Source organism: Talpa europaea (assembly GCF_964194135.1).
Source record: "Talpa europaea genome assembly, chromosome: 7".
In the NCBI taxonomy this organism is placed as follows: Eukaryota; Metazoa; Chordata; class Mammalia; order Eulipotyphla; family Talpidae; genus Talpa; species Talpa europaea.
In genome coordinates, this window is record NC_140074.1 from 51862216 (window position 1) to 51934081 (window position 71866).

The 71866-nt window shown below is 45.8% G+C and overlaps 3 protein-coding genes across 4 annotated transcripts in view; 1 reads left to right on the forward strand and 2 right to left on the reverse strand.

Annotated features, from left to right (window-relative positions):
* Positions 1–7595: 7595 nt before the first annotated feature.
* On the forward strand, positions 7596–20268 carry POLR1E (RNA polymerase I subunit E; the record flags this gene model as incomplete). Its single annotated transcript, XM_084238492.1, has 12 exons — positions 7596–7671; positions 8230–8333; positions 9032–9108; positions 10705–10790; positions 12913–12968; positions 14446–14590; positions 15751–15858; positions 16475–16571; positions 17215–17348; positions 18364–18445; positions 19202–19333; positions 20109–20268. The coding sequence occupies 12 exons, from the start codon at positions 7596–7598 to the stop codon at positions 20266–20268; spliced, it is 1257 nt and encodes a 418-aa protein (XP_084094618.1).
* A 2437-nt stretch (positions 20269–22705) lies between these two features.
* FBXO10 (F-box protein 10) lies at positions 22706–40867 on the reverse strand (the record flags this gene model as incomplete). 2 transcript variants are annotated; one of them, XM_084237328.1, is made up of 10 exons in its annotated part: positions 22706–22880; positions 24709–24890; positions 26034–26347; positions 27252–27521; positions 28412–28564; positions 30181–30251; positions 34417–34553; positions 36557–36706; positions 38415–39248; positions 40283–40867. In XM_084237328.1, 10 exons carry the CDS (start codon positions 40865–40867, stop codon positions 22706–22708), a joined length of 2871 nt encoding a protein of 956 aa, XP_084093454.1. The 2 variants fall into 2 exon arrangements, with proteins under 2 accessions (XP_084093454.1, XP_084093453.1); XM_084237327.1 differs by having other exon boundaries at positions 28412–28660.
* Positions 40868–71197: 30330 nt separating this feature from the next.
* TOMM5 (translocase of outer mitochondrial membrane 5) overlaps positions 71198–71866 on the reverse strand; it is a gene marked incomplete at both ends in the record, with an annotated part of 3225 nt that continues 2556 nt past the window's right edge. Inside the window, one exon of the mRNA XM_084237630.1 lies at positions 71198–71232. Within this exon, the coding sequence (XP_084093756.1) occupies positions 71198–71232 (35 nt within the window). The remainder of the gene's footprint in view (positions 71233–71866) is intronic.

The window sequence follows — 71866 nt, forward strand, 5'->3', positions numbered from 1 at the left end:
GGTTACAATCAAGAAAATACTGGAACCTTAAACATACAATTAAAATGTCAGAAAATTATCAATATTAGAAAATCACAAAGAAGGGCCTCCCTGGTGGTGCAGGAGTTAAAGACAACACTATAAAAGCTATCTTCAGCCACTGCAGCAGGAGCTCAATCCCCTGCCAGGGAGCCACCCACATGTCGCAGCAGACCTCTCCTGCCTCGCCCACTGCTCCCCTCAGCAATGTGTTTCAGTAGATCTGCCTGTTCTGTCTCCCACTCTGTCTCTGGTGAATCCTCTCACCACCACCACCCCCACTCCTCTGGCTTACACCCCAGTTTTTGTATGCATAAATAAATAAATCTTCATAAAAAAAGAAAATTATCTACTAATAATCTTGGACACTTAAAAAGTAATTTATCTATGCCCTATATATTACAATATAGTCAGTACTTGAACAGAAATCCTAATCTGTTTGAACTGTCAGAAAGGTAATCAACGCTTTGAGCAAATACATGTGTAATTAATGAAATGAAAAGGCACCTCCCAAAACAGGATCTTGAGATTAAAAGTCACTATTCAGTAATAAAAATGATGAAAACAACTGTAAAGAGCAAGAGTTCACTCAGAAACAGTTGGTCTGTTAGCATATGAAAAGTTACTTCAAACTTAGACAAAAGGTACAGGGGAGTATCACATTTCATTTCACTTGCCCCGTTAAGGAAAAGTAGCTCTACTGAACAGCCTCCGCGGCTGAGTAGAGTAAGAGAAAGTCTATGCTTAAAATTGACAGGGAGAAAGTGTTTGTTTACAACAGATTTATATTAAGAAATAAAAGTTAAATGTTAACAGCCGATCGAAAGGTTTTTCTTTTTCCTTTCCAAGGAGAAACTGAAGCAGATTCAAGATTCTATGTCAGGATACAACCAACTTTGTCAGATCTCACTGTACATAAAATATGTTGCAATCTTACCCACACAGAATTCAATATAATTCATGTCAAATATTTTAAATACTACAATAAAACCTTTAAGTGCTTGTATCCAAATGAAATTTTTAAATAAACTGTACTGATCTCTCAACTTAGAAAAATGCCCCACTCTAAGATGGTTTTTTAACAAATCTTAACATTTTCAGAATTTTTCAAGATACCTCAAAACCAGAAAACAGCTTGCCATACCTCCTGCTAACTATACTGCCTGACACACTAATAGGAGAGGAAAAAGGCAAATCAGAAAACAAGTTGACTTCAGGACTCTTGAAAGTTCTGGTTCATTTATTCAGCAAAACCCAAGGGCCCAGAGTCTTACCTGGCAGGTCACCAAGTTGGCTGTGGTGGCCAGACCTGTCTTCCCTAATTTGCAGGGATTTCCAGAGGGAGATAAAGCAATAGCAGAAAGTTTTCCCTTGATTTAGAGAATTTCCCCTAGAACTCTCTCTTCTCTTCTGGCCTCTTCCCCCACCTTCTTCCACTCTTTGAGCTTACAGCCAACTACCTTCACCACAAAAATCACCAAGACTTTACCAAATGAAAAGCAAGCTCAGAAAACGACGAGGCGCCCAGCCCACCCTTTTGAAAATACCTAAGGCACAACACCCCACACAAGGACAACAAATCATCAGTGAAGACAGGCACAGCATTCTCTCCAGCCTCTAATGAAAGATCCCGCTGCATGGGGTGGCGTTTGACTTAATGCAACGGAAAAGCTTATTAACGAATTTTGGGAGAAAGTTTCCATTCTTGAAGGTGAAAGATTTCTTCTATTCACTCAAATTAGCCAGAATCCAAACATACCCGTGAGCAACCAAGACTTCACGGCGTCTTTACCTAAAAATTTTCCTCCAAAATATTCAGAATTTGTCTGCCATCCAGACATTAGCATCTACAGTAATCTACAGTACTCTTCGCAATGCCAGACTGCAGACGGGCTTAATAACAAACGACCTTTCGAGAAAGAAGACGAAGAAGAAGAAGACGAAGAAGAAGAAGAAAAGGAACCTTCAATCCCCTCAAGTTAGGTATCCACGGACAAATCTGCCCGGCCTCCCAGCAAGAGCGGAACGGCTGATCTCACCCCTGCATCGCCCACAGCTCCTAGCTCGAAGCCTGGAAGTAGCGGGCATTCAGTGCGTGTCCAGAAACACTCTGGTCCTCTGATAACAAGTTGGGGCATTCCAGAGCACCGGCTCCACCCCTCCCGGGTCAGCCGCCCGCGGCCGATTCCAGACCGCCTCGGTCTCGCTCCGGTGAAATGAAACCCCGTCGCTCAAGGAGACCCGGGCTGAGGGCAAGGCGGCCACTCGGTCCCACCCCACGGGGCGACAGATGCTCTATTCACCCCATCAGGCTGCTGGTCCGCAGGCCTCCCCACCGCATCCCCGTCACCGCCGACGCCCGCCCGCAGATGCTAGGGGGCGAGCGCCCCCGCCCCACCCGGCAGACAGCCTGGCGTCGGGACACGGGGGACGCCTGCGCAGAAGAACCCGCCTCCCACCGGTCTAGTCCCTCGGCTCCGAAGGGTAACAATACCCCCTCAGAGAGCCCGGCAGGGGCACCCGTACGCGTCTGCGCGCGCCCCGAAGCCTCGGCGCGACCCTACTGACGCCACCCGCCCTGCGCCCCCGGAGCGCAACCGTCTACACGTGAGCGCGCGCGCGCCACCACCGTTCGCGCTGACAGGGTCGCCTCACCTGAGCCGGGCTCCGCCCCCCTTCTCACTGGAGGAGGCGGTGACCCTTCTCCGAGCCGACCCGACAGTGGCGGAGGAGGTGGGAACGTCCAGGCTGGCGTCTCCGCGGTGGGATTTTCTCCCCCTTCCGCCCACCCCCCCCGCCCACCCTGCCTCTTGTCCGCCAGCTCCTTCAGCCCGTTCGCCGCCGTACTCAGAGAATACAGCGGCGGCGGCAGACAGTAAACGGAAGTGACGCATGCGAGAGCGCCTACGCCTCTCTTTGCCTCCGCCCCTCTCGCGGAATTGCAGCCAATCATCAAGGGACGGGGCGGGGCCTGGCTAGAAGAACAGCCAGCCGGAACGCGGAATTCGGAGGAATTTCCTTGGCCCCACGGAACACTGACCAATCACGGTCCCAAGAGCCTCGCTGTGTTTACTACCGACCGAATCCCTGAGCGCAATGACCAATCACTGTTGGCCTTACAACACGTAAAACTGTTATCAAACGCCTTTTAAGGCGGGATTTGTCACGGAGGCTGTTTGAGCTGGAGGAAAGCGACTGTAGGCCGCAGCCAATCAGGGCCCATTATGGCTGAGAAAAGCGGGTTTTCCGCCTAATTCCACCAATCAAAATCGCAACTGCCTTAAGTCTGCGGGAGCCGCAAGGCGGACCCTCAAGGCAGTGCGAACCGTCATCATTGGCTGAACCTGAAAGATTTTCCCATCCTCGGGGCGCCCGTCCCTTCTGTGAACCCCCACGCCCCAAACAAGTTCTCTGCGCGGGACCTTCACACGCACGGGGTCAGAGGTTCGGTTCCGACCTCGTAGACTTTAGAAAAAATAAATTCCGAGTTGTCTAGGTTCAGAGAGCCAAAATCCTGGCTGAAAATGGTCATTCAAAAATGCGGTCCGTCTACTGACAGTTGGCCCCGACGCCGCCCTCGCCTAGTGCAGGCGGCTGCCGCTCAGAGCCTTGGGGTCTGAGGGGTCCCGCGCGCCCGGCTCCCGATTCGCCTTTCCCTCCGCAGTCTGTGCGGTGGGTTAAATGGGTCTCCAGAATCAGCCTCCCGAAAAGCAAAATCGGAAACGTGGAAGGATCCTGGGCTCCCACAGGAGCTGTCAGCAAAGAGCAAGCACCAGGGCGGCTGTTGGGCTCCCGGGTGAGCGCCAGGATGCTGAGCCCCAACCCTGAGCAGACCCGCCCTCCCAGGCTGCCGCGCCCGAGGGCAAGGAAGACGCCCACCTTCCACGCGGGAAGAGGCGAGCTCGAGAGAGGCCTCCCCGGCGGGAGCTGTCCAGGAATGGCACCCGCCGGAGATGAAGGCTGGGCCACGCTCTGCCATCTGTGTTAGGGTGTGTGTGGGGAGGGGGGAGGGGGGAGTGTCTTTTGAAAATGGAATGACATGCTTTAGAATTTAACAACCAAATGCCGTTACAACGGATTCTTCTCCCTTCAGCCGTTACAGGTTGGAAATGTTGCCTCTGCGGTTTATTTCTTTAAGGCTTCAATGAAGTCTGATGTTAAAGTCTGTTAAGATTCCCTGACATTGTAGAGTCCTTACACGCAATTTACCGCCACATTGGGCGGTAAAATAAAGACAATATGGAAGGCTGACTTAGCAGAAACCAGGTTAAAAATTTTGCTTATCATTAACTCCTAATAAGTTAACATATAGGTGCTTAGAATAAATGTACATATTGGTTTTCTTAGGAGAGGCATGGCGTGAAGCACAGGATCCTCTCTCTTCTGTGCTGCATAGCCCAGAGCTTAAGCATGTGGGACCCAGACCCAGCATGTGGGACCCCACAATGAGAGAAGGATCTGGATATACTGCCCTGTGTCCAGCAGTGGCGGATAAATAGGTCAGGGTCAGGAGAGACCTAGAAATGTTGGTGTATGAAATAAATAGCTGAGGGGCTGGAAAGAGGTGCTGAGAAGAGGCTTAGGTAAATACAAGGTTAGAGTATTCAGGCTTTTGAAGGACTCAGGGCAGAGGAGGTGATTGTTTTCTGTGTGGCCTTTGCCAGCAGAACAGGAACTACAAGAAGAAACTACAGAAGGCAGCTCTGTATAAGGAGAAATCTGTTCAAGGTGAAATGTCTGCCTTATAAGGAATGACCATCGGTGTCTATAGGTATACAAGAAGAGTCTGCATCGGGAACAGGAAGAGAGAGTGAGACTCAGAAAAAGGGAGGGGGGGAAATGAGGCAGAATCAAAGAAAGAAAGAGAAAAGGAGCAGCAGAAGAAACAGTTTTGAAATTAGGCGGTGAGTTGCTGCCAACACACTGTAGGATCTGACCTGCCTTTTCAGGTCTTCATTAGCGATATCCTAAAACACCAGCAGATGGCGATATTACCCCAAGAAAGGAGGAATCTGCCTCACCACACCCACCCCCACCCCAGCCCCACTTACTCACAAAATTCCATTTCCTCCTCTGAAAGTGATGCTAAAGAGAACGCCAGAAGTATCTGAATTTCCAAACTAAATTTATAAACAAACTCTTGTATGCATACATAAATAAATCTTTATGGTAAATTCTGCCTGTGATTTTCCCCAATTCTAATCTAGAAAAAGTCCCTATATATAGCTTTTTACATTTGGTTACTGCAGGTGGCTCCCTCCACCTTCCCCCACCCCAGTTATATAAACATGTATTTATATGCATATGATGTCTATGCATTTGGAATCATTGTTAAATAGTTAATTTAAATAACATAGGAGTACCTGGCCCTAACACTTTCCCTCCCCAGATAGAATCTCTAACTTTGAGTTCTTATCAGTGGTAATTCTGGCAGTTTTTGTCTCAGTCCATGTCTGATAATCTTTACTCTTCCACCTGGCTAAAAAGCAGAATGAACCTTGTGGTACTGGATTGGAATTAGAGGTCAGCGTGAACTCAGAGTTCTATGTGTACATATATTTAGAAATTCTAAATTTTAGGAATGAATCACTTCTATTAAATCACTTTTAGTTCTGAAAGTATGTATGTGTACACATATTCCCTAGTTAAGTCCACCGAGAAGACCTGGAAGCAGTAACACTGCCAATATAGTCCACACCTAGCACATTGATCTTGATATCTGAATACCCTTCCCTACCAAAAGAAATGAGAACTCCCTGAGGAAATGGCTGATTTCAGGGCTGCAGCAGGTAAAGGGCACAATGAAATGAGACATTTTGTGCCAGAAAGTAATGGCATGTTCAAAAAATGTTGTGGACATATTTTTTTTTAAAGATTTATTTATGTATGCATACAAGAGTTGGGGTACAGGCCAGAGATGCGGGGGATGAGAGGATTCACCAGAGACTGAGTGGGGAACAGAACAGGCAGATTGACCGAAGTACACTGCTGAGGGAAGCAGCGGGTGCATCAGGAGAGGTCTGCTGTGCCAAGTGGGTTTCTCCCTGGCCTGCTGGGGATCGAACTCATGCTGCAGAGACCGTGGATTGCTTCATAGTCCAGTGCTTAACCCCTTGTGCCACCAGGGAGCCCATGTTTGGGACATATTAAAAGAACACTGAAGCCAGCTTGATGGAGTTTCCATAGGTTCAATATGGGAAATGCTGAACATGAATGATTATAGCAGATTCTAATCTGTTGAACAAAATTGGGATCCACAAGTCTCTACTTATATAAATAAGTAAGTAGGAAGTAGAATGAACAGAATTACTTAGTTTCTAAGTACCTGCTCCTTAAAAAACAATTTCAAGGGGAAAAATAATTTTTCAGTGGAAAAACTTGGTTAATACCACTTTAATTAAGTGACCAAAGTTAATATAACCGGTAATTGGGCAAGTTGAAGTTTGGTACTCCCTGATAGGATATGGAGAGAAGAGCATCATATCGGTGATTTGCCTGCCAAAGTTGTATCACCTTGAAACTAATCATTTGGAAACAGTAGACAAATGCTGATTGAGGGACATTCTACAAAACAAGTGGCCCGTAAAATTTAACATTTAAATTGAAAGTCAAAGAGTGAGGAACTGTTCCAGGTTGAAAGAGACTAAAGAGCTTACAACTAAATGCGATTCTGAACGTATGATTGGCTATAGGGTAATCGGTGAACTTAGAGTTTAAAATGGGCTTAAAGGCCCTACTTTGGCCCTCCTCCTGCTCTGATAACTCCCACGTTGAGGGAGGGTTGAATTCACGGGGACATAGAAATATATCCTTCAGATCGGGATCCCCCTTTTAGTTCACAGCAGAATTCCCTGCCCAAAACCGTGCTTGATCCTGCCGGAACTCTCCCCTGGTCCATCCTCGCGGAATTGATAGGGCCACAGGTGCATGCAACGCTTACGCCAGAGAATTGATCATGGAGGGGCCTGTTGACAGGATTGTGGACAAAGCTTAGATTTCACGATTGGCTGTCCATGGCTGTGAATAGAAAGTCCTAGAGAGCAGCTGGTCTCTCTGCCAGCCACATTTAGTTGGTACTCAAGTAGTTTATGTCAGAGAATTCTAAATTTCATCTAGGCCTTTAAGATCTTACTAAGATGTATTTGTCCACATAGGTGAGCTGGACCATACTTTGGCCAGACCGTGCTGTACAAGGAGAAAACTCACGGAAAGATTAGGTACAAGTCGCACGGCTTACAAAACCCCTGGGACCTTAGGGCCACACCCCCATAGGCGCTGGGCCAATCAGGTGCTGCGCCTGGGGGAGGGGCGGAGCAAGTGTGGGCGGAGACCACGCCTTACTGCGCGAAGGGGCGGGGCGAAGTGTGGGCGGATGTTCGCACCTCTAGTTCCGGGAGGAGCGCCTAGAAGAAGGGGGCGGAGACGGTGACGGTGGTGTGGTCACGTGACGGTGACCGGCGAGGACCCGCCTCTTCCTGTCTGCCTCCTCGGCACACTGTCTCCTTTCACGCGTGTGGACAATTTCGCTGGTAGCTGCTGCTCTCTCGACTCCTGGGCTTGGCGGCCAGACAAGCGAGATGGCGGCGGAGTTGTTGCCCAGCGCGAGGTGGCAGTATTGTGGGGAGCCCGACAAGAGCCAGAGAGCTGTACTGGGTAAAAATTGCGGAGTTGGGCTAATACCCCGCCCTGGTTCTCCCCTTCCGTGTCGGTACTTTTACAGCCCTTCCGCCTCCTATCGGGTCCCTTTCCCAGCTCCGCCTAGACCCCCTTCAAGTCATCACCGCTACTTGGGGCTCGGCCAGGGCGCTTCATCCCCCCATTTGTATAACCAGCTTCCCAGCTGGATGGGGACACCTGAGCTACCCCTCCCCAGGACTGCACTCAGACCCTGTCATACCTCACCTGCCAGGTATCAAACTTGGCCCTTCTCTCCACTAGGCAGGGGTTTTCTGTTTCTCTTGACCACTATTGTCAGCCTCATCCCCGTAGTCATTCCCTCCAGTCACAGCTCCTCCCTAAGACTCCCCTCACTTCCCCATTCTCTCTTCCCAACTGCTCCAGGACTTCCTTCAGAACCTCTTTAGGTTAGGATCAGGACTTCCTTGCCATCCCCATTCCTGCAGTCTCTCCTGCCCAACAATAATACAATTCCTCCCCTCCACACGCTGGGTCTTTCTGCTCTCATCTCATTCTTGGGTTGTAATCTTGCAGTCCAGTTCTCCAATGGGAAGCTGCAAAATCCAGGCAATATGCGCTTTACCTTGTACAAGAGCAGCGACTCCACAAACCCTAGGAAGCGGAGTCAGCGGATCCTGGTAAGTGCTGCAGTGCCCAGTTGCCTCCATTTTGCAGGTCTCACTTTGCAGGGACCCCTTGGGTTTGGTGGATGTAGTTCATACAAGTAGACAAAGCTCAGGGCCCCAGGGAGGGTGAGTTCAGGGCAGAGTGAGTTCAATGGGAGAAGTCTCTGCTTACCTGAATGCCTTTCTGGGGAGGGTGCATTGGAGCTGAGCCCTGTAGGATGGGAGAACTCTTGACAGCTGAGGCTTAGTATTCCAAGTGAAGAAGCTAACAGGGACAAACTCAGGGAAGTGAGAAAGCTTGTCTGTGATTGAGGAATGAATGAGAAGGTGGGCACAGAGGATGAAGAAGGCCTTGGACTTTGGGCCAAGGAGGTTGCCTGTAGAATCATTTTGTTGCATGCCTGTAAGTGCTGGGAGCTCAGGGCCTCTCTCCCTAGTTTTGTGATACAACTCCCCAAAGGACTTTTATTGCAAGATAGAAAATAGCATTATCTGGGGCTTCCCTTTCAAACATCTTACACCTTTTCCCCAGGGGACACCCCAGTTTGACTTAACTATAGTGGGGTTCGGTTATCTTTCAGAGAATCTCTTATTCGAATCTACCGTGGTTCTGGATGCTAAAGCTTTAGCATATGTGGAAAAGAGAGATGAGAGGCTGAATGCCTTTCAATATTGGTTGTAAATGCAGCTTTTCCCACTTTATGTTTTAGGCGGCTGAAACAGACAGACTTTCCTATGTGGGAAACAATTTTGGGACCGGAGCCCTCAAATGCAACACTCTGTGCAGGTACCAAATGCAACACTGTGCAAGAGAGAGCGGGGACTGGGAGGGTAGTGATGTTGGGCCTGGCACTGATGTTCTCAGTCTTTATTTTGGGGATGGTGGGAGATTCTAGGAGGTTTATCAAGCCCCTGTGTTTCCAGACCCAGAGGCCCTCACTCCAGCCTGTGGACATTCCAAGAAAGGAAAGATGACTTATTTGTTCAGTTTTCTAAAATCTTCATTAATATGTAATATTCTTTATAACTGTCTAGAAGGCAGTTGTCTCCAGTAACTTTGTTTTTTTAATGATATACCCTTATGTCATTGATATAGGATTTCTTGCCTCAGGTATGGTCACCATAGTTTTCCAACCACTAAAACACCCATAGTCCTCCACCATTTTGCATTGTGCTCCCCCACCCCTACCCCCACCAATTGTTTTCTCTCCTCTTCTACTCCCTCTCTTCCTGGATACCTCAGATCTCTGGTCAGTTGTCAAGGGTTGGTTTTAAAGTTTGTCTTTAGTTTCTCTATATGCCTCCAGTAATTTGGAATATGGAATTATCAGGCCACAGTTTGTCTGCATTGTGCCTTGGAACTAACTACAGGAAAAGATTCAGCGATGTCAAAGACTCCGGGCTAGAAGAGTACAGCCTGTGGTTCCCATCCAGCTCTGCCACTGGTTCACTGAGTGACCTTACCTTCACTGCCCTTCCTTATCTCCAGTCTCTCTTTTTTTTAAAAAAGATTTATTTATTTATTTATTTATTTATACAAGCACTGGGTACAGTCAGAAGCACAGGAGGGTGAGAGAATTCACCAAAGCCAGAGCGGGGAGCAGAGCAGGCAGAAGGACCGAGGTACACTGCTGAGGGGAGCAGCGGGCGGCAGGAGAGGTCTGCGCGCCATGTGGGACCCTCCTGGCCGGGGAGCAGCCGGGGATTGAACCGGCACTGCAGAGGCTGCAGGCAGCTTCGCAACCCAGCACTCAACCGCTGTGCCACCAGGGAGGCCCTCTCCAGTCTCTCTTGGTACAATGAAGACTGTCCAGACTGAACAGTCTTAACTGTAGGGTCTGGCTTAATGCAGACAGTGTCCCTGTGATGATACCTAACAGTGAACCACAAACAAGACTTTTTGGGAGTCTCCCAAAACCACCCTAACACTGCATCATCCTTAGCAGAAACTCTCAAGATCAGACTGGTCTTACCAAGGTTTTACTTGTCTTTACTGCTATAAAATTTACGTGTGAAGTAAATTCTAGTGTAATTCTAGATTCTTACATCCCAAAAGGGTTTCTCATTACAGCAGTGAGCCCAAATGTGATCAGCTACCAACATCACCTGGTTGGTTTTTCCCCACAGAACTATCTCACATGCCTTTTTTTCCCCTTTGTATTTCCTACCCCTACCCAAATGCTGCTGTGTGTATATTGGGGGTGGGGGGTGGTAATTGTTACTCATGAACATGTGATACATTCATTCCTCAGATACATTCATTCCTCAGGAATGAGTGGGGCTGAAGGGAGAGTAAGAACTTTTAAAGAGGAAAAAAGGAAACTGTATAAACAGTATCTTTTGAATAATCCATTGTCATTGGCATTATTCCTTCTGTATTAAGGCACTTTGTTGGAATTTTGAATAAGACTTCTGGTCAAATGGAAGTATACGATGCTGAATTGTTCAACATGCAGCCTCTTTTTTCAGGTAGGTCCCAAACTGAAGGCTCAGAGAAACACTGTTAGGTTTCTTGGTTGAGCTGGTTTGAGTTTTTGTTTTGTAAAACACATTTTGTAGTTATTTCTAAAAAGATGCTTTCCAGCCAAGTTTGTTGTTACTGCCATTTTCATTTGAAAACTTTTAAGGGGTTTTCTACTTGGTAAATATCTATTTATGTCCTGCTGTATACCAGGCACAAATTAGGAGCTTTGGTTGTAGTAGTAGTAAGCACAGCAGCACAGATCTATCTCCACAGCGTTTGCAGACTTGAGATCAGAAGGGAATTGTGTTTAAAGCAAGTTGAGCATTACTGGAGCAGAATGTTGAAGGCACATCTGACATTCTTTCCCATCAAAGGCCTTTCTTAGTTATTAGCTGTTATAGTTGAAGTAACGTTTTTAGAATCTCTGGTAGGCAGTGGAAGTTAATTATAGGTTTTGGACAGTAACTTTCAGGGTGATGAGAGCTCTAAGTCTAATTTGGGAGGGCATCTATTTTTTCCCCTAGTATAGTGGGAGAAGTTGCACTGCTTCTCTGCTTTGGCACCTTAGACTATGTACAGGGCTAGAGTGGGCTCTTGCGAAATGATAGGTGCGAGGGTCATATTGAAGGGACTCCTTCCTGTTCCCTGAATCTTAAATACTGAGAACCATGGCTGGGAAGGTGTTGGATAAGGAAGGTGACCAAATCTGCTGATACCTTAAGAAGCTTTAGTTATTAGTTCTAATTTCAAAGCAGTGGTCCCATCCCTTTCAAGAATCTGAGAAGCACTGGGACCTTCTTTCCAGAAACATACCTAGTATATAAAAATAGGAGTCTTTGCCTCTAGTTTTAAAGGACTCTTAAGTTCCAGAGCCCATCTGACTTTCTTATAGGTCCTTAGTTTTTAGGGCAAGAATGCCCTGCTTTGTAAACAAATAATTACATTTAAATTATCCATCAAATGCGCTTCTAACTTCAAAAGACCAGAGAAAAGTATTCACTGATTTGTTGGTTAAACACAGTTTGTTTTTTCATGTAAAAAAATTTGTAAATACTGGTTTATTCTAGTCAGCATGTACATACATACAAACATATGTATCGGTTCTCATTTCATGTGAAGCACTGGTTTCAATACTTTTTTTTTTTTAATCTGCATATGTTTATTAAGCCCGGGACAATATTTTTCTTGAAATCACTTTTCAGAAATAGTGAAACTTTTTTTTTTTTTAAGATTTATTTATTTATGCATACAAGAGCTGGGGTACAGGCCATAGGTGTGGGGGGTGAGAGGATTCACCAGAGACAGAGTGGGGAACAGAACAGGCAGATTGACTGAAGTACACTGCTGAGGGGAGCAGCGGGCAAGGCAGGGAGAGGTCTGCTGCACCATGTGGGTAGCTCCCTGGCCGGCCGGGGATTAAACATGTGTTGCAGAGGCTGCAGACAGCTTCATAGGTTGCGTCTTAACCCCTTGCGCCACCAGGGAGGCCCTGGTCTCAATATTTTCAATGCACCACATCACTTCCCAGAGCAACCCTCTGTGGCAGTGTTCCTTTTTTATTGAGGTTTTATTTGGCACAGAGGTGAATGCTTTGGCAGGGACATACTATTGATTTACATGAGCCTGGGATTTAAATTTTGGCGAAGTCAGTCTGAGCTAGAGCTCCTGTTCACTAGATGATACTGCCCCTTTATGAACACCTTGTGGGAGGTTGGAGAAGTTTGTGTAAATGATATGTACTTCATGTTTAGGCTTGGTTTTAGGTCTTTTACAAAGAGGGCAAAGCTTTACTAGATGCTGTTGAAGACTTAGATGGGTCTGTGCCATTGCCTGGTGAACTGCCTGGGACAAGTCATTTCATCTGGAGGCTCTTTTTTTTGTGTGTGTGTGATTTGCAAAATGAGGAGGTAGCACCAGATGGCCCCTTCATTTGACTTCTTAATTTATCTCTGCATACTAAAGTTACATACTGAATGTTCACAGAATACACTCGTTAAGCTCTGGGAGGCTCTGTAAGAAAGAAGCCTTTTCTTCTTATTATCTGAAAAACAAATATTAAACACTGTTAATATTTGCAGGTCTTATGGTTTGCTTTCTTTTCTGTGTGTTTGTTTTGTGTTCTCATAGATGAATCAATAGAGAGTGAATCTACAGAGAATCAGACCAAAACTTTCAGAGAAAAGGTAAGTGTGACAGAATAAGACATGGGCCTTAAGCAAAGTCCTTTCAAAAGCTGAGGTTTGTCCATAAGTAAAATGAACTGATTGAACACGGGGTCTCCCTGGCCGCTCCCAGTGCATTTCATCTGTGGTTCTCTGCACAGTTTCTTCCTGCAGTGGCCGTGCTGATGTTGGCACCGGTTCTCTGAACTGATTCGGGTGTAGGCTAACACTTGTGTTTAAGATTTAGGCCAGTATTGCAAAATATTGGCTGTCTCCTAGAGACTATCATATAAAAATAAATTTTAGGATTTTCAATATAGAAGATTCCTACCAATGTCATTTCATCCCAGGATGGCAGATTGATTGACTCTTCAATTGACTGATGAACCTCTGTCTTTTTTTTTTTTTTTTAAAGATTTATTTATTTATTTATATAAGCACTGGGTACAGTCAGAAGCGCAGGAGGGTGAGAGAATTCACCAGAACCAGAGGGGGGAACAGAATGGGCAGAAGGACCGAAATACACTGCTGAGGGGAGCAGCGGGCGGCAGGAGAGGTCTGGGCGGCAGGAGAGGTCTGCGCGTCATGTGGGACGCTCCTCCGGTGGCCGGGGAGCAGCCGGGGATCGAACCGGCGCCGCAGAGGCCGCGGGCAGCTTCGCAAGCCAGCGCTCAACCGCTGCGCCACCGGGGAGGCCCAATGAACCTCTGTCTTGAGAAGAGGTGTGAAGCTACCTTTAGACACAGAGGGACTATTTCTAGTGTCTGCTGTGGATGTAGGACGGTGGAATAGTAGTATGCCATAGTCTACCAACCTTAGTTGTAGTCGAGTCTTTTCATTTTATGGGAGACACTGTTGCCTTATGTAGGGGCAGGACAGGACACAGTGCAGGTTTTCTGATCCAGCAGACTGGGTAAAGAAGGAGTCCTGGAGCTCTCAATGGCTTTTGCAGGTTTTTATTGGGATTTACCAGGTACATGGCAGGCAGGGGCGCTGGGGGGCCGGGAGGCCTCCCAACCCCCAGCAAGTTTTCACTCCGGGCTCTCCGGCCTTCTCTCATGTTCTCTCTGTTCTTCTCATGGATCTGCTTCTCTCTTGGCTTCTTCTGGCGTCCCCAGATGCCACCCTTAAAAGCCCAGTTTCAGCCCAGGTGAATCCCATCTACTCATGCCCACACCCTATTCCAGGTGCCTCTCATCAGGCATACATTTGGGACCACAGGGTTCTGTCATCTGTCCCAATGGCGGGAGGGCAGAAAAGCCTGATACTTTTTACCTTACTCTGCACCTTACAAATAGATCTTTACAATTTATAAGGTTTGTAATGAATCTGTTTATATCATTTGGTTCTTACAACAAGTCTATGAAGTAGATAGGTAGGACTCAGCCTGACTTAGAGGTGAGAGAATGCTTCAGAGGCCTAGAGTCTCTCCGTAGTCACACAGCTGGGAGGAACAGTGCCTGTCTGTTCCCAGTAACCAAGTTTGTTTTTTGCACAGATGGACTCTTGCATTGAAGCCTTTGGTACCGTCAAACAGAAGCGGGCCCTGAACTCCAGGAGGATGAACAGTGTTGGCAGTGACTCTTTGAACCGTGCAGTTGCTAAAGCTGCAGAGAGTATCATTGATACAAAGGGTGTGACTGGTAAGCAAGTGGAACTTGGGGTAAGAATTGGTTCCTGAAGACAGCTTTTCCTCTGGAACCTGTTCCCACCCCACAGGTGGAAATGATGGGAATTAGATTCCTTCCTACTCCTTCCTGAGGCCTTCTCAGAAACAGAGATAGTAAGGAACACCTGCCCTCAGTGAGCTCATGGTCAGCAAGAGGAGACAGACTTGGGAACGTTTATGTGCACGTGTCCTTGGTCCCTGAATTCAAGGTTGCAGGGCAGAGAGGAGGGAGAAGGCCCAAGATACTGATGTGACAATGATGAACTGAGCCTCTGGAGGCACTGTTGTGCGTTGTTGTATTTTTTTTTTTTTGGCTTCTAAATTTCATTCCCTCCACCCGTATTTGTCTACTTCAAAATATATTAAGTGATTTTTTTTTTTTAAAAAGATTTATTTATTTATACAAGAGCTGGGGTACAGGCCAGATGAGTGGGAGGGTGAGAGAATTCACCAGAGACAGAGCAGGGAGCAGAACAAGCAGATGGACTGAAGGCACTGCTGAGGGGAGCAATGGGCGAGACATGAGAGATCAGCTGCACCATATGGGTATCTCCCTGGCCGGCCGGGAATTGAACCCGCGCTGCACAGGCTGTGGACAGCTTCACAGCGCTGCGCTCAACCCACTGCGCCACCGGGGAGGCCCTTAAGTGATTATTATTTTTTTAAAAAAGAGAAAGGATTTGTAGGAGCAGTTTCTGTTAAAATGGAATTTTAGTAATTTTTAGGAAATCCATACCCCATGATTATATGGATATTTTTCTATTTCTACCTAGTATGTGGAAAAGTTTTCTCAAGTTAAGCCATTGCAGACTCTTTTGAATATCCCTTATTTTTAACTTCTCTCTTATTGTCTTGTAAATATTTATGAGCACATGTGACTCTCCAAACTGTAATGCAAGGTTCCTGTGGGGGAATGTGCAGTGGGTGCCTTCTCTAGCACCTGAGAAAGCGTGTGTCAGGAGTTGACACTCTGGAGTTGGTAGTTGCTGGGGCAGTTGGGCCACACAGCCAGACACATTCATGTTAGAGGTTTCTGGATCGATTGTAATCTCAGTGCATTGGTTGCAAAGAGTATTGGAGAACCCGAAGCCACACAGGGTCACACCGACACTGACTTTTTCCTGTATTGAAAAGCTCTGGTCAATGATGCCATCCAGGATGACTCGCAAGATGACTCTGCCTACCTCCCTCCCTGTCATGCTGATGCAACCAAGCCCGAAGATGTGTATAAGTTTGAAGACCGTATCCTTCTTGCATTAGAAAAACTGCTTTCATAAGTTGGGGTGCTTGCTTACATATTAGTGGCACAGACAGACTTTGAAGGTGTCAGTGGTCCTGTGACATTCACAGCAGCTGTGTCTAGAACCCTGCTCTTTCTGGGCTGTGAGCTAGGCTTCCTCACTGGCTGGGGACCTGCTCTGGCACCAGCACCTGTGATTCAAATCCTTTTGCAGCAAAATACCAAATGTCCACTTCTCGACCCCGGGAGGGTCACCCCACCATGAATATAAAAAAATGTCAAAATATGACACTTAAGTCTATCCCTGTCCAAGGGCTAGGGCAGACTGATTTTGTAAAAGGAAAGGTTAGCATAAAATATCCCTACTTGCGGGTCTAGTGAGATGTAAAGTGCCTGGCAGTGGCTTTGTGGTAAGAAAGAGAAGGCAGAAAAGCCTAGGCAAAGAAGGAGGTCTAGACTGGGAGTCTGGACAGCTGAGTCCTTGAGCCCTGCTCATATACTGAGTGCTCTTCCCCTCAGCCTTTGTTTTCTCCTGTGTAAAATGAGGCTGCTACAGGTTGATCGAGCTAGTTGGAAATTTCCATTTGTGGTCAGATCGTATCCTTGACCTATAACTAGTTCTTTCCCCTTCGGAATATGAAGCTCTTCAGAGCCCATCTGAAGCCTTTAAGAATGTCACATCGGAAGAAATACTAAAGATGATCGAGGAGAACAGGTACCCCCCCTTGGATCAATGGAGTGTCTGCGGGAGCCATATGGGCCACAACAGTAGTCAGAAGCGGACCTTTGGGTGTCAGTCAGAGAGGACATACGTCTGTTCAGCACCACAACACAAATGAGCCAGTGTTTCCTTGAACGTTTGGGCTTCCGGGCCTGTAGTCCCAAGGCCATGAGTGGCATTCAAGGGAGAAAGTTGGCCTCTGAGCATGGACTCTGACAGAGGGTGATGAGGTCTTATGATCTGGGGCCAGAAGCTGGAGCTGGCCCGTGTCCCACAGTGTCCTGCTGATGCTGGTTGTCACTGGCGGGGCACGAGTGCTGGTCTGGGAGTAGGTGCCAGCTGAAGTGGTCGTTTGTCCGTGATCACGTACTGATCACGTACTGAGTGAGCTTCTTTTGAAATTAAACTTAGTATTTTACGTATTGTATGTTTTAAATAATTATGAGATTATTGTCCTTTCTCCTCCCCCTCGCCCCTCAGCACCCTTGCACTAACCCACATTCCTCCTGCTCTAAGGGGCATTGGCGGCCGACCCTTCCTCAGGGGCCGAGTATGTGTCAGCTGTGAGGGGGCGCTGGTTCCGGACAGAGTGTGTTCTTTACCAGATACATTCACCCCTTTCCCTCCCTTGTTTTAGCCACTGCTGCTTTGTCATAGAAGCGCTGAAAAATTTACCATCCGACAAGGAGAGCCGAGACCGCCAGGCCCGGTGCATATGGTTTCTGGACACCCTCATCAAATTTCGAGCCCAGAAAGTAATTAAGCGGAAAAGTAAGTCCACGATGGACCTTGTTTTCTAGTTCATTATTTGTAGTTCTTAGACCAACTCTGATGAGAGAAGGAAATGGGTATGTCTGCCCAGGTCTTTATTTTTAACTGTAATGATGAAGCTCCTGTTGGTACTGCTGATGTGCTGAGAGGACTCAGCTAGCTCTTCCCCAGCTGAGAATAGGAACAGGTTGGAATACATGATTGTTCAGACCTAACATTCACTACCTCTGTTCTGCAGTAGGCAAGGTCTGCTATCCAGCCAGACCAGGTAAAAATGGGGAAAGTATTAGACAAACATCAGTCATACAGCAAGAAACATTGGCCTTGCTCACGAAAGCTTGTGACAGGTTATTTCTGTGTTGGGGCAGTTCATGTCTGTCTGCCTGGGAGAGGAGTCCCACCCCATTCTCAACTGTAGCTGGGGCTGAAGGGAGCTGTCATGCTCATGTGTACCTGGAGGTGAATGCCCAACAGTTTTAGGGGTGGGCGTGTGTAGTCATTACTATGATCAGGAACCCAAGAGTCTATTCATGTTTTTCAGTATTTGCTTAATTCTTTTTTTTTTTAATATTAAATTTTATTTTTATATTCCCCCATACAATTGCAAACGCCCCATTCTGACCCCAATCCTTCCCCTCCCGCCCCCCTATTTTCTTAATTCTTATTTTCACAATCTAGTCTCCTTTCTCTCTCTCCTTGGATTTTCTGTAGTCATTTTGCATTCTAACATTTAATGACTTCTTGTGTCTTTAGACCTCACTGGAGTCAATTCTTACTCTTTTTATCACCACCCTATTGCCGATCTCTGCTGTTCATATATGGTCTGTAGGCTGAAGCACACCTGAGTGGATTTTCAGTGCAAAAGTGGCTGTTCTGTTTGCTGGGGCCCTGCTTCTCTGACCACTTGGTTCTGATCATTCTAGTGACTCAGCTGTTGCCTTCTCCCCGCACATGGATGAGGTGTGTGGTCCGAGGGTTTTGCAAGAAAATGTTTAAATTCATCTTTGTATTATAGGTGCCCTGGGGCCTGGAATCCCACACATCATCAACACCAAATTGCTGAAGCACTTTACCTGCTTGACTTACAGCAATGGCAGGTCAGTAGGGTTGATTTCTGGGGTTTTGTCTATACAGGTAATAGCAGCTGGGGAGGGTGAGCACGGCGAGGAGGGTTTTGTATTTAATTCCATATCCACAGAGATGCTGTGCTGAAGAGAGCAATGCATTTGGAGGGGTTCTGGGGTCAAGTAAGTTAAGGAAGCACTGTATGTTATGTACCCTGTTCCCTTTGGAGAAGTTCACCTAAAGGCCCTAGCACGTCCTGCAGCAGACTTCCCTTCACACTCTTGCCATCCTCCCTGAGGTCCCGAGGAACTAGTGTTCTATGGGAGCACATTGTTGTAGTCAAAGGCAGCTGTGTGATGATTTGGGGGAGAGAAGACTAAACAGCGCTCCCAGGCTTTCTTCCTGCTGTTCACTTGGGAAGTGTCTCGTGCTGAGTGTGCTTGGCAGATTTATCAGCAGCTGGGTTTGGGATGACTTTCGCAGCAGCCATGCTGAGGAAGGGAACAGATTCAGAAGGTCCTCACTTGCAAGGCACTAACTGTGCCAGGGGAAAGTGTGGCTGCGCCTTTGTCTCCCCTTTGAGGGAACACTGGGATTAGCTCACTGCTGCTGTGCAAAGGCTCGTTCTCCTTGAAGGACAGGGGTGTCGCTTGAATTCCTTTTCTTCTCTCCAGGATGGGAAGACATGGAGTGGGCAGGGGGACAGGCATGGCTGTTTTTATTTTACCTTTGGAGAAATCATCCTGGAGTTTAACATTGTCTCTCCTTTGCTGTTACTGATCCTGCAGTTTACGGAACTTCATTTCGGATTCTATGAAGGCAAAGATCACTGCATACGTGATCATACTCGCCTTGCACATAAATGACTTCCAGATTGACCTGACAATATTACAGAGGGACTTGAAACTCAGTGAGAGGAGGTGAGCCCAACAGACTCAAACACCCCTGTGGCTACCTTAATGTGTCCCCAGTAACACTGTGAAGCTTGAGGCACCTTTGTGGGACCTGGGGATGTTGAATATGGGAAAGACTGGGAAACAGGTGCCAGTTTTCAGTGAGTGAATGATTGGATGAGCACCCAGATATTCCAGTGCCTTCTCTGTGCTAGGTATGGTGTTTGTCCCGTTACACTAATATTTCGGTGATTTCTCTAAAAGACATTTGAAGAATTTTAGTTTCAGAGAAGTCAGTGACCTTTGCAACACCAGTCAGGGAGGGGGATAGCTGGGCTTCACCCCTGAGCCTTCCCATAGTATCTGTTCTTGTTAACCAAGCAGCCTTGAGAAGTTCTGGAAACTTCCTTGTTGGGACTCCTCACAGTCCTTGAGGGGATTATTCAGAAGGCTAGTCTCACAGGCAGTGAGGTTAAAAAGAAAAGATAAACAGATACTTGGAGCCTGTAGAATTTGAACAAATGCTCAATCCACATTATAGGAAGTGCACGACATTATTAATGGGATCTAGATATCTCAGTTTCCTTTACCTATGTAGACATTTTCTAATGGCAGCCCACTGAAGTGAAATTATCTGATGCTCTGGTGCAGAGTGGGAAGCCGGGGGACCTGTCTGTTGGGGGTTTTGCTTTTGGTGGATTGACTTCCTGGGCTGGAGCATGAGTGGGCCGCCCCCTCTTGCCAAGCCTCCCTGATTGGGCACATTGTGGAGACTCTTCATTCTTGTGTACTTTCTCCTTAGGATGATTGAGATTGCAAAAGCCATGAGGCTCAGGATCTCCAAAAGAAGGGTGTCCCTGGCAGCTGGCATGGAGGAGGATCACAAACTGGGCACGCTGCACATCCCACTGCCTCCGGCCCAGAACGCTGAGCGCCAGTCAAAACGGAGGAAAATCACCTAGAGGTGTGCTTTCCAGACTCAGCATTTTGGCCACATTGTAGCACTCTTTTTTATTCATTTCCAGTTTTAGTTTTCAAACAAGACAAAGGAAGAAGCCCTGTTTTGGCATGGGCGTAAAGTCAGAAGTCAGCATCTGTCACGCTGGTCTCAAGCCGACACAGAATGTGACCACCACCGTGAACTTCCTCCACCACGGTGTGGCTGGGACTACAAATGGAAGTTATTCCTGGTGTTGGTTCACACATGGGGATGTGGGGAGGGTGAGGTCCAGGGAAATTGGGGTCAAAAGATCTCACTAGGCTGAACCCTGGACCATATGTAATGGATGAAGATTAATAAAGAGAAACATGAAGTGACGTGCTTAGGTCTGGAAAGACCAGTAGAATAGATAGTGAGGAGGCCTCCGCTCAGGGGCTGGATCTTCACAGAGCCCTGGGGCAGCGGGCCTGAATGCAGTACAGGTTCTGACTGGCTCGAGGACACATCCCTCTGAGCCAGAACTGTGGAGCTACGAGCTGGATGGCCGGGCTGTGTAACCCTGGACTGTCCTGCCTCCTCCAGTGGCAGCGGTGGGGCTTGGGGAAGGTAGAGCAGTCCTGGCCTGTACCCAGCCACCTCTGAACTCCAGCCTGTGCCCAGACCAAGGAAAGTCCTCCTCCCTAAAGCACCTTTTAAAATACACCACTTTATTTTGGTTGCTGAGATTTTCATAAGCACTTGGTTCACAGAAAAGTCATTTCTTACAAAATTATAAAGGCAGCATTTTGTACAGCGACTCACATTGAGGCCACCAGAGAAGTGCAAAGGACAGCGCTGGGGATGGGGGGGGGTGGGGACTGTACTCTTGTGCCAGAGTCCTCAGGGAGAAGCCAGTGCTCCTGGGTCCTTCTAGCTCCCTCCCACCCCACCAGGCAGAGCAGCACCAGGGGCCTTGGCAGAACCAGCCTGGAAAGGCACAGTGACCCCAACAGGCTGGTGAGAGCCCCACATGAAAGGCCGAGTGGGAAGGGGAGTGTTCAGGCTGAGCAATCCTGCATTCAGCCCCCTTCAAGCAGTTGAGGCCTGAGCCTGCCTGGCTCTGGAAGCTTGACACATTCACAGTAGGAATCAGTAAAGCCCTTTGGGAACTGGCCTTCGTCTCTTCACTCAGCTACTAGCCCCACTGCAGTCCCAGCAGTGGGAACACAGGCAGTGAGACGTGGTCCCACCCTCAGCGCCCCCGGGCAGGTGAGTGGACAGAGATGGGCCTGGAGAATCCAAAGCAAGGCAGAAAGTGCTCAGTACCTGAGAGGAAGGGGCAGAGGAGGCTCAGAGGGGGAAGAGCATTGTCACCTGGAGGGATGGGCGTGCTCTGTGGAGAAGGCAGTGTCTGAGCTGAACCTTGAAGAGGGGGTGTGATCGGGATGTATAGGTGAGGAGAAGGCATGCCGGGAAGAGGGACAAGCACGAGCCAAGGCACAGAATGGGGAAGTCACGGTGGGGTCAGTGAAGGCAGGTAGTGGTCCACGAGAACATGGATACAGATGGGGGCCCGAGGCACTTCCATCTCCACCAGTCTGGTGCCCAGGAGGGACAGCTGATGGGGGTGGGCGCAGGGGAACTGAATCCCCGTTGTGTGGCAGGCGCAGAGCTAACATCCTCCTGAGTTCAGGAATTTGGGGAGGTCAGCGTGGAGCAGCATGCATCCCTGCACTGCCCAGGAGCACCTACCTGCACAGCCAAGCTGCTCAAAGGATGCCTTCTCCACAGGCCCCTCCTCTTTTCAGCAAGCCCCTTATCATCCCTGTGGCAGCCTTTCAAAAGGGGCTCCCTTTCGAGTTCCTTTCTTCCAGATACATTCATGTCCAAGTCTAAGAACTGTGTCCTCAAGGAAACCAAGCTCGACTCCCCTCCACAGGCTGGTCTAGGAAAGGGAAAATTCTGGGGCAGTCATCTCTTCCCACCTCACTGGAATTACTGCCCTCCTTCAGGAGTAAATCTGCTCTTTCCTGAGAAGAGTCTGGGTTTGGTGTGTGTAAAAGGCAGTTCCCTGTAACCCAAACAGAAAACCCTGACCAACGCTTCAGTATCTGTTTCCTGAACTCAATCTCTACAAGAGTCTGAGTGACTGGAAACCTGCCAACTCTTTCCTTTTTCTCCTTACAAATCACTTCCAAGTCCCTTTCTGCTGAGGCAGTTGTAGAGTGGAAGGGCTTGAGAGGTACCTTGTACTTAGTTCCCAGGAGGTGTGAGAGCCTGTTTTCTCAGTGGGGTGGTGAATAAGGATGGAGAGGGGCCCAGCACCCCTGCAATACTACTGCTTCCATCCCGAAAATCTCACCTCTTGGCATGGCTGAGCCCCTATCAGCGCCAAGCCTGATTGCAGGGTGTGTGGTCACTGCTCCTGGAGTCTTTGGACAGTGTGCCCCCCATTAGCCCATTGTGAGGTGCCCCCATCCTTATAGGATGGTGCAGAAGATGCTACGGTTGCTGTGGTAACCCCCTTCCACAAGGGCAGTGATCCTGGTGGCCATGGCTGTCACCTTCTGTCCACTGTGGGCTGCAGAGGGGCCTCGGAGAGAGTTTTCAAGGTGAGGCCGTGCTGGTGGATTCACCAGGCGCCATGTATCAGACCTGGAGATAGAAAAAGAGTTGATGAACACCTAGGGTCCACAGCACTTGCTGAATGCCCTGCACTATGTTACCTTTGACTCAAGACCACAGGATCCAGGTGTTTATTAATCTTAGTGTCACCTCTGTCTCTTAAGTTAGTGAAAGCCCAAGGAGGTGGGATGTGGGAAACCAAGAGGCAATAGTTGCATTTTCTAGTTCCAGCGCTGCCTTCAATTCTACATGTATCTTGGACAAGTTCCCTCTGTGGGCCTCAATTTCCTCATCTTTAAATTAAGATGTGGATAAGGTAAGTGGTTTTATTTTTTCCTTTTATTTTCCAGGCAGCATGACCAGGAATGTTTATAGAAGCTTTATTTATAATCACCCAAAACTAGAAACGACCTAGGGGCTTCCCTGGTGGCACAGGCAGTTGAGTGCAGCACTGTGAAGCTGTCCGCAGCCTCTGCAGTGCCGGTTCGATCCCCACCGGCCGCGGAGCAACCCACATGGCACAGCAGACCTCTCCTGTCTTGCCCGCTCAGCAGTGTGTTTCGTCAGTCTGCCTGTTCTGCTCCCCACTCTGTCTCTGGTGAATCCTCTCACCCTCCTGCGCATCTGGCCTATATCCCGGTTCTTGTATAAATAAAAAATAAATCTTTAAAAAAACCCCAAAAAACTAGAAACTACCTAAATGCCCTTCAGCTCATGCATTGATTGATAAATTGTGGTACCTTCATATATGAATGACAGATGAATGCCATGGGTGAAACTCGGGTGCATCAGGCTAAGGCATAGAAGCCAAACTCAAGACTACATTGTGTAAGAGTTCTATAGGACAGGCTAGAATGTGCAAACCTACAGGGGACTGAATTGGTGGGTTTCTAGTTCCTCTAGCTCTTAATGGAGATGATAAAGGATCAGGGTCAGAGAAGCTTTGGTCATGGCTTTCTGTTTGAATTGAAAGGAATCCTCTCCCACACATACATGATCCTAAATTGCTTAGGTCAGCAACAATGTTTCATATGTATGTGGGGGAGATGGAGAAGGGGGTGTGGTGGTAGCCTAAAGTCAGATTAGGTAAGAGGCTGTGGCTACAGGACAGGAGAAACACCAACACTGATAATTATTTTTATAACCAAGTTTAGCAAAGCACCAGCCAATCAGAACAGAGTTAATCCATAAAAGACTGGAACAGCTGTTCTGGTAATTCAGTAGGAGTTGGGGGAGAGGGGGTGATCTGATACTGGGACCTGAACTAGGGTGGCGGCAGCTGGGGAGAGGAGGTACCAGATACGAGGACGTTTTAGAAGCAGAATCCAGAGGACCTGGTAAAGGGCTAGGAAGGGGGAGGAAGGGGGAGGAGCCAAAGGTTTTGCTGCCAGAACAGAATGGATAGAGATGTTATTAAAATGGGGAACAGGGAAAAGGATTTGGGGAAGATGTGTGCAAGGCAGTTATTGTAGTCTGAGGCAGATGTAAGGTTCTAAACGTGATTGACAACAGTGGTGGCAGCAATGAACATTTTGTGATACCTCGGATATCCTGCTACGTGCATGATCTTATTTTATCTTAAATTGGTGCTCCAATTTAAGAGTGACTGGATTTTACTAAGGCTCAGAGATGTTGAGTCACTTGCCCAAGGTCACATAGTAACTGGCAGAGCTGATCTTTGAAGCCTCGTATTCCTGATTCAAAGCCCCTTCCCTCCCATGCAGTCAGGCGCAGGTCCTCAGCCCAGGCCTTTATCTGATCAGAGTCCAGGACTGCAGGGAACAAATATAGCTGCAATCACTGGGTCTGTGACTCACTGTGGTTCTAGAAGGTAGGTTTAAGCACTAAAAACACTTACTTTTTCTTGAAGACCAAGAACTTGTTGTTTTGCATGATGCATTCTCGGTTGTTTGAGATCTGCTGAAAGATGGTCTTATTGGTCTTCCCCTGGAAGATGATGTTCTCCTGCACCAGGGCCTTGGCACGGCCCCGCACTGCAATGCCATAGGCCCGGAATGAATGGATCCGGTTCTTTATTACCTAGGAGAGGTGGTCAGAGATGGTCACACCACAGAGATTCCCAGCCTTGGGGAGGGGGGCAAGTGAACCACTATTTATAAAACTGGAGGGTAAGAGATGTTAGGTCAGCAGTGAGCCATGGGAGCCCAGAGAAAGGATACTGAGGTCAGCTGGGGGTGGGGGGGGGTGCTTGGGAGGGCTAGCAGGGGTGATGGGTAAACAGCAGTTTATCAGGTGCAGAGGGAGAGAGTTGTTCCAGGAAGAAGGAACTGTGTGCAAAGCCCTGGCAATGAGGGGAGCTGGTGTCAGAAGCCAGGGCCACTGGCAATGCAACAGAGGTGACAGCATGCTCCCACCTCCCCTCTCTGCTCCCACAGTGCTCAGATGCAAGACAAGGAATTCTTTACTCCTTGCCTAAGTTACCAACTTATGAAGCCACAGAGCCAAACTGAGGCTCAGGGATCACAGTATGACAAGGGTAGGGGCGGGTCTATTGAGTTCAACACTGAACCCTACCGAGCACCCAGCACAGTGCTTTGCATAAAAATGGAGCTCAGAGCTCAGTGCCCTAATGGGGAGACAAGCAAAGGAACAAGTAGTGGGACGTGCTGTGTGAGACAGGGGTGGACATGGCCTCAAACTGTCTGGGGTGGCAGGTGGTCAGAAGGGGTTTCCAGAAATGACAGTCAAACTATTGGACTGAAGTACTGGGGTTGGAAAAATCGTGTCATATTTTTACATAATGTCATGACTTTTCCAACAACCCAATAGAAAACAGGGAAGAAGGGGTTTTCTGGTTATACAGGAAGTAGACTGTGCAAAGGCCCCAAAGCGAGACTTCACTCCTTAAGCACTTACTGCATACCAGTTCCTGTGTGGGATTATTCTGTTAGGGGAAAAGAGATGAAACAGCCCTGACCTTGACCTGGAGACCCCAGAGATTCCTCAGGTGGCAACTCCTGTATCTTTCAGGACCGAGTGTACACGTCCCCTCCCTTGTGAAGCCCCACCTGCATCTCCCAGGTTGTGTTTTGGCAGAAGGAATGATATCCCTTGCAGCGCTGAGTGCTTAAAGCCCTGCTTCTCAGCACAGAGAGAATGAGGGCTCTCCTGGGGCCGTGCCTGTGCTGGAACCACCCATCACACGTGCGCACATATACACACCTTAGTGTCAGACCTGGGCAGCAGCTGCAGCCCACTGCCCCGGTTGCCAATGATGTCGTTTTCAATGACAACTGTGCTGTCACCTTTGGTGATGACACCGTGGCCTCTGTTGTCATAGATACCGTTGCCCCGGAGCTCCACCTTGCACTGGGCCTCCACTTTGACCCCACTCTGGCGGTTGCAGGAGATGCTGTTGTTGGCCACACGGGTGAGCTGGCTGCTCTGGGCCACAGTGATGCCTCTGTCTCCATTAGCATGGATCACATTGGTGATGACGTGCAGCGCCTCATTGCTCTGGACATAGAGTCCTGAGGCTACAGGTGGGAGCAGAGAGAGCACAAAGTGGTCAAGTGGTCAGGAAAGCCTTCCTGGAACTGTGCACCCCAGGAAAGAAGTGTGGAGGAAACCTGAGCTGGGAGGGGATAGACCCCACTTTTCAGACAAGCAGGCTGGGGCTGCCGGTCACCACCTTCTCTGCCCTCTGCCACTCCCAGAGAAATGAGCTTATTACCAGGGCCCAGAAGCTTATTTACCAGTCCTTCCTCCATCAGCCCCCCTTACTGATTCTGGCAACCAGACAAGTTTGGGAGCTCTGGAGTTAGATGAACTCCACAATAATTTTTTTCAATTTAAGAAACATCAAAGGCCTTTTACTTTTACCAAGATAACGTGAATTTAAAACATAATCTAATAAAAAATCATTGCCAATTAAACTATTGTGCCATTAATTACAAGACGCTTCTCATTAGAAATGTTAAAATGTGAAAAATATGTCTCACAAATTGCTTAGCAATATGTATGCCACATGTAGGATTTGGTACAGGGGGCACTGACAGGAGTGGGATTCAGTCCCTTTCCTCAAGTTTACAGCCAATCAGAGTTGATAAAATGCCCAAAAACCAGTATATTCTCAGACCCTGTAACCAACGAGGATAAGGGGAGGGTACAGTCAAGAGGAGGAGGATGGAGTGTGCAAAGGGACCCTGCGAAGGTCAATTGGTTTGGGATGTGTAGAGGGGAGAGCAGGAATTTCAGGCAGGAGAACTTGAGCTAAGTAGGGAGGTACAAGCAAGCAAGCAAGGATTCACGTTCAGGGAACTTAAAGGCCAGGGTGCTGGGGTATTAGGTCGGTGGCTGTGAAGGGCCCACAAGGCAGTGAGAGAGAGCACAGAGGCCCCTGCGCAGGGTCTGGGGGGAGGGTAGGGGTGGGGCCCTCACCTCCATTGTGGTTAATACTGTTAGACTCCACCAGGGCGATGGTGACTGGCCGGCGCAGCGGGTCATCATCCTTCTCCAGCTCTGTCTCCCAAAGGATAGCATCCCCGTCCTCGCTGAAGTTCTCCTGGGCCCCATGGCCTCCAGGGAACTCACTGGAGCCGTCCTTCTGGCTAAACACTGCCACTCCATACAGGCCATTGTAACTGACGTGATTGCTGGTGACATGGGGCAGGCTGGATGACATCATCCACACACCACAGCCCTTATTAGCTGGACAATGAAAGGATCTGGTCACTGACACTGAGGCAGCACCCAGTGTCTCCCCAAGTGGGGAAATGAAAAAGATACTGGTCTAGAAGATTGTCCCTGATTTGCTATTGGCTTTGGACAACTTACTCGATGGCTCTGGCTGTAGGCTTCTCCTCACACAAGAGGATAGTAACAGTTAGCTCAGTCATGCCTGGCATCATTCCACAGCGTGAAAGTGCTCTGGGATTGTCAAGGCCACACTTTCAGACCATAAGCGTGAGGGACCCCTCATGACAGTCCAGAGGGACCAGATCTCTCCTGGCACAGAGGTCGAGGTGGCCTCAGTCTGAAGCCCAGACCTGCCATGTTCTAACTGTGTGATGTTGAGCAGGGGGGGAACCTGTCTGTGCTGTGCTTTCCTAGTCTTTAAAATAGGGTTAATAACTGTATCAACCTCAGAAAGCAGTCATGCAATAATGCATATATAGGACCTAGCAGACATCAGGCCTGAATACATATGTCATCCTTATTATCTCATGATTAGAGGTACAGTTCAGAAAGATTACTGTTTGGCCCATAGTCCCAAAGTGACTGAGTTTTCTTTCTTTGATTATCCTATTTTCCCCATTATATTTTCAGTTCTCTGGATCAAAAGAAAGGATGAGAGGAGTTAGATGTTCATGTCAGAGCTTAATTCCAACTTCTGCCTTTTGTTATTTCAGGTGGGGATAAAGCTCTCTGTGTTGCTGAGCTCATGGGGTTGGATCCATTCTGTTCTTCAGATGCGGTCTTTGAGGCCCAGGGAAAGGCAGTGACTTTCTCAGCACCCACAAGCAGGAGATAGAACCTGGGCTCCCTGCCTCCCCTGCTGCTCTTGATCCCAAGCCCCTTTCCCCAGGATGTGTCCTCACCATAGATGGTGTTTCCTTCTATCAGCCCTTTGCCTTCATCCCCCACGACCACACCATCTGAATAGCCAAAGCAGATGAGGTTGCTCCTGAGGACGGGGATGCCTCCGCGGCGGATGTCCACGCCTCCCCACTGATTCTCACGGATGACGTTCTCTGTGGAGGCAGAAAAGAGGGTAGATATCCAAGGGCCACCTCTGTGCTGGCAACAAAGATTTGGACAGGTGAGAAAGGACACTTTGGACGGGATGCCTAGGCCCGACCCTGTCAGCAGTCAGTTACCCCAAATCTAGTGTGGCCGTTGACATTTTGAGGACTTGTCTTCTGTCCTTTCCCCCAGGACAAGGCTTGTGTCTGTCTCATGCACTCCTATAAACCATTACCCATTGTACCCCATGGCCTTGAGCACTGATGACCAAGAATAAACTGGCCTTAGAGTGCCTGGACCATGGCCAGGCAGGGGATGTCCACCCTTGGGGCTGATTCTGGGACGGTTCAGAGGTGGACTCCTGCCAGCCCCACACAAGCCTGCAAGGCTCCAGCCTGTCCGCTCAGCCTCAGCTCTGGGCCCTGACTGCACATTCCCTCTCCATTCCCGCACCTCTCCAGGAGTGGGCTGAAGGGCCACAAGTCAGAGGGGTGGTCTTGGGACATTGCTGCCTGGCGCCAGGGAGGGAAGAAAGCAAAGGCTTGAGATACCCTGTGAGTCACCAGTCCTGTCCTGTCTGAGACCCCATCTCATATCCCTCGTCCTCACTCACCACACTCCAGTCACACAAGCAATGGAGGTCCCTGCTCCCCAAGCATGCAGGGTCTCTTCCCACAGGCAGTCTGGTGTGGAATTTGGTCTCTTCCAGGCTCCTTCCCATCATCAGGTCCTCACATGTCACCTTCTCAGGAAAGCCCGCCCTGACCACACAATCACTTGCAGTGAATATCGCCATCTGACACTCTGGTGAATGAAACTCTATGACCCTCAGGTGTAACTTCTCTTCTTTAGTTCTTTGCTTTTCCTCCTAAAATGTCAGTTCCCAGGAGAAGGGCTGGTATCTCTTTTGTTCACTGCTGTGTCCCTGGTTCCTGTATACAGCCTGTGCTCAATAAATGTCTGATGAATAAAGAAGGCTGCACTCAGTCAGGGGGAGCCTGATAGTCACTAAATCGCTTTTATGTCTTAGATATGGCTGTACTCTGTGCTGAGGCTAAATCGATGTACCAGACACACTTGATCCTTGCCTCATAGAATTTACCACTCGACAGCAAAGGAGACTGACATTAAACAGATCACTAAGAAATGAAGTAAAATGTCCCACAGAGCAGGCCTTCTAGACAAAGTGAGTGTTTATGTGTGTAATGGTGGTGGTGGGGGGATTCAGGGCATGCTTCCCTGAGGAAGTGACACTTAAGTGAGATCCTAAGGATGAGAAGTTGGCAGGGCAGAGGGGAAGGAGGGTGGCTTTCCAGAACAGGCAGACACATGTAAAAAGTCAGGATGGAGGATTCAGTCACTTTGTGTGGCATGTTTTTGACAGTGTTATATGAGCCACCCAGTGTGACCCTGTAAGCACCAGTCTGGCAACGAGCAGACAGTCACACCCTCCCAGGCCTGTGTGTGATAAGTATGGCCAGTATATGAAGCAGCTTCCCGAGCCCTAGCCCACTATTCAGAGAAGGAGGCCAGTCTGTGCAGGGAAAGGGCTGGGCAGGGGTGAAGCCAAGATGCTGACTTGGCTGCTGGACTGGTCACAGCTCCAGGCAGTTCCCACCCCTACCTGTAATGAGGCCTTTGCCATTCTCATTCACTGCTATGCCGGCCGCGCGGCCCTTGAAAATGTGGTTCCCGCTAAAATGGAAGGAGAACAAGACAAAGAGGTGAGACCAGATCAGTCATGCTTCAGACAATGCCCATCCAAGGTGAATGCCTTCTGTGGGCTTCCCCAGCTGGTTCAAGTCCACAAGGGCATAAAGCACGTCCTGAAGTCCTGAAGTGCTGGCAGTAAGAAATCTTTAATTTTTATTCAGACACTTTGACCAAAAACTCAACCCACAACTATGTCAGGTAAGCCTAACAATTTCCAAGTCTCTGTGGACTCTCTTGACCGTCATCCACATATAAACACCCTTATTAAAGGGTGCTATCACGTGCACAGGTTGCAGGTAAAGTCTTGGCGGTGTCAAGAAGTCCAAAGAGAATGCTACATTTGCATGGGAGCGATCTATGTCCAAACCTGGATGAGACTTTCTGTAGTGAGCCTACCATCTTCTGTTTGTATTTTACAGCTACTCTACCTTATTTTCTGTTAATCATCTGTGTATTTGAATGATGTGAAATAATGACATGCCTTAGAAAGCCAGATTTCAAAAAGGGAGTTTCAAAAACATCAGACAACACGAATGTGAAAGCTCATGGCATGGGGGAGCCACGATGGAAGAGAAAGGGCACTATAAAGACACATGGCCCTCACTGCCACGCAAAGTCCTGGTGAATGAAACTCAAAACCAGATGCGCGAGTGGTGGTTAACTGTAAAAACAAAGCCAGTTCTGGACCTTAGCAGAAATGGATTATCCTGGAGAATATACATCTGTGGTTTGTTATTTTGATTAACAGGAATGCTGCACTTCCCTTGCCTACTGGAAGGACCCTTCTCCTTTCTCAGGAGGTGGTGGTCTTACTTCCCATCATGTCACTGAGAGATATGGGCTGAAGTGTCATCTGGCCCTTCAGAGTCTCCCATAGGGCCTGACACCCCATAGAATGTCACTGAACAGGAGTTGGTTGACTATGTTTCCCTGTTTTCTGATGCAGGGCCCAAAAGGTTTACTTCCTTGGGGGAAAACAGTATCTACGTTGATTCTGGGGAAGCCAAATATCAATTCATTTACACTATGCATTTTGGAGTTGAAAAAGTGGAATTATTTGCTTAAAAATCCCCATATTTCACCTCAGATCTAAATTGGCTTTGATCTGGTAAAGTTCTGTCAACTGACGATGGTTACTACAGGTTTCTAAAATTCACAGATGTGGTCCCTGGGCTGGGGGCTGATAGCTATGACATAGCAACAAAGGCAGACTGGTGTATTTTAATACAAATCTAACTTACAAAGGGTCTGTGGCCACTTGGATAAAGATATGTGTGTATACACAGGGTGAGTAGAATAAAGATAAGAGGTATCAGAGGCCTTCCCTGTGGTGCAGAGGGTTGAGCACAGCTCATGAAGCTGACCCAGCCTCTGGAGCGCGGGTTCGATTCCTGGTCAACCAGGGAGAAACCTACATGGCGCAGCAGACCTTTCCTGTCTTGCCTGCTGCTCCCCTCAGTAGTGCTTTCGGTCATCTGCCTGTTCTGTTCCCCACTCTGGTGAATTTTCTCACCCTCCCGCACCTCTCACCTGTACCCCAGTTCTTGTATAAATAAATCTTTTTTTTTAAAAAAAAGTTATCAGAAAGCATTTAAAAAAAAGGGGACCAATCTTTGTAGCAGAATCAAGGAGGGGATATTTACTGCAGATGAGCACAGCTGGAGGCCTGTGTTTCTCTGCAGCCAAGGCAAAAAAGAGATGGAATAGGTTATATAACTCTCACTGGCAAGAAAAAAAAAATGCTGTGGTTTGCCTTATTCAGGTCACTTCAGAGATTTTGAAATTCACTCTGTATCCTCCCCCAGATCCCTACATCCTACCACAAAGAAACATAAAGGGTAAAAGCACAACCTGCTCTCTCAAAGTGATTGTTTTAAGAACCAAAGACACTGATTTGATTTTAAAGTCTCAACTTCTAGCTTGGTCTATAGCTGCTATAACAAATTACCAGAAATTTTGTAGCTCAAAATAACACAAATTTATTATTTTCCAGTTTAGGAGGTCAGGAGTCCCAAATGGGTCTTATCAGGCTAACTAAAAGTCTAACTGACCTGGATCTGGAGCTCTAAAGGGGAGTCTGTTTATCTTTTCCAGATTTTAGTGGCTGCCCATTTTTCTTGGCCTGTGGCGTCACCATGCTGACCCCGGCTTCTGTTGTCATGGTTCCTTTTCTCTGCCTCTGTCTCCCGCCTCCCGCTTACAATGACCCTTGTGATTACATTGAGAAACCTGGACAATCCAGAACCATATCCCCAATGCAAGGTCCTTAATCACAATTGCAAAGTCCCTTTTGTCACATAAAATAACAGGTTCTAAGGATTAGGACATGGACACCTGCGGAGGGCTATTTTACCTGCCACACATGCATCTAGCCCCCCCCCACTTTCTCCAGCTCCACCTTCCTGTGGAGGCTGAACTTTGGCTCAATTCGCCTGAGCGTCTCGTGCACAGACACACCATGTTGATTAGCATTTTCCCAGACATATCTTAGATTTCACTGTCTCAAGGCCCAGAATGCCTCTTACCAGGCCATGAAATCCTATTTACCCTTCAAGCAGAACTCAGTTGTTCTTCCCTAACACACTCAGCTGAAAGCTTGGCTGGGATCCTCTGGCATTCTGTATGAAGACCTTATAAAGTGCTCGTTTTGGTGAGTCTTCCCTGTGGTTATTGGATTCTACTTCAAGGAGTAGAAACTGCTTTTATATACTTTTCTTAAAATCACTGTCCCATATTTACATACACTTAAATGTGTGTTAAGTGAGTAACATGCAGACATACAAACACTCTTATCTTAAAGGCAATAATGCAAAGGATGGAAAAGAGCTTTAACAGTGAAAAGTTGATTCCGAACAGTATAGTAATGGGTTCAAAAAATTAGGGACTATCAAAACACATGCTCTGAAATGTTCCAAAGTCATAAATACAAAGGTCATACAACAAGATGGGAAAGGACTTGTGGAATAATGCTGGGGAAAGCCTCAGAATATATTTGCTGCAGGTAAATGCCAGTTATTTTCCTGAAGCACAGACATCATTGTGTGAATCTGGATTTCCGTGGTACAGGATATAAATGCCAGCCTCCTTATTTGAAAAGATTTGATTGTTCTGGATGATGCCTTTCCCATTGCCAAGGACAAATTTTCAATAATTTCCCCTATCATCTAAAGAGAATCCACCTTCCTCAGCTTGGTCTACAGAAGGCCTTCGTCAGCCAGGCCAAGACTTGCTTTCCATCACCCAACACACTGCATGGCAGAGATGGACTGCCAGGGGGGTGTAAAGTGTCACCCTGCAGTGACCACAGGACCCAAGATTTTCAGGGACCATCCCAATTTAAAATATTCTATACCCCTACTGCACCTTTGTCATACTCTTTCTCAAGACACAAGGACTGTTTGCTGACTAAGCCCTGAATCTGCTGTGCTTGGCTTCCTTTCTTTATGTTTCCTATACTGGGAAGGCCCAATCCCCATCTCAATGAGAGTCCAAGTTCCACCCAGATCCCAACACCAGTGCCACCCCTTAAATGAGGATGTTCCTGCGTCCCCTAGCCAGAAACTTCCCTCCCTCTCTTGCTCCACGTCCATGGCATCCCTCACAGTCTGCCCCACCTGAGCAGGAATGGCAAGTACACACTTCCATCCTGCCACTGTCTCTCCCACCCGTGGCCCACAGACTGGTTATGTCCTGCTTGCAGGCTGAGGCCACCTGCAGCCTCCCAACTGTAACACGGTATCCCAGGCAGCCACTATCAATGGGCTGGAGTTGTCAGGTGAGTTGAAACTTCTATGTCTTCTCTCTGTTAGGTTACTTTGGGGGCACATATGCCCTCCAGGCTAGAGTAAGTGCCCAGGAAGCAGAGACCCTTTGTTACCTTCATACTCACTATTAGAAGGGCTTGGGCCTGTTTGCTGAATAGAATGGCTACCTGCAGTTAACCAGAAAGGCACGCAGAAGCACAAAGCAGTGTCACTGTTATGGGATAATGCCTGCATCTCTATAGTTGTTTCCAAACAACAAGAAACAAGAAATATTTTGAAACAGGAAAAAAACAAACAAACAAACAAACAAAAACAGGGAGTAGGGAAACAGAAAGGTGAGAGGGACCGGAACAAGCAGGATGGCTGGACACAGCAACACATACCTCACAACTGGATTTCCGTGGTACAGGATATAAATGCCAGCCTCCTTATTTGAAAAGATTTGATTGTTCCGGATGATGCCTTTCCCATTGCCAAGGACAACAATGCCAGAGCGAAGGCCATGGTGGATCTGGTTACACTGCAGGTGAACAAGAGACACCACAGAACAGGTCAGATATTCCTGCAAGAAGTCAGGGTGAGAAGTGGAGAAAACAATGTCCCTGGAAGGCCCCTAGTACATGACAGAGTGGACTGTGGGGCTATCCTGGCCTTCCTGCACAGGGGTATACCCCAAAACCCACCAGGGAGGATCTAAAGATAGGTGTCTTCCCTGCCCCACCACTGGGATGTGGTTGACACTTCATCTATAAACCTTGCTACTGAAGGTTTTTGAGCACAGCACCGCCCACCCCCATCCCCACCCAAAGCCTCCAAACACACAATTATCTGGCCAGGCCACTGTCCAGGGCTCAGTGAGCCCTCCTCCCAGCACCCTGTTGGCTAAGCATAGTCCTAAGAGAAGGGCTTTGTCCTAAGAGATTTGGCTTCTTGTCCTCTCTCTCCTCATAAGAGATTTGGCTTCTTGCCCTCTCTCCTCATTCAGGGGAGGATATGTGGAGAAATTGTGTCACGTGAGCATGAGGCCATAGAGATGGACTGTAAGGACCATACAAATAAGATTGCCTGATACCTTGTTATACAAATGGAGAAACAGATCCAAGGTCACATAGCATGTGTGCGACAGAGCCAGATTTCAAACCTAGTTTTTCTGTTGCCCACTCAGTTGTTTATGCATAGTGACAAAAATTTTAAATTATAATAAAACCGTTTCACTCTAATTGTTCATTATCCCATACATATACCCATACATATACCAGGAAGCTCACTGTCTCTCATCCAAAATGATTTCACAGAAACAAAGTTCTAGTTTGCTTGAAAGCATTTGATGCTGCAAGTACTCCTATTCTTATTCATTTTTGCATATTTTCTCAGCTTTGGCAGATTCACCAGGGCAACCACATCCTCAAATAAGTCCCTCACAGGGTTGGAAAGTGCAGAGAAAGAGAGATGTGGGCATGGCATGCCCATCCCCACACCTGGATAAAGCCAGGCCTGAAATGAAACACCCCAGCACCACTTCCACCTGCTAAACCGGCCTGTCCCCTCTGTCCCATAAGGGAAGCCAAACTCCACTTATCTCTTTGGCAACAACGGCAATCATTTTTTAAGCCAAGGCCAAGCATCAAACACCAGCTGCCTGGCAGAAACACAGAAAGGGGTTGGCAGAGGGCATTGGCTAGACATGTCTCTTTAAACAGAGGGAGGAATTTTCCTTTCTCTGCATTTGTAAGGGCAGTGTCGATATAAGGGGTTCAGAATGTTAACCGTGATTCCAATCCCAGTTCTGTCATTAGTGTGCCTTTGTACCTGCTTTGTGACTCAATGTCTTCACCTATAAAATGGGGATATTAATTCTACCTTAGAGGCTGTGTAAGGACTAAGTCATAATTAAACAAACATATACAAGTATTTAGAATATCCCTTGCATACAGTAGGCACTATGCATAACAGTGGGTATTTTTTCCAAGCTCACAAAGTCTCACATTTCCCAATTTCTGGGAAATCTGTTAATCAGGGAAGGTCAGAGCAGGTAAAGAGGCTGGTCTTGTTTGTCACTTGTCATTGGAGTTGCGTGGCTTTCATGCTGGTGTGAAATCAAACTGTGTCCTTACAGTATCCAAGAATTCTCAGAACTTAGTGTCGTAAATATCCTTTTCATAGAAAAGAGCTAATTTTGTGTTTTGTTTTGTCTCATTTTGGATCCACCTGTCTTTCAGGGCAGATATAGTATCTTTATTCAAAGTCAACCACAGTATATCTGGACTGAGTGAGGGCCCTGAGAAATCTCTCTGGTCCACTTTCTGACCCACAAGGAGACAGCAGTGCAGTGACTTATCCAAACCCACCCCTACCTAACACATGGGGAAAAGGGACCCGGAGCCACAGGGACAGAAAAGCGTCAGGAACGAAGCACTGCAAACAGGAAGCATTATCAATTCCAGACAGCACCATTTATTTAAATATCCTCAAAAAAGAATCAAGAGTCAGCCTGAAAAGGGCATGAAGACAGAGAGAAAGTACCAGGATGAGCGGGTTGGACTTTTTCCGGATGTCAACGCCAGCCTCCGCGTTGTGGTAAATGTTGTTGCCGGCGATCAGGCCTCCGCCCTCCAAGCGCAGAAAGATGCCTGAAGCTCTACAGCGGTGAATGTCGTTTCTGAGCATGACGATCTACACGGAGAGAGAAAGCGTTTGTTTTGTTCACATGGTTTTTAAAAACCACTTGGAGGACGCCGACTCTTTTCCTTACCATCTGGTCCATGCTGTTCAACCCACAGGCAAGAGGCGCTTCAGTGCCAGCACAGTCACTTCCCACCGTGCTCACCAGCTCAGCAGTCTCCCTGCCCTTCCCGCCTTTGCCCTCAGGCTCCTCACCAAGCTCACATCCGTTCGCTAATAAAACCTGGATGGAAGCTGGGTTCCCTGTGCTCCTAACGCACAGTTGGCGAACAAAGCAACTGGACAGGGGGATGGAAAGCAGCTCAGAGAAGATGGGATTTGCTGGTCTTCAAACTCTACACACACTGGGGTTACAAGATTTTCCCAGGGGTGCAAGGGCACAGCTACTTTCAATGGAATCAAGTTCCAGATCCACCACTTCCACAGGCACGGAATTCACCAGCCTGAGAAAGCACCAGAGGATTGGGGGTGGAGGGGCTCCCACTCTCCCTTTCACTTCGTAAGACAAAGGCCCATTCTTGCCTGTTTGGAATCTTTCTGGTGCACTATCCTGGGGTAGAAGCAGCAGTGGAGCTCCAAACTAAGAGACAATCAGAAGTACTGGTATAAGGAAGTCCCCTGTAAACAACGCACCAAAATCCAGCACACAGCTTATTAAGGGGATACATTGCCCTTTATATTTTCTTTTCATATTTCATAATTATATTAAAAATCTAGAATATCTTTCTAGAGATGGTTTTAATTGTAAGTCTTAATTACATCAGGATATATTGTATACTACTAGTAATACAGGATGAAATATGGCACTGGAAGTTCACAAACCCTGGATGAGAGTGGCAAGGGGAGAATGCTTGTTTGCATTTACAGAAGAAGAAGGTAAAGCTCACAGTGAATTAGTGGAGAGGTGAGACTCAAGCCTAGGAGCATGCCAAGCTACTTTCCTGTTAGCTGTCTGTGGGATTCGCAGACTGTCCTGCCAAGCAAGGCACTGACACATCCACGGAGGGACACAGCACTTTAGCAGCCAGGCCCAAGGTCTCAGTGGGGTTCTCCAGGCTCTGGGTGAGGGGGCTTCTGCTCACCAACCCAGCCTCATTTCTCAAACTCTTCCTCCACTTCACCCCACTGCTGAATTCAGCCACATAACCACATTCTAGCACAGGATGTTCCTGCTCTCTGGCTTACTCTGCACACCCCCTTCTTAGTACATGCATCCCATCTTCCTTGGCTACCTGCTACTCCTGTTTAGCATAGACAACTCCTTTCTGAGAAGCCTTCTCAATTACCCCACACAGATTTGGAATCAAAGGCAATAATCATGTCTCCCTGAACTCTCTCTCATTCCTTCCACTAGGACTTGGGTGACATGTCAAGAAGCAGTCGATGTAGTGAAAGGAGGGGGAAGATCTGGGTTCCAGTCCTCAGTCTGCCTCTAAATGGCGTGTGACCCTGAGTAACTGACCTTCCCTTTCTGGGCCTGTTTTCTCCTGGGAATAACAGTTTTTCCCCTATTCAAATCAGATGATGAACATGAGGCTAGTGTTACAAGCTTAAGAAAAAGATGATTCTTTAGGAAAATGCAAAACAGCCCCAGCAAGACCTTCATGCTTATAGCCATAGGAGCTCTCCTGCCAATCAAAATCTAGGTCCTGGTGACCCAGTGCAGCTCAGGGATCTGTAGAGTAAGGCTAGGCAGCACCTTGCTATTATGTATACACCGCACAGCGTAAGTCAGGTTCCGGAAGATGTTTCCTTCCATCTTGGCACGACCATAGGAACAGACGAAGACGCCTCCCTTCCCATCCCGGAAGAGGCACTTGCGGATGAGGCAGCCCTGCACGGAGCTGGCCAGTGCCATGGCCTCCTTGTCCTTCTGTAGCTCCTGCTGCAGTGAGTTCAGCACTAGACAGCTGGGCAGCTGAATGGATGCTCCTGGCAGTGGTGGACCCAGAAAGGAGCCCCCCAGTACAGGGCGTGGGCCCTGTACTTGGTAGGACAGTCTGTATGTGAGCTGGTCCTCATCTTCATCCTCCCCACTGGGACTCAGGCCTCCATCGCTGCTGTCTGGGGTCTGGGCTACCCTTTCCCCATCGCTGCCCACCTCTGCCTCCTGTGAGCCAGCCCTAGAGCGTGGCTTTGGGGAGCTGGAGGCTGGGCTGGTAGGGCTCTGACTGCCCTCAATGACAATGTCACAGGTCCTTGGACTCCAGGCCTGGTCTCTGCTCTCTAAGTCCAGGGACATTAAAGAGTCAGAGTCCTCTGTGGGGAGCAAACTGGGTGAGGACCTGATCAGCCCCAGTAGATATTTGTAAGCCCAGTTCTTGTCTGCAGATGGGTGGCCCTCAACAGTCACAGAGTTGTTTTCACTGCCCACAAATTCACAGTTTTCCAGGACACACAGGGGCACATTGTGCAGGAAGACATGGGTGTTTTTGAAGGTGCAGAACTTCACTTGGCAGGTGCCTGGGCCATGGACCTGAATGTGCCCATTCTCAAAGTTGCAGTTGTCAAACTGGACATGACCTGATGTTGTCTGGGAAGTGAAAATGAGAAAATCGATAAAACAGGGGTGAGATATGTTTTGCTGGTCAAAACTCTAACTGCTCTCAATGGAGGTTCGAGCATGGAGGGGCTCTTTGTCCTACTGTTCCCTTCCCCACCAGGCTGGTGTCAGCTGGCCCCACGAGAAGATGGGGAGCTGCTCCACTGGAAGGAGGTAGCTGGGAATTGCCTGCCCTTCCCTCCTACCAACCCCAAAGAAGAGAGACAAGAGTGGACATGGATAATGGCAGAAAAGTTTATACTGTGTGGCAGGATCCTTCCTAAAAACTTCAAATCTTATGAAATACTTAGTGAGAAAAAAGTTGGTTGGGGATGAAAATGGGGATGAGGGAAGAAGCTAAATGCTCAGAGGATGCTGGAAGAAATGGAATCAACACATGCTAATACAGGAGGTGAACGAGGAGAGGGTCACACTGGGATAGTCAGATGACTGGGAGAGCTGTGAGTTTTTACAAACATGGACTGTCATGTAAACCCAATTTGACCAAGACTTCTGGAGTCCCAGCTCAGGGTCTTAGTACATAAATAATGTACCAGCTCATGAGTAACTAATTCTGATAGATTCCTGACCCTCTCTGACAGTCACAGGATGGGGTTGAAGTGTTGGGTTTACAGGCTGCAGAGCTTCCCCTCTCTGGCTCTCTTAGGGCTTGCCACCATGAGCTCCTGAGATGTTCTCTGCTGCCTGTCACCCATGGTGTGCTCCTGAACCTGGCTTTCCCACCTAATTGCTCAACCTGTGGCTCCAGTTGGTCCAATTTGGAAGTACAAAATATACAGCAATTTTGGCCTCAAATCCAAGGCTCATTGTTCAATATACCTTTGCCAGGAAGGCCTCTATGGATCCCTGTGCCTATTTCTCAGCTGTACAGAACTTATGAGTATGTGCATCAGGACAACAGTAAATTCTCATTTCCAACAAAAAAGGAGTAATCAACCCACTGAGAAGAGATCAAAGTCCAGGATCAGGACTCAACAGTCCAAACATGTGATGCAGACCCTCACCTTAAACATGAAGGGTGAGAACCAGGCTGGCATGAAGACGAGGTTGCACAGGCGCGTGGTTGAGCAGTGCTGGTCAATGCTCGCTAACAGGGCCACTTCACCTAACTTCCCGTGGCCTACAATCTCCACGGGCACCTTCAGGATGATTTCACCTTGCTCTTCATATACACCTGGGAACAGCACAATTCGGTCATACAGGCTGGCCATGGCCAAGGCGCTGCCCAAGCTATCAAACTCATGTCCTGGTCCCACGCTCAGGGTGCGTCGTTCCCTCCTCCGGCGAAATAGAGAAAAGCAGACAGAGGACTCCAAGTCCAGAGCATTCTTGGTCCACGTCTTGGAGGCAAGGTAATGCTGCTTGAAGGCTTCCCTCCAAGACTCAGGCTCCACATCAGGTTGGTTGGGCCAGTTGGGGTGGCGGCACTCAGTGCAGCCCAGACACAGCTGCCGCCAACGGGTGCTGTCGAGACTGAGGATCAGCTCGTACCAGGCCCTGCACACCAGACTGCAGCGGCCCAGGTCGGGAAGGTGCAGGTAGGCCAAGATCATGCGCCAAAGCTCCAGGGGGAGCCCTCCAGCCTCCATAGTCACCTGGAAGACAGACACAAAACATGAGGTTTTTGTCTATCCTGCTTTATCACCTTGTTAAAATATTCCAAGTGAACAAAGTCCAGTTAATCAGAGGACTTGATCCCCCTCTATTGGAATCCATCTGTACAATTTTCCTACTGGGACCAGAAGGGAAGACTCCTTTCTCTTTGGTCAGATACTGTAAGGATAATACCCCAGAACTTCAGGCAGGCAGATCCCCCAAGTGGTGGAGAAATCTTGGTACCAGAAGCCAAGGAGGAAGAATAGACATGAAAGATGAAAACTGAAAAATAAATAAAGTGAGGACTTATGTGTGTGTCCTGGTGGTACTGAGTCCAATTCCCAAAGAGTCCCTGGAATTTACACCTTTTCTTTTAAGTCTGTGAGGTACCTCAATGCACCTCCAATTAATTCTTTTGTTTGAGCTGGTTTGATTTGGGTTTCTGTGACTTGTAACCCAAAGAGCATGGACTAATGCAGAGGGAACCCACCTTTGTCTGTGACGTTTCTAGAGCTCTGGACACACACACTCCCAGGGAAGGGACCTCCATATCTTTACACCGATAGGAACAAGAACAGAGACGATGAGTGTCTGTCTGCCCATCTCTCCTCATTCCAGATTAAGTAATTACCATGGTCGCCCATGTGGTACAGCCTCAGGAAAGCCTGCTATGGTTTTGGGTCCTGGCTCTGCCACTAGTTACCAACATAACCCTAAGTGTCCTAAACATCTACTGGGCTGGGTGCCCAGCCACCTGCACCCTTGTTTTCTCTGGAAATTATCTGTCCTCCCACCAACAATTTATGCCATCTGATTATACCCCACAGCATGTGTGCAAAACAACTCTAGCCCAGCCCCTGACTCCAACTGTTGGATGCCAGGTGGCTCCAACTTGGCCACTGAACCCCAGGGGAATATAATTTGCAGTGGCAGAATCTGGCTTCTTATCTGAATGGAGCAGAATGAATGCCCGATTTCCTAAATTGTAAACCATAAACCAGTTATAGTTGCTGGTAGCCATTCTCAGCAGGGTAGTGGTGGTGTTACAGAGGATGCTAGTCTATGTCAGAGAAGAATGAGTCAGAGACAGAGAAAAATGTTGCAGGGTGGGCCCGGGACATCCCAGCTTCTTGATGGTACGCAAGATCTAGTCTACTCTCAAAGCTCAGCTTTGCACTTGCCATCAGCTACCTCCAAACTCTTACAACACAACCTCGCCTTTGCTTAAGCTGGCTTCTTTGGATTTCTGTTATTCATATTCAATTAAAGCCCTTTTATTTATGAGTGTCAGTCCCCACCTAAAACAACAACAGGCTTGACTTAGATGACCCGGAGCAATGTCCAAGCCTGAAGGTCTAGACAACGGCAGCAATAAACAGGGCAGTAGCAGCACTATTTACAATAGCTAAGCTTTGGAAACAGCCCAAATGCCCAATAGATGACTGGATCAAGAAGATGTGGTACATATTCACCATGGAATATTACTCAGCATTCAAAAAAGATAAACACATGCCATTTGCAGCAACATGGATGGCGCTGGAAGGGATCATGCTCAGCGAAATAAGCCAGAAAGAAAAAGAAAAATACCGGATGGTCTCACTCATAGCAGGAATCTAGAAAACTTAAATAAGGGACCAGGAAAATGAATAACTATAAGAAAGTGAAAATCAAAATCAACAAAAAACTATGAACCAGAGACACTTTTTGGGGGGTGGGGGCCGGGAGGGGAGGGATTGGGGTCAGAATGGGGCATGTGCAGTTGTATGGGGGAATATAAAAATAAAATTTATTATTTAAAAAAAAATAAGCAGGGCAGACTTCACAGCTGACTTTTATCGAATTGGAAACCTCTGCAGGGTCTTGGTTTTCCTCCCAATTTTATAAAACTAAAGATCATAGTTGTCAGCTACCTAAGCTCCAAGAAAGGTAGAAGCACAAATGTGTGCTTTTGTCTGAGGAAAATTTGAGCTTCCCCAAGACAGATGTGGTCTGAACTCTACGGTATGACGGTTTGTCATAACGATGGCACAGTAAGACTTTTTACCAAGTCCTCAGCAGGACTAGAAAAAGCTGGTTCCTGACAGCTGCACCCCCAGCTGAAACGTTATTCACGGTGGTTTCTGTACCTTCTGAATCTCCTGTTTCCCACCTACTTCTTTAGCCACACCTCAGGGTTTCTGAGAGAAAAACGTTCTTCTACTCCTTCTCTCACCACTCTTAATCTAGTTATCATTCTGTAGCTAAATGATCATACAAATTCCCTTGGCTTCAATTACCACTTCAATTACCATAAATTCATGACTACAAAATCTGAATCTTTAGCTCCGGTATCTCTTTCAAGTACCATTCACGAACATCCAATTGCCTGTTGGCATTTCTGCCTGGCTGTTCCACAGACACTAAAACCCCAGCATCCTATCCAAAATGGAACTTCAACTTCCATTTCAAGCCAGAATAGAATAACTGCAACTGGATTCTCCCTTCTACCACAAACAACCCCCATAAAGCTGGACAAAGTATATGAGACAAATGAATATATGCTTTTGGGCACTGAAGAGCAAGCTGTGCACAACTGTGATCTTTGAGGGAAGCAAAGCATGAAGGGGAGTCATGACCACCCCAACTTTCATGCTGGGCACTTTCTCACTGTGGTGTAGGGAGATAGAGCCCAAGCTCAGTGCTAGTCTCACTGAGCAGGTACATCTGCATTCTGTGCTGCTGAAGTGGCTGGAATCTGGGGAGGTGCCAGGATGGAGTGAGAGGCACAGAGTAGGAGTGGGGTGGGTGGCCTGTTTCTTGGTGGAAAGCTAGACATGCACAGAGCAAGAAGAGACTACCTATGGGGCCTCCCTGGTAGCGCAAGGGGTTAAGCACAGCACTATGAAGTTATCTGGAGCCTCTGCAGCACGAGTTCGATCCCCGGGCTGGCCAGAGAGCTACCCACATAGCGCAGCAGACCTCTCCTGTCTCGCCCACTGCTCCCTTCAGCAGTATATTTGAGTACATCTGTCTATTCTGTTCCCCACTCTGTCTCTGGTGAATCTTCTCAGCCCCTGCACCTCTGGCCTGTACCCCAGTTCTTGTATGCATAAACAAATCTTTAAAAAAAAGAGACTATCTGCTAAGGCATCACAGTGACACTGAGTCATGCACATCTGGGAGACAAGGAAATTCCAGCCCAGAATATGAAATGTACACCCTGAGACTCTGAAACCATATACCATAGGAATAAATTTAAATTGGAAGGAGAAAAACAAACCTGATAGAAGCAAAGCGTTCTGCCAGTATTTTTTAAACTTTATTTTAATTTTGGAGGTTACAGCTTTGCTCTTCTTTATATGCACATGTTCCACTCATTGTCCACTAAATCACCCATGCCCATATCTGCCAGTAACTTAAACACCTGCTAGAATAAAACTCAACACTCTTTTTTAAAAAAAAATGGCAGCATAAATTAGAGACACCCTCAACCTATCAGCAACAGACAATGTGGTACTGGCACAAGAAAAATAGGGTCCAAAAACCGATCCCTACATACACGGGTCAATTATTTTTTGACAAAAAATCAATGAAATTCAAGAGCAAAGAAGTCTTTGCATCATATAGAGCTGGAAAACTTGATATTCATACGCCAAAAATGAACTTTTGACCCATATGCAAAACTAACTTAAGATTGCAGACCTAAACATAAAAACCGTACCTATTATAAAACTTCTAGAAGAAAACAGCAAATATATTCACAGCCTTAAGGTAGGCAAAGGTAATTGAAACAAAAAGCACTAATCACCAAAGAAAAAATTTATAAATTGGTCTGTCAAAGAAAATGAAAAGAGGGCCTCCCTGGTGGCACAAAGTTGTTAAGCATTAGCACTATGAAGCAATCCGCAGCCACTGCAGCACAGGTTCGAACCCCGGCCAGGGCGCTAACCCACATGGTGCAGCAGATGTCTTCTGTCTCGCCTGCTGCTCCCCTCAGCAGTGTATTTCAGTAGATATACCTGTTCTGCTCCCCACTCTGTCTATGGTGAAGTGTCTCTCCACCACCCCTCTGCATCTCTGGCCTACACCCAGCTCTTGTAGGCATCAATAAAATAAATCTTTAAAAAAAAACCCAGTTAATATGGATGGATCACAAAAACAATACACTGAGCCAAAGAAACCAGTCACAATGATAAGGTATCATAGGTTTCTACGTAGGTGAAGTAAAAAACAGGCAACATAATCTATGGTGATTAACATTAGAACAGTGTTTGCCAATGGTTTAGGGATTGAGGTCACAAGGAAAACTTTAGAGGATAAAGGAAATATTTCATATCTTGACTGGCATGTCAGTTACATGGGTACATACATTTAAAAAACCACTGGATTGTATGCCTCCCTTCTGTGCATTTTATTGTATGTCAACTTTATCTCACTTTAAGAAACTGTACATATAATCTATCTCCACTCTTGCCCTACCAAAAATATTCCATGTTCCAATCAGTGACACTGTCATCTTCCACCCAGCTGCCCCACTAAGTAACCCAACGGAACCTCCTTTCTTCTCTCTCTCCAGGTTAGTCTCTAATGTCCTGTGTTCCTGCCTCCTGAAGTACTCTCAAATTATCCTTTCCTCCCTGCCCTCTCAGTCACTGTGTTATTTCTGGCCTTACCATCTTTAGATTGGATTACTATAATAGATTCTTAACTGGCCACCCTGGAACCAGTCAGTCCTGCCTCCATCTAATCCATCTGATATACAGCTGTCGTGGGGAGTTTTCTAAAATATAAATCTGGTCATACCACTTGTCAGCTTAAAATTCCGCAGCGGTTCCCCCATGGTTTCTGGATAAAGTTTAGTATGGAGTTTATCTGTTTCTTGAGCTTCATCTCTGACATCTGTCCTACCTGAGCCTGACTCTTCCAATACACCTCTTTTAGATGGGCCTTTCTTCATGCTTTCTCCTCAGACTTACAGTGTCTCCTCTACCCACTCCGTAAAAAGCTCTATCACAGAAAGACATGTGACAGATACCAAAGAAATACAGGGTGCCAAAAAAGACAAGAGGAGAATGTAAGTGGAAGGTACCTATTCCTTTCAATAGTACATCCACTTGCCCCAGGGGCTAGGAAATTGGGATTCTGTTTTTCTCCCAGGTTCTTGGTTCTTTCAGGCAACAATGCCAATCATTAATCCAGTGGCACTGGGAGAACAGGGCAGCAGTACCTCTGGTGAAATTAAGCTAACCCTTTTATATTTTAACACTCACATGACTCATTTGTTCCGGCATAATTTCATATCTTTTCACTCCACACTCCTCCCAAACTTCTTCCCAGGCTTTTCCCAAGGTCGTGGGTGACTCTGCCTGTAATTATTCTTTTCCTAATTTGAATGTTGCTTTTCTCATTACAACATTATTCACGTGGGGAAGGAACTTTGATGCCTGGGCCACTCTTCATGGGTTAGATGCACTTCAGTTTCAGGCCCTCTCCTCCAGCTATGTTCTTGGTTCTTTTTTGTCACCTTGCTTATGGGATAACAATAGTTACTCTGCTGCCCCTGCATAAGGACTTGGTAATGTGTATACTGTTCGCTGAATTCAATGACTCTGTATATCACATTTCTTCTGACAAACCCTGACCCTTGACATAATACATTTCTGCAAAATGGTTCCGCTACAGTCTCCTTCCATATAACAGATGCCCCTCTGCCCATACTGTATACCATAGTTTATAGTTATCTTTCTATTTTTTAATATCCCCATAGAGAAGAGTTCATTTGTAAAGCCTCACTAGCTATCCTTGCTTCACTTCTTTTATTTTCTTTTTTTTTTTAAGATTTATTTATGCATACAAGAACTGGGGTACAGGTCAGAGATGAGGAGGGTGAGAGGATTCACCAGAGACAGAGCAGGGAACAGAACTGGCAGATCGACGGAAATACACTGCTGAGGGGAGCAGCGGCTGAGGCAGGAGAGGTCTGCTGCACCTTGTGGGTAGCTCCCTGGCTGGGGATCGAACTCATGCTGCAGTGGCTGCGGACAGCCTCATAGGTTGTGTCTTAACCTCGGTGCCACCAGGGTTGCTCTTCACTTCTTTTGTCCTTTTTATTTTGCTTCTTCAATTTAAAACTGCCAGAACAGGTCTCCTACCTGCATAGCCTCTCTGTTTCTTTCTCCTTTCCTAATAAGCCTGTCCTTTAAAAAAAAAAATTAAAATTAAAAATACAAATAAACCACCAGAAGAATACCATTATTTCCATTTTAACAAGTTCCTATGTGAAAACATATAAACCATCAATCACCCAAAATTTCTTCCCAGAGACTAGCTCATCTTAACCAGGACCAATTGTTGCATGTGGAGGGAGTAGCTTTTGATCATTACTAACAGCTCTGACCTACTTCCTAGACTCTTTGTTCTCCTCATCCCCACCTCCCACTTTGCAATTAATTAGCTTCTCTGATTATGACAGCATGCTGTTCTTCCACGGAGCACCACATACGGTGTACTTGCTGAGGTACCTCATCCATGATGCTCTTACCCTCTCTAAAGGACAGGTGTTCAAAAATGAACCACTAACCGCTGAGGAACCTAATCTGCAGGTACACCCAGGAGAGTACTCTCTGGGGCCTATTGCTAAGGGTCACTATTCCAATTCTCAGGAGGGATATGAGAGATTCAATCACAACTACCCAAATTACAAACACCTACCCTGGTAACTGCATGTCTCATTGACAACTTGAACCCGGTACATTATTTAACAGTACTCAACCCAGCCAACTTGTTGTGTGACCAGTGTGACATCCCAGAGCACTCAGCACTGCCAACTTCTGGCCCAGATGACTTTCCCACAGTTCCCATAGCAGCCCATCAATAAGGAATATCCTGGGCCACCACAACTGAGTTACAGAGAATACAGTAAGAACCCAATACATCATCTAATTTGCTCTTAAGTAATTGAATAAGCACAAGTGAACTATCAACAGCACTACCCACCCCAATTTTTAGATAGTTATTTCCACATTATGTAAATTTGTTATATAAACACAGCTCCAAGGACTCTCCCACCCCTCACATATGAAATTACTGCATCTATACAAATTCCTACATCAAAATTTTTAAATAAAATGAAAAATTATTTGAGCTTACAGAGTTCAAGAGGCAGGAAGTTCTTTAAACCAGAGTTGGTGAGAATTTGAATAACATGGCTCTTGGCCATCCACCTCAGAATCACCCACAGTCTATTCTTAGCTCTACTTCAGATCTCCAGAGGCTGAATCTCTGGAATGGAGCCAATTTTCTGCATTTTTAGAGAGCTCTCTGGTGACTGCAATGAAAAGGCCCCACTCCACACTTCAGTGCAGCATACTCAATAAATGGTTCTCAGCTTCACCCCTATCAATGATGTTGCTCTCCCTGTATCATGAAAAGATTAATAATGTCAAAGTCAGAAGACCTGGGATCAAGTTGTATGTGACCTTAAGCAAATAACTTAAATTCCCACCCATTTTGATTTCCTCCTATATAAATCGGAGATCTTGATGCTCCAAAGTATTGTTACGACAATTAAAAGATCTAATGCATATTGTGTTGGTAATCAGTGCTGTTTTTCCAACTATTTTCAGTTTCCCCTTTTTCTGGACATGTGATTAGATTACACTGATCCGTCCTGTGGTTGGGTGAGGCCACATGACTAGTGCTAGACAATGAATTTTGAGTTAAAGACTCAGGTGCTACTTCTCCACTGGAGCATTTACCTACCTAAGCAAGATCAGTAGGAGCTCTTTTCTCTCTGGTACAGCAATTGGCAACATTTGAGACAATGGATACTCTGGCATCCTGGGTCCTTTTGTTGTAGAGTAACCCCGATACAAACGGGGTGCCTGACTGTGGGTCCTCACCTGCGCGCTTAAAAGGACTTATCAAAGGCCGGAAGGAAACTGAAAGAACTCAGGCTAGGGATGAAACTGTATAGGCTCATGGTTGAGGCCATATTTGAGTCAAAAACGCCCCCACAAGGGCTGTACACACAGGGAAAAACAGACTTTTCAGGACTTGAGACAAATATTATACTGCGAGTCCTGCAGAACTAGTGCGCTTATGGTGACCAACGCAAGGAATGTTACTTTGGGCTGGTCAACCGCGGGTGTAACTTGGAAACCACGCTGGGCACCAAACTGTTGTAGAGCAACCCCGATACAAAACGGGGTGCCTGACTGTGGGTCCTCACCTGCGCGCTTAAAAGGATTTATCAATACTCTACTGCAGGCACACGCGAAAGGTTAATAAAGATTTATTTACAAGGGAAGGGGAAATGAGTAAATGTACAGCTCAGGGGAAAAAGTGGGAAACAAAGTTTTAAATGAGTCCTACCCGATCCGCCGATCAGGAACCCCAAAATGGCGCTCTGAGAGCTGCCTGTAGGCCAGGAGCTGTGTAGCCAGGAGGCACGCAACAGCGAGCCCCTCCAAGGCCCACGTGTTTGGTTTTTACACCCAACCTGGCTGCTTAACTCCACCCTCAGGTCCCAGCCACCCTCCCTTTGGTGGTGATGGGATTTGTCTTTCCCAATGTCGTGATGGCTTTAGTCTGGAGTGGGGGTGGAGTCCACAAAGCCTGCATGGAATTAGCTCAGGACATCCTTTCCCCCTAACAATTTAGTATAAGCAGAACACCCCCTGCCAACCCAAGATGGACACATACCATGCATGAAACATAATCCTTTGTGTTGGGTTAAGCCACAAGAATTTGGACACTGCTTGTTACTACAGCATAACCTAGCCATTCCTGACATGAAACTAAAGGGCACTGTTATGAAGCCCCTGACCACCCTGCCCATTCCATAGCTAGATCAAGCAGAATCTAGCTCTGAGTTTCTTTCCCAGGTGGTCCCCATTCTGTCCCCCGAGAGCCACTGCAGCTCTGCTCTCTTATATGTGTCGTATATTTGGTACAGGCCTTGAATGCCAAATTAGTCGCTTGAACTCTGTCTACTGTAGGTTTCTCTGGAGGGGAGTAGCCGGATCAAAACAATATTTTAAGGAGCTCCATCCAGGAAAGGTATATTAAACGATAGGGGAGGAAACACAACTCTGTAAATACTGAATGACAATTTCTTTCCTTCAGGATGATGTTGGGGAGTCTCTAGGGTTTTGGGGTAAATGTGTCTGACACAGAAACTACTGGGGTTTCAGTTTTCTTGGGACTCCAAGGATCCTACCCCAGTGGCAAAGGTCTTAGTGTCTAGGAGGAGGGTTGCTCTGCATTTGCCTTCCTCCAAACTTGCCCAGTCCCCTACACTAGGCAACACACTGGGGTCTGAATTTCAAAGGGGACTGACCATTCTCCCCTCAGGATGGTCTGAGCTCAGGTGAGGGTTTCCTTTTATTCAAATGTCACATCCCCTGTTGTTGCACTTGACTTTATTTACTGTATCTTTATACTAATCCATGGGGATCCACAGAGCAACAGGGATTTCTATAACCAGGTAACACTTTAAAAAAAAATGGATTCAAGTTTTACCCTTCCTTTTTGCCACTGGGGCCTCTGAGCTATGGAATTAAAAGTAACAAATGTCCCCTAGGACCTGTGCTCCCTGAGCTCCATGCCTGTGAAAAACTGGAGAAACAACAGTGGAGCTTGTTTGGGACAGGAGGGAACAGATCCTGAGGTAAGCTCCAAGCTGTTTCTTGCTTAATGTGTTCCCTCCCAGCCACTCACTGGAGGTATCCACCTGCCTCAGGGCCAGCTGGTGTCCCCAGCCCCAGTGGGCAAGGCAGAGGCCACCCTCTTGGGAGGTGAATCTCACAAGACTTGGCTCTCAATAGGCAGGCTTTAGTGCTTCCAAGTCCCATGACTTGAGGCAAATCTTTGAGCCAATTTCCTCATCTGTAAACAGGTTGATTTTGATGATGGCTGTCTTACTATACCTCATGAGGATTTTGAGAATTTTCCTTTTTTTTAGATTTATTTATTTACGCATACAAGAACTGGGGTGTAGGCTAGAGGTGTGGGGGTGAGAGGATTCACCAGAGACAGAGTGGGGAGAACAGGCAGAACTACTGAAATACACCTCTGAGGGGAGCAGTGGGGAGGCAGGAGAGGTCTGCTGTGCCTTGTGGGTAGCTCCCTGGCCAGGCATCAAACTCATGCTGTAGTAGCTGCTGATAGCTCCATAGTACTGAGACTTAAACCCCTGCGCCACCAGGAAGGCCCCTTGAGAATTTTCAAAGAAAAAGTAATTTATTCAACAAATGTTTGCTGACTGTCCACTACGTACTAGGCAAGTCCTGGCAAGCAGTAAACAATTCAGAGTCCTTACCTTCAGGGACAGACAACAAACTTAAATAACATAAGTGCTATGAAGAGAAATAAGCAGGCAAGGTATGAGTGTGTATGTGTCACGTGTGTGCACGCATGCTATTTTAGATAGGGTTGTCATTTAAACAGAGATTGGAATGATGTTTTTCTTTTTATTCTGCTCATCTATGGTCTAGATGAGCAAGATGGGAGAAAGGCAGTGCAACCACAGGGCTCCAAAGAACCAGAGGCACAAGGCAGTCCATTCCACCTTATTCAAGGTAAGGGTGGCTAAGACCCATGTAAGGGGATAGAAGGTAGCCATAAGGCCTCATTTTGCTTCCAGACATTTTCCAGGGTCTTTCTATCCATCTGTCACTGATAGTGATAAGCAAAGATGCAGGCCACACCCACAACAGCCCCTTCAAATGCCCAGAATAAGTGTTATTCCATCAGAGCTAAGCAGCAGCTTTTGTACTCATTCCTTTTAGAGTAGCTGCATATGATTTTCCCCACACACCCTGTTGAACCCCACCTTTCCATCAGTCAGCATGGCCACTCTGAGCTGCTCACTGACAGCTTCTCCTCTCACACAGGAGCCTCTGCTTGGCAGAATTTTAAAAATGACAGCCTTAGGGGAGACCATGCCACCCCGAGCCCCAACTGTGGAGTACTCAGTGTCTCACCAATTGGGATAGACAGCGCTATTTGGTCTCCTGCCCCCAAAGGAGTGCAGAGGCAGTGCTTACTTTGCAAATCAAGTCTGCAAAATGCTGGGACTGCCTACCCCAGGCAAAGGATCTATGGGGTCAGCCCATAACCACAAGGAGACAAGCCAGTGGGTGTTTGTTGTTTGTTGGATGGGGCTGTGAGTTCCCTTCTTCAGACCTGCAGGGCTTTCCCTGAACGACATTTAAAGCCATGAGATGGGATGAGATCACCATCGCATGGTGAAGAGAGAAGTCTGATGACCAAGTTCTCCCCAGTCTAACATCCAAAGGGTATGAAATGGAAAAGGTATCTGTAAAGGAGAAAGCACCCTTAAAAAGCTGTATAGAACTCTAGTCAATGGAAGGCACTGGAAGTAACGCTCCTGTTTTGTTTTGTTTTGCTGTCTTGAGTCCCCCTGCTTCTGAGAGCGTGGGTTCCATGAGTCATTTAGCTTGCTAAGTAGCATGATGGGTCAGCAAATGGGGTCAGGAATAAAAACTCTAGAGATATGTACATGGCTCACTGATATTTCAGCATGTGTGAATTTGTGGGGTGGGTGGGGAAACTGAGGAGGTACCGAGTTACACCTTGGGGCTGACCATGTGAAAAAAAGAGAGCACACGCAGACGTGGAACATCCCAGTGACAGCCTTAAACACCTATTTATGAGGACATTCCCTGTGACAAACTGGACACATTCTATGCTCTCAAGGAGCCTATTTTATATATAATATGCTTTGTTTATATTTATTATCTGCCTCCACTGAGTAAAATGGAAGCTCCATAAAAGCAGAAACTTTGTACGAATGCCTTGTATTATGTCTACAATTACTGTCTGGCTCAACACATTTATTGAATGAATGATCACCGTCATCATTATCTAGTATATTAGCTCACACTAGCCAAACCATTAGCTGTAGAATCCCAAACGTGATACAGATCCTGGTGGAATAAAACAAGAAGTAAATAAAACCAACCCAAGTAGGTATTCCACTTGGGATGTATGACTGTGTGGTAAATACCACGAGAGAGTCAGGAATCAGATAAAGATTCCTCCCTCAAGTCTGGGAGGAGACAAAGATCTCTATATGACCAAAAAAAGCAACAACAACCACCTCCACAAAACAAACAAACAAACAAACAAAAAAAAACAAAGCCATAGAACAAGGAAAAAAGTGCTTAGTGCCATAATAGAGGGGAAGCCCTTGTTTCAAGAATTAAAAAAAGGCAGCCAATAACAATAGAAGGCAACAAAAACAGCAGCAGCTACCATTTATTCACTAAGTGCCACAATTTAAAGGCACAATTTTAAACACTTTTTTTTTTTTTTAAAGATTTATTTATTTATACGAGCACTGGGTATAGTCAGAAGCATGGGAGGGTGAGAGAATTCACCAGATCCAGAGTGGGGAACAGAACAGGCAGGGTGATGAAATACACTGCTGAGGGGAGCAGCGGACGCAGCAGGAGAGGTCTGTCATGCCATGTGGGACCCTCGCTGGCGGCCGGGGAACGAACCGGCGCTGCAGAGGCTGCGGGCAGCTTTGTAGCCTGGTGCTCAACCTCTGTGCCACCAGGGGAGGCCCAATTTTAAACACTCTTCATGTATCCTTTTACTTTACTCTCTCAACATCTCTCTAGCCTTACAACTTGGAATGCTGTTCCCAGGACCCAGAAGCTGTGTAGAAATGTCAGCTCTTGGCACCATCCTGTGCCTGCTGGATCAGAATGGGCGCCATACATTTGAGAAGCACTGATTTACAGTAATGTCTTCATTTTACAAATGAAGAAACTAATCCTGAGAGAACTTACATGACAAACAACTTAGCTCAATCACTCTACTACAGCAAAGGCCCCCTTTTGAAGCCAGGGGGTTTTGATCATACCAAAGACTGGGTTTTTAACTACTAAGCCAAGCTTCATGTAACAAGCTGGACTCTTGTTACATGTAGGTTCAGGGCACCAAGAAAATGGGAAAAAGGGGGTTGTAGGCAGAGGAAAGAGTGTCAGCAAAAGTGCCCAGGCAGCAGACCTCTGGGCAGGCTTAGGGCATGGTAACAGTCGTCTGGCTGTCCTCTGGGAGTTTAAAGGCTTGGAGGAGAAAGACAGGTGGGATCAGCTCACACAGCATTTTCTAGTTAATTTGGGGGGCAGTGGGATGCTGCCTTGAGGCCCCGGACACCAAGAGGAAATAACTGAAATGCTCTCCTCTCCTGAAACAACACAGATAAAAGGGAGCCAACAGTTCTTAAGTTAGGGCCTGGCCTCTCTCCCTCGCTGGATAATCCTGAAGGCAGGGGACTTAACAACTCTGCTCTCATGTCCCATGTTTGTATAATGAAAAAATGTACTTACATTCTATCAAGGGGAGACCAGACCAGTACCAAAGTGCAAATTTTACTTTTAATAAAATGGGGGGGGGGGTGGCGGGTGGCTAAAAGGATAGGGATAGCTCAGAACTCTATTTAGTATCAGCAAAGGGAAAAAACCACTTCCCTCCCATATTATGAGGCAAACAAAACACCAGAGCATTACTACAGACTGTATTAACTGAGCTATAATGGGTCAATGACTTCAGATCAAAGTAAATTTCCCTAGAGGTTTGTGGATTTTAGTTTGAAATCACACAGCAAACGACTGTGAACCATGAAAGAGCACTGTAGATAGATCTACACTCCCCAGCCCCACCCCCCCCGGAAATGAAACAAAACTTAAAACTGAAGGTAACAAAACTCTCAGCTAGGTTTTTCAACATTTTTTCTAGAAACCCCAGCTTTCTTCAGCCTGAGAAATAACCAGCTGTTTCTTATTTTCAGCTCTGAAACGTGAGGAGATGAACCAGAGTGCTGAGTTCTGATGAGTGTGTGGCGTCTGAGGCTTTTGGTGCTATAGGGGCCTCTCTCCCTCCTTTGGGGACCTGCCTGTTCACTGTGATCCACCCAGATGAGTGCACTGGGGTGCACTTGATTCTTATCTGTACACTCATTCCCTCATGACCTTGAAGGGGCGGGGCAAGGTACGCTGAGATCTCACTAAGTGCCAGGCGCTTTTCACATGGCATCTTAATGACCACGTACAGCAATCCAGAGGCAGGAGTTTCCCCTATGCGCAATCCCAGAAAGAGACAGTTACTCTGTCCCTCACTGAGGAGCTGCTCAGGACTGAGTTCAAAGCCCCTGTTCTTCCCGCCACAGCAAACTGCCTCCTAGTTCCTTCCTGAGATGCTGCGGTTCCTCATGTGAAATTAAGCGTAGAGGACCTTCCAAGCCTGCCATTACAGACACGTAAACACACAGATCACAAGAAGAAATGAACTCAAGGCTGCAATCACTAGGCATTAGAGTATCGCACAGGATGTGACATCGCAGTATTGTTAGGAGTCCTGACCCAAAAATTTAGGACCTCAAGCCAGAATATGTGACAATCAAGGGCAACTCTACGTTAGCCAACGGAGCAGAGTAGCAGCAAGGTATAAATACGGACCTTCAAGGGACCCCAACCAATTCACACGTTTTGGTGGCATCCTTCTCCCAGGCAGCCTGTGTGAGGAAAGGAGAGATCTAAGCAGTGTCTCTTTTCCACTACCTTCTGCCTCCCACTCAGCCACACACTGTTTCCCAGGCCATTCTCTTTAATCACTCTCAGCTTGAGGCAATTCCACACAAGTGAGTGTTACTTTACACCCCAAATTATACAATCAGCGGAGTCAGACCATCCTGTGTCTCAGCTTCCTCATCTATAAAAGTGGGGATAATAATACCTTAGGGAGTTGTTGTGAGGATGAAATGAGAGAATGGGTGGAAATCACTTAACATTGTCCCTGATGCATAGTAAACTCACAATAAATGGGGATGAACGCCCTTCTCTCCTAGGACTCTTCCTTTTCCCTAAATTCCTTTCCCTTTCTTCTGTATTGCATTTAAACCAACCCTGTAACATCCCAGGGGGAAAATAAATTATGGGCAGTGAGTTAAGTTAGGGTTTTCTGTAGTGAGGGAACAAGGGTACCATAGATGGAGTAGAGCTCACTGCTCCCCTCTTGGCCTATAACGCAGCCGCTCACACCAGGCCAAGCAGAGGGTATAGAGGATTCTTTATTGTAAGGGAGGCAACCAGATTTGCAGCTGCTGATCATCTGATGGCAGAGAGTCAGTTTTCTTTTCAGAAGTGTAAGATTGGAACAGCCTTGGCAGCAACTGCAATGGATCCATGTATGCACTGCCCCCAAGTTCCGAATATCTATTCTAATGAGTCTTTTGACTGAAAATGCAAATAAAGCAGGGCTTATCACAAATGTATATGTGGACTGCAAAGGAAATGAATTTTATGAAAATCCAGGAATAGGATCATTGTAGGGCTGGGTCTCCCAGTGCCAGAACGAAAGGTCTGGATCCACAGCAGCCCCAAGGTCCTCAGCAGCTGTAGTCTGTCTTCATTTATCACATAACTCAGCCACCCTCCAAGGGTCTGCTCCATTCTCCCCTGACTTGGAGTCTACACAAACTTTTCCCTACCTCATTGCTTCTGCTTCCTCACAGTAGCAGTCAGCTGGGATTCCTCAAAGGTCTGACTCTATCTCATGGTTCCTCTCTCTACCGGTTCAGCTTTAATTTCTGCACTTGAGTGTCCTTCTTTAGCCCCAAACTCAAATTTTTAAGAGATGCATTTTTTTTCCATGAGGTCCCACTCAGTCCCTGGTGAGCTTATAAACTGACTGTTTTTTGGGTCTGATGTCCATCTCTGGTCCGAATCAGTTTTGCTAGGGGGCAGAGATAGAGCAAGATTTTATGTAGAAAACATGGCTGCTGGGAAGTCTCCCTGCATGATAGGGAGATGCTAATGTAGATGTTTCTCTTAGAATGGGCTGTGAGAATACCAGGCACATAGCTGACATGGTGAATACAGGCATATCTTGTTTTACTGTGCTTCGAAGATACTAAGGTTTGATTGTTTTTTTACAAATTGAAGGTTTGTGACAATTTGCATTGAGCAAGTCTATTGGTGCCATTTCTCCTACAGCATGTGTTCACTTCGTGTCTCTGTCCCACTTTTTAACAAGAAAGTATTTTTTAATTAAGGTATATATATTGATATTTTTCATATAATGCTATCACACACTTAATAAACTACAACATAATGTAAAATCAGAAACCTTTTATGACTCATTTTATTGCAACATTTGCTTTATTGCAGTGGTCTAGAACTGAACCTGTAGCATTTCTAAGGTGTGCCTGTACAGCCCCCACAGGAGACAGCCCCATACTCTCTCACTCTACCACTGTGGATGGCCAAGGTGTCCTCAGTCAACAATGCCAAGGTGCGCAGTGGCAGATGGGTAAAGGAACGGTGTGACCCTCTCTTTTTCTATTAGCGGACTCATGAACAGGTGACATCCTCCCCTTTTTTCTTGTACACACTGACTGACATCATTTCAACCGCAACCTCTCTAACCCCTCTTCTTTCTTTGCATCACCCTTCTGGCCATTTCTCAGAGCAGTGGGCTGTGGTGACTCTAACTTCTGTCTGCCCAGCACACCTTCTCTCTTCTCTTCTGCTTCCTTAGAGGAACTGTGCTCCCACTCCAACCGGTCCTGGTGGTACTGTCCCTATCATACATTATTTTCATTTGTAAGTGATATTTATAGCTATATCCTCTCTGCTGGCTGACACACCCACACCCCATATAGAAATGTCAGCCTAACTCATAGATGTCCCTTTCGCCAGAGAACCTCACCTCTTCATCTCCTGCATTTGCTTTTGTCATTCTCTTTGTTTTGAGCACTTCTGCCAATTTATCACTTTAACAAAAATCTCCAATACTGGCCCTGCTTCTACAGAACAGGATCTAAAACACCACCATTTATGAAAAGGGTGACAAGAAGTCACAGAGTAGAAGATACTATTAAAATACTTAACTGACATACTAACCAAATGTATAAAGAATTCTGATAACTCAGTAAGAAAAATGGAAAAATAGGCAAGATTTGACTAGGTAGTTCACAAAAGAGGCTATTGAACCAATCAAGCAGTGCTCAATATTAGCAGTAACCAAGGAAAGAAAAGTGAAAACATAAGAGATATTATAAACCCACAAGAATAGTTTAAAATTTTGAAATTCAAAATGCTAAGAATTTGCAAGAATATTAAACAAGTGGAACTCTTATACACGGCTGGTAAGAAAGTAAATTGGTACAATCACTTAGAAAACTGGCATTATCTAGCAAAGCAATTTTGCTTTATAATACATAAGCTAAAAAAAAGTTGTTCACATACACAACAGAGATGTCTAAGGATATTCTTGTTTGTGCTGCTCTTTCAAATCAGAAACTGTAAGCAATTCAAGTATCCATCAACTACAGCAGGAATAAATATGCTGTGATATATCCCTATCGTGAAGCAGTTAGCAAAATCAACAAATGAGATCACTAACTGGATGAAGCTTACAAACAAATTAAGCAAAAGCAGCAAGATACAAATTGCACACAGTATGATTCTAACCATGAGAATTTAAATTCTCTAATTCACTAATTTCACAATTAGTGAAAATATTGTTTAAGGATACAAATATAGGTGTCAAAACTACCCAAAAAAGAAAATGATTACTACGAAAGTGGGTTTTTTGGGGGGAGGAAGTTGTGATTTGGAGGAAGTTGTGATTTGGGGCTGCTACTAGCCAGGTTTCATTTCTTGACATAGGTGCTGGTTATATTTCCCTTAGAATGGCTGAGCTATCTAAATCTGTGTGGGCTTTTCTCTGGCATGCCTCCTTGATATGTCTCAGATTTTAAAAAGTTCAGGACAAAGACAGTGAAAGAATCATACTGGTTATTTGATCCTTAGAGAAGCTGAGGAAGCTGAAAATCCTTCACTTTAAAATTAAGACTTTGCCCCTCAAATCCCTAACAAGGTACACAGCAAGTGAATTTTCAATACATAATGCCTAGCCCTCTTAGGACTATAGAGGAGAGACAGTCTCCTGGGAACATACCTATGCTTTGCCAAGAGTCACCAGAGGATCCCTCTTACATAGGAAAAGTAAGGTGAACAGGCACCTACAGTCCTAGCAGAACTATCTTGTTGAAGGATGCTATTCCTGAGAATCCTTGGTAGGCAGACTCCTGGAGAAGTAGAAACAATTTGCCAAAAGTTAGGAAGAGGAAAAAGGATTGAGCCACCAAACCTTAATAAAAGATTTGAAGATGGGGACATCTTTTGGGTGGTGTAGGCTGACCCTGAAAAAGGCCAATAGCAGGAAAGGGTCCTACAATTCCCCAAAAGAGAACTCACTGAGAAGATGGGGAACACAGCCAGGTGATAGATGCAACACATGGCCAGAGCATGGTGTCTGGGGAGAAAGGCTAAGTAGAGAAGCGTAAACTTAAAAAGCTCTGACCTTGAAATCTAAGCATGAGGTTGAGCTGCAAAACCTGGTCCAATTAGAGTCTGGGCTAGCAGTGACCACACATCTTTAGCCCGTGCAGGACAGCTCTTCAATAATGCTAGCATATTGTTGTGTCAGAAATAATAACCACAGTTCTCTCTCCTCTGGAGAGTGGAAGATTGACTCATTTGGGTTGTTTAAGCCCCCAGGATGCTTGGAAGTAAGAGACATGTGACTTCTCACTAACAAGGGCATTATAGGACTTGGGGGTGAATCTTTGGAAAAGAAAATAAATAGGTGACTGCATTAGAACCCAACTGGTGAAACGAGACACACAGGATAAACATCTAAGATGAAACAAACAAAATCTCATTCAAATGTCTATTTATCTACCTTTATGTTTACAATATCATGTGTATGGGTAGAATACTAACTACTTCATTAAGCTAGTAGAAAGAACGAGAAAAATTAGCAGGCATTTCAAACAAAGGTGTTGAAAGTCATGACAGGTGACTCAAGAAAAACGTTTGTTCATTAAGGCAAACCGCAAGAATGAAATGCTTTTTTGTGCCATCAAAGGTTTCTGTGTGACTGAGACATGTAAAAGGAACTTGTTCTTTTACATCTTCCTTGAAAAGCATCTTAGTATATGATTACTCTTGGTTGCCCAGCACACCATTCCTCCCACCTCTGAGAGTTCTCTCTGGCTTCCTATCTATACCTTTATCAGAGCCCCATTGATTTGCTCCTTGCATGTAATGATCCCTTCAGTTTATCCCCCCCAGAGATTCCGAGGTACCTATGCTGGAGTCTATATATGCTTTTATTTGTACTTATGCCCAGTTTTCTTTACCCTTCTACCAATACACGTTTGTTGAAAAGAAGAAAGAAGAGGAGAGTGATTGGGAGGAGGAGAGGAAGGGAATGGGGAAATGATGGAGGAAGAGAGGGAAGAAACTGGAGAGGGAGGGAGGGAGGGAGGGAAGGAGAAAAGGACAGAATGCACTGCAACTGGAAAAAAACTGGACCACCACAAAATCAGAAACCCAGAATGAACTGGGGATGTCTGGCCACCTATTACTTAACAGCTACTAGTGCTATCATAAAAATACAATTCATCTGATAACCATGGAAACCAAAAATGAAGGCACTGTGGTGAGGGTAGCTCTTTTCAGAAATGTGAAAACAAGAAGAGAGGCCTGAAGCCACAAAGACAAAGAAATCCAAGTGTTCCAGGCCAGAAGGAAATCCTTTCCTAAAAGCCCTGACAAAGCAGCATTTTCTCCAGTCTCTAACCTCTCACGAGGCTTCAACAGGGCTCTGGAACTACTGTGACTGATCATGCAACAATTCAGGCCTCTCTGTGTGCTTCTGTCCCTTGGGGTCAGATGTTATGAGACAAGCTCAGTGGGAGATGAAACTTATTGTTGTTATACAATATACTGAGAATCAGCAGAGGGAGAGTGTGAGAGTGTGTGTGTGTGTACATGCATATAAAATTTCTAAAATCTCCAGTTCCTGTTAGGTGTACTAACAGTGGGCACTCCATAAATACTTGCTGAATAAATGAAGAATTAGGTTAGAACTCAGGAAAAGCACAGTAATTGGTAAATAGCGTACATTCTTTCCACCCACTGTCAAGATTCTATGGGGTCCTGAGCAAAATCAAAATCCTGCCCTCCTTCTGGGTCCAGTTTCTCCATGTGCAAAAGGAGACAGCTGAATTAGTCCAAGGCCTCTTCCAGCTGATAGTCAATCACTGCACTGTGCTTTTTTTTTTGGTGGCAGCACACACTTGGCACTTTTCTTTCCCTTCAGAGGGAATCTGATACCCATCTGCTTCAGTAAATTAATGTTCCCATCCTGCCTGGCTCATTTGGAAGGAACAACAGGTTCACATGCCAATTGTAAAGAAGGCAAGGAGGCCCAGAAAGAGAAAAGGGGGAAAGGGTCCCACTTGGCTCCTTTCTTAGGAAACCAAAGCAGCACTGTTTAAAAGACTAAATGTGTAGAAAACGAATTGGAATGATACTAAAAACCCTTCACGAAGCACTCTCTAGCTTACCAAGTTAGTAAGAATTAATGTTAATCTATTGAGCATTTCTGTGAGGGACACTGAGCTGAGGCCTTAACACTTAAACCTCACAGCAACCTCATGAGCTAAGTACTAATATTAGCTTCCTTCAACAGAAATGAGTTCTATCTGGCTCAAGGTCACACAGCTAGTAAGTGGCAGAACTAGGACTTGAACCCGGGTTTGACCGACTCTGGAGTTCTGGCTCTTCAAATGGCTTTCCCATCTGTTCCTTACAGATTGGAACAGGACTAGGGCTAGGGTTAGGCAGGACAAGGGCTGTCACCTTTACTTCAAAGATGGAGAAACCCCATCTCCACGAGGCTTGCAATTTTCACAAAATGCAGACACCTTAGTAGGTGCCCGGCCCCAGACACTGGCTCCCGCGTTCCTAGGTGAAGGTTTACCCATCCCAAGAGCGTGCTTCTTCCTCTTGACTTCACTTACACCGCGCAAAAGCTCCGGGCTGATGGCAACGGTGCAGATGCACCTTCCCGGCCGCGTCGTTGGTTTCACAGTAGGGGAAACCAAGGCACGGCTCCGTGGCGGCGCGGCTGAGCCCCCAGGCGCCAGCAGAGTGGGGGCGCGCGGGGCCGCGAGCGGCCTGAGGTACCCCCTCCCGATCCCGCCGGGGCCGGCGGCTCAGCCGCAGCCGGGGCCGAGCGGCGCCTGCTCCTCCGCGGGTCTCCAGGCGCCCCAGGTCCCTGGAAACAGCCCAGACGCCCGAGCCCCCTCCCCGGGCCGCCCCCTGCTCCCGGCCCCGGAGTCCCGGGGATGCGGGCGGAGTAACTTCGCCCGCAGCCTCCGCGGCCGGCCGCCTCTTACCTCGCCGGGAGCCCCCCGGGGCGCTCGCCCACAGCAGTGCGGGCCGCGGGCGCCGGAGCCGCAGCGGAGCGGCGAGGACTGCGGCGCGCGGCCAGGGGCGGGCGGACGCGCCGAGAGCCCCGCCCGGGGGCGGACAGTCGCCCGGCTGGTGCGGGGCGGGCGCCGTCACGTGACGCGCCGGGCGGGGGATGCCGGGAGCGCCGGGCCGGGGCTCCCCGACCCCGGCGCCGGGAAGGAGCCCGGGAAGGAACCCCGGGAGTCTCCGCGGGACCGAGGGACGCGGGGGGCGGGGCGGCGCTCCGAGGCTGCCAAGTCGGGCTTGTGGAAGGACGGCGAAGGCTCGTACCGCGTGGCCCCAGGAGAGGCAGAAATAGAATCCGTGGGCGGAAACTGCAGGGAGGAATGCGGGGGTCACTATGGAAGGAAGATTCTTTCAACCACCAGGGTTGTCTCTCCGAGTCGTGGGGTGTCGGGAGGTGGCGGGCAACTTGTAGGTGTGCATCCTGGGGCTGGGCTCATTCAACAAACTGACCGCTGGTCTGCGCCAGGCAATATACTGGGGTTATTTACTAAATTATAGGTAGAGCGTTTAGCACAATGCCTGCCAGTTAGTGTTGTCCAAGTTATTATGAGCACATTGGTGAACAAAACAGATGGTTCCTGTCCTCTTGAAGTCAGTTCTCGGGGAAAGTAGATATTAATCAGCTATCGTATCTAAATAAATATGTAGTTAAAATTACAGTGAGCGCACTGTTAAGAACTCTATTTTGAAATTAGGGGACACGAGGAAGATCTTGGGGGGAAGTAAATGGAAGAGGTAGGGCAAGGCCCTGAAAAGGCTCGACTGGGGCGGGCCAGGGCAGAGAAGATTGTTCTTCAGGCAAATGCAAACTGTCCAGTTTGCCTGAAGCCTATTGTCAAGAGTACAACAGTGTTTAAGTGAAGTTAGAGAGACAGGGGTGAGATTATTCAGCACTTAGTAGGTCCCAGTAAAGATTTTTAAATTTTATGCAAAAGAAAGCTATTGAGGGGATGAAGGATGGGGTTGAATTGATACCTTTTTAAAAAAAAGTATGCGAGTCATTATGTGGGGCATAGACCAACATCTGTGAGGTAGCCGGAACACTGGTTGACTTGTACTGAAGTAATGATAGAAGACAGAAATAGATTTGAAATACATTTTTGAGGTTGAGTCACTTTGGCTTAATGTGGGAAATTAAGGAGAATCCCAGTTTCTGGCTTAAGCTACTGACTGGATCCACAGAGATGCTGTTTACTGAAATGGTAGCTACTGAAAGGAGAGCACTGAAAGGTGGAAGATAAAAGAAGTCCATTTTAGACTAAATTTAAGATGTCTGTGTGTCATCCAAATGAAGCCATCAAAAGGACAGTTGGACCTGGCCTCTGGATTTAGAAGAGAATGTCAGCTACAGAAATCTTAACTTGAGAATGCTTTGAAAAAGAAATTATTGCAAGAGAAATGGACATTTGGTAGTGGGCCTGGTGAGATACATAGTTGCTGAGGTGAGAAAATGTACTTCTGAAACTTAGTGTTGTACACCAATGTTAGCTCAATTTTAAAAAATGAAATAATCACATGGATTAATATGAAGTTATTCACTCCTGGATTCCAATATTTTGCTATGTCATGCAATGATCATTTATATTCAGCAAATTACAGATGATTTCTTTATTGCAGCATCAAATTTGACAAAATTTTTCACTGACCCCTAATGAGTTACCCTTATTGGTAGTCATTACTGAATAAGTATTTCAAAACTAACTCATGTATCTGTAAGAAGGCCTACTGAGGTCTTCTAAGAAACGTATGTCAGTACCATTTTGAAAATTTCTATAAATTGGAAGAACAAGAAGAAAAAGAAATTACTGCAGTAGATTGAAGTTTGTAATAGCTATTATAGTGAGCTGGTCAGGATGTGGTCCCATCCTGATTTGTTAGTGTTGGGTTCTATATAAAGTATTCTATAAAAGTGTATTCCATGCTTTATTACTGTATGGTGGATTTGATATAATGATTCTGGGTGAGGCCCAAGTTACCATGCAGCTGCTCTCTTTTATAAATAGAAAACCAAACCTAAAAAAAAAAACCCTAAGTTTAAAGCAAGCCAATCATTTATTTTAAGCAAAGACACGAAGCTATACACACAGATCTAGCAGAAAGACCACTGACTTAGGTCAGGTTCAGATCAGAACAGGGGCTATACATACTACAAGGAGCTTGACAAATTTTCTTATTGATGATTGGCAAAGCTATGGTATGTGTCATCCTTTGAAAAGTATCCCACTGTATAAAACTGGCAATCTAGATAAAGTCTGTCAGTAAGACTTATTGACAATAAAAGCCTTAGTTTCTGGATTTGTGCCAGCCAACGTTGTTTGTTTTGACATTTCCTAAAAATAGACAAGTCTTTTAAGAGTACAGCAACAGCTTTCTATAAGAGCATTCTACCTTCTTCATTTAGTGGTGTAAGCACCACATCATAGGAACTTTGGTTTTATATACAAGTACCTAAACAGAAGAACAGAACTTGCAAACTCTCTTTTGTCTCATCACTCCTGTGCATGCCTGTATCCACCCACTTGCTGTCTGTTGATTTTTCTTCTCCATTAGAGAGGGCACTTATCTTTGTACCCTGACAAAGACTGTTATTTGTTAAATGAGTAAGTAAACATACTGAACTTTAATTATCTTTATAGAAAAGTGAGGCTCAGAGTGATTTATCCAGGGTCACACAATAGAATCTGTCGTACTTTCTGGTCATCAGGATCTGAACACTCTTCTTGTATTTGGGGATTCCCAGTATAATGAGCATGTGGAAATCAGAGCAACATAGAAGTTGAAATCCCAGACTTTTTCTCTATTTTTCCACATGACCTCAACCCTACAAATTAAATTATTCCCAAATTTTGTACTGGGGTCCAGAGATACGGTAATTCTTTTTAGTGTTCTGCCATGTCAAGTGCACATGTCAAGTGCAGCAAATGAAGCTCTTAGGGCAGCACTGGCTGTCCTGACAGCGGCACGGTTCAGAGCTATATCTGTGGCTTTGGTCAGGTAAATAGCATAGCTGAGCCTGAGCAGAGATGATGTCCTCACCACACCACTTGTTTAGAGTAACCAGGTGACAAAAGGTATTCGAACTGCCTGATCTCCAAACCTGATTATATAGGGCTCTAGATGATACTGAACAACTACAGTCCTTTTAATAATTTATTTTCTCCCTAAATCCATCAAAATTGAATACTGGTATTTGCAACTAAAATATGACTCATCTAATCATAGAACAGAGCTGAAGCTGTAAGCCATTAGTGCTTAGCTGTAAGCACTAATTCTAGTGCGCCTTCCAAACAGATCATATTTCTACTCTCCAGCAACCCACATTTTCCACATTACATACTGATAAATCACCTGTTGTTCACCAAATTTATATTTTATCAGCTGGTTAATTAACATTTCAAGCAACTTTTGGTGAGGCAGATGCCAGCAGAACTTTTAATTTTAAATGCAGCAGTATCATCCTCTGTACAGTTGCTAATGTAATATTAATTTTTATCCTTTATAGATATAAGCTTAAAATAAAAATACTATTGCCAATGGGACTGAGAAAGATAAAAATTATCAAACATGCTTAAAGCAGATTTTCAGCATGAGTAAAACACTTGTTGGACTAAAGGCAGCTGTGTTTTATTTAGGGAGGAAAGTAAATTTAAGAACATTTCCTAACACTGAAAACATTTCATCAGGTGTTGTTTAAAATAAAATGCACAGGGCCTCCCCTGGTGGCGCAATGGTTGAGTGCTGGGTTGCGAGGCTGCCCGCAGCCTCTGCAGCGCCTATTCGGTCCCCGGCCACCAGCGAAGGTCCCACAAAAAAAAAAAAAATAATAAAATGCACAAATGAATTTGTAAAGTTGTTACATTAACTCAAGTCTAGTCAATTTTTATATGTGTAATTTCCATAAATTTTGGTGAACTTGAACGAAAGTAGGAAAATGAAGTAGGAAAACTGTAATATTGGGTGCATGTGACTGTAAGTAACAACTATTCAGTCTAGTCTATGATGGCCATGTGTAGAGGAAGGAAAAGACCTAGGGCTTTTGTAACTTATTATTGTAAAGCAGATTTACAATAGGCTAGGTAAAATAGGTTTCTTGAGGTTGTTCTTGTGTAGTGACATTTGGAATTGCAATACATATGCTAGCCAGCAGAGGTCAGAATAGGATCTTTTAAAACAATGAAAATACTGAAATAAGGAACAAGTTTCAAAAGAAAAATGATGGGTTCAGTTTTGGATCTGCTAAGTTGAAAGTTTCTGTGAGATGGAATTTTTGCATGGACATCTTGGAATTTCAGCTTGAAATAAACACTGGGAGTTTCCTCTAGATAAATGGTAATTAAAACCATGGTTATGGGCCTCCCCGGTGGCAACACAGTTGAGCACTGGGTTGCGAAGCTGCCCGCAGCCTCTGCAGCGCTGGTTCGATCCCTGGCTGCTCTCTGGCCACCGGAGGAGGGTCCCACATGGCGCGCAGACCTCTCCTGCCGCCCGCTGCTCCCCTTAGCAGTGTACTTCGGTCCTTCTGCCTGCTCTGCTCCCCGCTCTGGCTCTGAATTCTCTCACCCTCCCGAACTTCTGACTATACCCAGTGCTTGTATAAGTAAATTAATTAATTAAAAACAAAAACAAACAAACAAAAAAAAAACCAAAAAAAAAAAACCCATGGTTATGGCTGAGAAAGGAGAGATGATAATCCTAGATTGGCATGTGGTTCAAGAATCTCTCTCACACACATACACACACACAGAATGATCACACAGTAAGTGATCAATCAAGTTTATAAACAGCAGCAGGACAGGTAAAGGATTTACCCTAGTTATGCATAGGCTGAGTCCATGGTAACAAGAAAAGGAGGAAGGAATACTATAAATGTATTAGTTTTCTATTGCTGTAGCAACAAATTACTACCAACTTTGTGGCTTAAAACAACACAAACTTATCTTACAGTCCTGGATTCGGAAGTTTAAAATGGGCCTTATTTAAGGAGCTAAAATCAGGGTATCAGCAGACATTTGTTCCTTTTGGAGACTCTAAGGGAGACCCCCACACCTCACCTTTATCAGAATCTGAAACATAGCGACTATTCACATTCTGTGGCTTGCAGCCACATCATTTCAACTTCTTTCTGTTGTGACATGTTCTCTGGCTCTGAACCTTCTTCCTTCCTCCCTCTTATAAAAATCTTTGTGACTACATTGGACCTACTCAAATAGTTTAGAATAATTCCATACCTCGAGTCTTCCTTGCATCCTTTTTCCCCTTAGCACACTCATCTGAATTAATAATGGTATTCTTATTCATCTCCTTGACCTCTTGGTCAAACCTAGTCCCCACATGCATCCAGTGATGTTTTAAATAGGAAAATGAACTCCCCACCTTGATCAATATGACCACTGCCTGACCTTCCCTTCTCTACCCCTCCCCACCTCCGGATAACACAACTAATCCTTCAGTTCTCCTTAAAAGTAATTTCCTCAGAAACAGTCTCTAAATATTCAGCAAGTATAAAGGTTAGGTCTTATTTTGTTTATGCACTCATATGGCATCCTACAAGGGATTACAGACCTCAAATAATAAAAAGTTGTGATTTGGTGATCACTAACAATTGCCAAAATCTGGCCTAACCATTGCCAAAATTTGGTGCCCAGGAGGCCAAATCCAGCTTGCCCCTATTTCTGTATATAACGTTTTACTGGAACAGAGTCATACTCATTCATGTATATACATGAATATGTACATGGCTGTTTTCACAATGCAACCACAGAGCTAATGGAAACAATAGAGCCCACAAAGCCTAAAGTATCTGCTATCTGACCCTTAACAGAAAGTCTGCCAACTCTTGCTTTCAGTGGCTTTGATGGCCTAAGCTAGACCGAGAGTTTATCAAGTGATCAAATTACAGCAAAATAAGAGTAAAATGTCTAGCTGATTTTCTTTCTATACTATCTACAACACTGTCTGGTTTCTGGATTTTATACAGAGACAAACTCAACTCAAACAAAGGGCGGGGAGGAGAAAAAGAAGTTCAGATTTCTGCACTTGTTCTTCATTCTAAACCTATGCCCCAGTTTGCTCACCTATAAACTTTGGAACACATTTAATTGAAATACTAACTTATTTAACAGAACTACAAAGAACAATGGTAAAAAAAAAAAGCTTAAACATTAAATGTAGCATTGGTAGCAGGAAGAGTACTAATTTAGGAGCAAAATTCCTACTTAGATCATATCCTTCTACCTGTTTGTAGAGAATTATTACTTTCTCATGGTTATCCCCATTTTCTTTCTATGATCCATTTCAAGAGTTTATAAGCTCAATTTGCTGTTTCTTTGCTATTTCACATTAACATTCAAACCAATCTGTGTATGTGTATATATATGTACGTGTGTATAAATATATATACTTTCTCATGTTTCTCAATTTTCAGAATTATTTGTTACAAATATTAGACCCCTCCCCCACCACCACTGGAAGAATTTACGGCCTAAATTTTTAATAGTATAGCTATAAAAAAACCAAGCCATCACTTTTCCTTATCCTAGTCTGAACACACACTGGAATCCAGGGTAACAATAACACATCCTTCTCCCTCCCCCAAGAAAAGCACTTAAGGAGGGGGTATACAAAAAAATAAATATTAAAAGTCTCTAGCCTTGGCCAGCTGCTATTTATTAGCCACTGAAACTTCCATAGTCTCAAATTTCCATTCTGTAAAATAGCATTACTATTGATTGGTTATGGTTGTTCTTAGATAATGAATTTAAGTGTTGGTAATTTTGAAGTCTCTATACAAGTAGAGGACCAGCATGCTATCCCACGACATCTGGAAATACAAATAAAACCAATTAAGGCAGTGAATACCAGCACAAGCCACTTCTAAGCACCTGTACCAAGACTAAACATAAATAACCTTTACCAAATGTCAGGCATTGTGCTGACTACTTACATTTGCTCACTTCATCCTTACAACACTTAAGTATATAGATGTTTCTATTATGCAAAGTTTATAGGTGATGAAAATGAGGTTAAGAGAGGTTCAGATGCTGAAAGCCATCCATCTCATAAGTGTAAGAGATCATAAGTGCCCTTTTTTAGAGTCAGTGTTTATGACTATGGTGGTAAATAGTGCATCTCCTCTTAAGGCAGCACTAGCCACAAATTACCAACATGAAACACAACTTTTCAGGGTTAAAATATATGTTGTCTGAGTAAAAAAAGTGGGCTTAGCACATGATCTAATTCCATTCATTCCCAAAATTCCATTAAATGACAGCAAAGATTTTTGTTTAAGATCTAAATTGTAAAGGATGGAAAACAAGGAGAAAATAGTAACAAAAAGTGGGAAGCTGGAAAACAGATAGACTAGTAACACAGTAGACCCAAGGAAATACATTCCTGAGTCAGCAATCAGATAGATATATACTGGACACAAGGTACGGAAACAAGATCCAAGATGGGAGAAGAGAAAAAGGAATTCCCAGGATGATGAAGGGAGATCCCAGAATAGTCTGGACTCTTAGTCCAGACTGGGACAGGGCAGAAAGCTGAAAGATGAAGCAGTACCTAATGAAACTGAATATCTTGCATAATTTAGATAAATGACAAGAACCCCAGGTGACTGAGTGGTTAAGTTCACAGGAAACTAAACTTAGGAGGAAAAAAAGAAAAAGATGTACAGGAAAAGAAAGCATTTAGAGTCCTAATAATTTTTTTAAAGATTTATTTATTTATTTATACAAGCACTAGGTACAGTCAGAAGAGCGGGAGGGTGAGAGAATTCACCAGAGTCAGAGTGGGGAACAGAACAGGCAGATGACGAAACACGCTGCTGAGGGGAGCAGCGGGCGGCAGGAGAGGTTTGCGCGCCATGTGGGACCCTCACCAGTGGCCAGGGATTGAACTGGAGCCACAGAGGCTGTGGGCAGCCTCGCAACCCAGCATTCAACTGCTGCGCCACCGGGGAGGCCCTAGAGTCCTAATAATTTTGATCTTACCAGAATCACACTAACAAGTACACTAGGAAGAAATGAGAAAATGTGTTGGTGATGGAGGTAAGAAGAAGAGAACAAAATCTTATGGACATAGCTAAATCAGCAGGGAATGTCCAAAAAAAGAAAAATCATAAAGTAACAATACAATCTTAGACACGTAAAGTCAAAAACCAATCTAATTAGCTAAAAAGAGATGAATGTAGCTGCCTCTGAGGAAAAGGTTAGGAACTATGCCCTGTCCACAATAAAATAGGAGAACCCAGACTTAAAGATATATCATTTCCCCCTTTGGCAGGATTAAGTATTCTTAACTTCAAGCAATAATGTTGCCTTCCACAAAGGCTGCTTAATAACTAATGTTGCTTTAGCATGATTAGCAAATTCCTTATTCTAGAACAAAGAGAAATTCAATTTAATGTAACTGTCATAATCACAATATGTAACAGTCTCACCTGCAATTGTTGGTTTGCAGCAAAAAGTGAGTTAAGAAAAATAAAAATCAAATTTTTCTTAATTGGTACATTTATTAAAAAATAGACTAATGATACTGTGTTTAAATGTCACTGTGGTTGTGTGCTGGCTTCCATAAAACATAATTGTAAGAAATTCTTCAACAAATAGACAGAAGTAAAAAGGTGAACAGAAATGATGACATGACAGTGCTATTGCAGACTTAATTCCATGTAATTAAAACTTGCTAGAAAATGAGTTTAACATTATTTACAATTACACCAACATTCATGGGGATTGCATATCACCGCTTATGGATCTACTATGACCACAAAAAGTCTTTTCAGACTCCCCAAATAGTTTCCTTTTAGTTATGAAGGTCCGTTGCCAGACTCAACCTTGTTCTTAACAAGTAGAATTTTTATGTCCATTCAATCAGAGTCTCTTACATCTTTCTGGGCCTATTCATTTGCGGACAGAGTAGAAACTGTAACCAGGTTCCTCATATCATGCATCCATATGTGATGACCAGTCTTCATATGCTGTCCAATTTCTTTAAGATAAAAGGAGCTGAAAGGAAAATAAACCCAGAATTTATTTTCAGATTAGCCCACAAATTACATTATGAAATTACAAGGTTGGGGGATAACCCTCACAGGTTTAGTCCAACATTTTTGAAAATAACTCCATATGATGGCCAATCCTCTACCTGTGCAACCCAGCAAACAGGATTTACTGTCTTTTATGAGGGCCCATTCCAGTGCAGGAGCGCAGCTACTACCATTATGAAGTTCATCCTTACACTATATAAAATCTTTCCTTCATGTAATTCTCCTTAGGACCATAAAGGCAAATCTAATCCCCCTTCAAACTGTCATTTAAAATTTGAAAGGAGACTGGATTTGGTGATTTACTCGTTAGAGGGAAAAAACTCTACAAGATACAAATTGGCATTTTTCATCTTTAAAAATTTACTTGAAAGTAGGCAGAGGCTGGGGGAAAACAACACTGAACCTGGAAATCAGGAGTGGGACACATATTTGGCTTCTCCCCTCAATTAGCTATATATCACCTATGGATTCCAGCTCACATCTAACACAGTCGAACTTCAGTTATTATGAGGGTCCAGTAAGAAGGTATAGATAGAAATGTTCAGAAAACTAGGTAGTGGATTTTAAAAAGTGATACTGTCTTGTGTAAAAAT